At 40.0% G+C, this 72,089-nt stretch overlaps 1 protein-coding gene across 2 annotated transcripts; it reads right to left on the bottom strand.

The window, feature by feature from the left end:
- Positions 1 to 44,528: 44,528 nt before the first annotated feature.
- On the bottom strand, positions 44,529 to 63,675 carry LOC147639894 (acyl-lipid (8-3)-desaturase-like). 2 transcript variants are annotated; one of them, XM_086775104.1, is made up of 14 exons: positions 63,328 to 63,477; positions 63,066 to 63,207; positions 62,862 to 62,954; positions 58,827 to 58,980; positions 58,484 to 58,667; positions 58,281 to 58,350; positions 58,113 to 58,186; positions 57,937 to 58,004; positions 57,701 to 57,792; positions 57,446 to 57,590; positions 57,107 to 57,232; positions 46,134 to 46,205; positions 45,802 to 45,912; positions 44,529 to 45,115 (listed from the first exon to the last, which is right to left on the bottom strand). In XM_086775104.1, the coding sequence occupies exons 1-14, from the start codon at positions 63,338 to 63,340 to the stop codon at positions 45,035 to 45,037; spliced, it is 1,425 nt and encodes a 474-aa protein (XP_086631230.1). In that variant the 5' UTR covers positions 63,341 to 63,477; the 3' UTR covers positions 44,529 to 45,034. The 2 variants fall into 2 exon arrangements, with proteins under 2 accessions (XP_086631230.1, XP_086631239.1); XM_086775113.1 differs by lacking the exon at positions 63,066 to 63,207 and having other exon boundaries at positions 63,328 to 63,675.
- Positions 63,676 to 72,089: the final 8,414 nt, after the last annotated feature.

The raw sequence follows: 72,089 nt of genomic DNA, 5'->3' as shown, positions 1-72,089 counted from the left end.
GCCACATCCGCATTGCAAACCGTCTTTACTTCATCACAAGTCTCTACCCCATCCTCCTCCTTTATAGAATCTGGCAAAGAATCATCCTCAAAGCATTCTGTATCCAACTCCTCTTCCTTCTTATCATTAGCCAATCCCAAGGCATCATCCTCTTTGCTTCCATGTGCATGCATGTCATCCAGATCCGAATGTAAATGATCTTCAATAGGGCATTCCAAATCACTGTTATGCATAGCCATGACGTCCCAATCCAAAGAAGAATCCACTGGCAACTCCTCATCTGCAAAAGTCTCAAACCTTGATCTAGATTCCTCATCCTGCTTTTCAACATGCACATCCTTAGTTTCAATCGCAACATCAATAGGAAAAACCTTAGCTACATCCACATCATTCACTCATCAAACACACATCTTTGCTTTGCTCCTTCACCTGCTTTTCATCCACCTTCACATGCTTTAAAGACTTTGGAAAAAAATAAGAAGGCACATAGAACATCCCCCTTTGCACCTGCATAGGCCTTTGAGGCTCCTGTCTAATCAAACTTTGCATAGGACTCTTATCCATCTCAACCAAATTTACATGCATATCCCTTGCAGACACAACACCTTCATGCGGATAAATACCCATCTCCATCTGCTTCAAAATCTTGCCTTCCTTTTCCCTAGCAACCCTAACTGCATCATCAAATGACTTGGGATTCTTCAAGTCGACCCTGACCTTCAAATGGGGTAGCAAACCATAAATAAACAAGCTCTTCTTCAGGAACATAGGAGGAACTTCCTGCTTCAATGTCGTACACCACTTACCCCATAGACATGTAAATACCTTCACAAAATCATCCAGTGATTGATTGCCCATGGACCTGCTTCAAGATGCTCAACTCCTTCCAAGGCACACTAGGCTCCTCTGCTTGCTGAAAATGCTCCAAAAGGCCTTCTTTCAACCTGTCTAAGGTCAAAACATCATGTAGCTCATATGTCGCATCGTGTGCTTCAAAATCTTTAAGCCAGCTTCGGGCATCTTCCTTCAAGAAAATCCTTACTAGCCTCAAAACCTGCTCTTCATTTGTAACATGATTGCTAATGCATGCCAACTCCATTTGCTCCAAAAAGTCAAACACATCTTCACCCTTCCTGCCATGAAATTCTGGATAAGACCACATCATGAAAATCTGTAACAATCCCTGCCAAAAGAAGCGGTATGAGTCTCTTTCCTATAGGACATACACCCTTCTAGGCAAAGAAAAACAATTGGCTCTCCTCAGTGGGGGCACCAAAAAGCTATGGAGTGGAAAAAAGAACAAGGAAGCAGGCCTCTATAGCTTCCCACTCCCCCAACCTTGGAATCACTAGCACAAAACAGGGGCACCATAGTCAAAGTAAACACCTAGCAAACACATACACATCCACTGTGTGCATGACGAGGTAATCGAAGCCTGGCACAAAGTGCGCTGTGAGAGTGTAAGCCCGTGGACTACACCACCAAACATGTCAATCACGCCTTCTCCTTCAAATCAACACACACAAGAAACAAACACACCTCTGCTCGCCATCTGCGGGCGGCAGCAATACTAGTAAAAAACAATACTCCCTTTGGCTACAAGCTGCCCACAAACATGATGACTAATCACTCTCTCACTTCTTCTTAGAACATCATCACCTCAGTCCATGAGAGCTGGCCTCAGACACTAGCAACCAACAAAACACACGCGAGCTCTGCGCTCAGAGGCGGCACCCTCAACAAGGAACATTGCTCTCTGCTGCATCTCTGTGGTCAGCACCATCAAGCATCACCTGCTTGTCATCATCCTGTAGTCGACCCTACCATGAGAAGAAGCCCATGCCTCAGCTCACATCATCTACACTCTATCCATGTGTGTTGCCCTTTGTATCACCTGCTAGCTGCACATCACTACCACATGGCTACGCAACCACCTGTACCCGCTCAATAGCATGAGCACAGCCTTGTACCCCCGCCATCTGCGCAGCCCTCATTCTAGCGCACCTCTGTTCAGACACCTATTGGTTGCTGAATGCCGCTGCCAACCACTAATCACTGGCCGCCTCTCACAGCAGCCCGACTGCTGCTATTATCGGCTGCCTAGTGCCACCCATCTATTGTGTGCACATAACAGCCTCTTCTGCACACCTCCAACTGGTGGCTGTTCATCAACATCAGCACAATCCCAAAGAGAAGGGGGGAGGAGCCTACATTAAATCTCTAACGATATCGGGCAGCTCCTCAATTGACGCTCTGTATTTGGCAACCACCACGCCCGCCATGCTGCGTTGACGATTTCTTTGTTTGCTTCAAACTCCACGTGCGCCCACTCCTCGTCATCTATCCTTAAAAATGCATTTTCAAGACTTTGAGCTAGGTTGCCTTTAGTATATGCCTCATTTTGCAAAACTTGAGCATGAAGATGCTTTGCACAAAACCTTGATACTACCTTCCCTCCATGACCATCATACACACCAAAGAAATAAGTGTTCTTGTCAAGGTCCAAAATTACAGCATGCTGTTCAAATGCCCACTAAAGTGTTTCTAACCAACATATCTCCATCAGTATGTAATAACTTGCCACTTTCCAATGGCATTGCATTGCTGAGATCAATATATTTCATGATACTACATCATGTTGAGACAACCCACTGAATCAAAGCCCTGCATTAGGCATCACCATGTTATACTTGATAACCAAGAGATAAAGCTCCCAATTATAACCATATGTTCAAACTTAAGATGGGCATATTAATCTCATGATGGGCATCCCTGTGCTATATGAACATGCATCTATATATACATATATAAGAAAACCACACTCAAAAAACTCTTAACAACGTGTAGCAGGGTTATAACACCTGTATCCCTTTTGCTCAAGGGAGTATCCAATAAACACACATTTTTTAGTTTTTGGATCCAGCTTAGTTCTTAGCTCATCTGGCACATGCACATATGCATTGCATCCAAAGACTTTCAGATAAGACAAATCAGGTTTTCTACCAGTAAACCTCTCCTCTGGAGTTACATCATGTATGGCTGTAGTTGGAGTCCTATTCATGATGTAAACTACTGTAGAAACAGCCTCAGCCCAATAGCTATGCGACATATTCTTCTCTCCCATCAATGCTCGCACAATCTCCAGCAATGTGCTTGTTTTTTCGCAAACAGCAACTCCATTTTGCTACGGAGTGTATCTGCATGTAAACTGTCTCTGAATACCGTTCTTCTTTAAAAATTCAAAGAACTCATTGGAGAAATACTCCCCCCCTCCATCTGACCTTAGGTACTTTACATATTTCCTTGTTTGCTTTTCAACCATAACTCTAAAATTCTGAAAATGAGTGAACACCTCACCCTTCTCCTTCATGAAGTATACCCACACTTTCCTTGTGTAGTCTCATCAATAAATGTCACATAATACCTGCAGCCTCCCATAGACATGGTCTTCGTAGGACCCCATAAATATGAATGCACAATATCTAGTGCATTTCTCCTCACATTTCTGTCACATGGAAATACATGCTTTGTTTGCTTTCCAAATTGGCATGCTTCACATATTTTTTTCATACCTTCAACTTTAAACTTTGGCAGCCCTGTCACAATTCCTTTAGTCTGCATGGACTTCATTCTCTGCACATTCACATGTCCAATTCTTTTATGCCAAATCTCTGTGTTTGCAACAGTTTTTGAACCATTTGCAAACATCGCGGCACTCACTTCAGGCATGTTTACATTCAATGTAAACATTTTGTCCACTCTGTTGCCTTTTGCAACCAACCTGCACTTGTCTTTAAAGTCTTCAACATAACAACCATCAGCAGGGTTAAACCAAACTTGCAAGCCCTGCTCAATCATCTGGCCAACTGAAACAAGATTTTTTGTTATGTTCGGAACATGAAGTACATCTACAAGGTACTTCACTTTGCCATCCTGCATAGACAATGGCACATCTCCAACATGGAAAATTGGATGAGCAATGTCATCCCCTATTTGCACAAAACTTGGTCTTTCAAGGTTTTTCATCTCCTTGAACCACTTCCCATGACTTGTCATGTGGTTTGAAGCACCTAAATCAACGTACCATACATCATCTTTATATGCTGCTTCAACATTTTCAGACATGGCATTAACAACATGCTGCATAACAAACAACCTTTCATTATCCTCATTGTTTTTTCTCGAGGATGCATAGTTGTTTTGCTGCAATTTCCCATTTTGCATGTTAGCTTGCTTCTTATAACAATCTGCCTGCACATGTCCAGGCTTACCAATAATAAAAGCATCTACGTGTATCATTATACTGCCTTTGCCAATTTCCATGACCTCTTTGACTCTCCTTGCCTCTAAATTGGCCTCTTCCACCTACGTGTTGTTGTTGTTGTGAATTCTGGGACTATTGTTGTTGCTATTGTTGGCCATAATTCTGATTACCTGTTTGGCCACCTCCTTGGCTACGTCCAGGGCCTCCTCTACCTCGTCCTCTTCCTGAACTTGTGTAGAAGGCCTGTTGCTCTCTGAGCTGCTTTTGTTTTGTGAAGACTGTTAGTCTTCACCCAAGCTCTTCTCTTCTATAATCAACATAGACACCAAATCTGTGAAATTGGGAATGTTTTCCCGAGTCTGAATAGACGTCTTGAATGCCTTGTATTGTGGCCCGAGACCACGTAGACGAACTTCCACCTTATCATCATCTACTAAAACGCCAATAGATGCAAGGGATTCCACAATACCCTTGATCTTCAATGCATAATCATTCACATACATACTCTTTTTCTCCACAGTATGAAGTTCATTCTTCAACTGTATCTTTCAAGCCTTGGTATTCGTTTCATAGAGTTTTACCAAGGTGTCCCACACCTCCTTGGGGGACTTGGCGTTCTGTATATGCCTAATCATGGTGTCATATATACTGATAGAGAGCCAATACATAACTTTTCTGGCTCCTTGGTTCCAATCCTTGAAGTCTTTCACATCTCCGGCAGTCAGATTGATCTCCGGTATATCCGATGCCTCTTCATGCTCACCTTCTATGTAGTCCCAGTAACCCTTTCCCATCATGAAATTTGTCAACCTAAACCTCCAAGCATGGAAGTTGTTCTTATCAAGCTTCTCAGCAACAATCTGGTTTATGCCATCATTTAACATCTTGCCAGACACACAAATTTACCAGAAACAGCACTCTGGTTTGTCTTGCACAAACTGCTATATTTTTTGTAGAGCGGTACTGTACTAGACTCAAATGTGACAACCAGTGACCTCAATGTGCATACATACACCCAATGGCAACTGTTGACCTCCTTGCAGCACACACAATGTCTGCACAACCAATCTGTCTTCCTGCAGTTCTTAAAACAGAGTTCTGCATAGAATCGATGACTTACCCGTAGTGCTCAAAATCGCCTGCTTTCTAAAAAACGGAGGTCCTAATGCGCCCAAAACGATAGGACAATATAGTTTCCCTATAGCTTTACTCCCGCGAAGAAAGATCCTCAATCAGAGATCGTTTGCCGGTGCCTCCCGTAGAGCTCCCGACAAGGGTGTAGTCCGCCAACACAAATAGGGAAGAGTAGTTGAAGCTCTTGCCCTCGTACCGCTTCCTATGCTTCTCTTGCTTTGCAGATCCGCCCTTAGCATGAACCAGGCTCTGATACCATGAAAAGATGCAGGCGGGAAGAGAGCTTGAGCTCTTGCAAGCACACACACACTCACAAAACCCTAAAAGAGAACACACAAGGTGAGAGGCTGAAAATCTTCTTCTTCTTCACACAACACTCAACACACCATATACAAAGATAAGAGTACACACAATGAAAAGGTGCTCAACCAAATACATACTAGGGTTCTCTATAGTGTGAACCCAACTAAATGAGCTGGCGCTATAACTATGCCAGCCTCTAGAATGGCTGTCACATAGCCTGTCATCCCACTGGCCGCATATCACCCATGATCTCACCAACCATGCCAGTGGTGTAAGTGTGGGGCCTATCCCCCAGGCGGGTCATCAGTATCCACCGCCTCACTAGATAAGCTCGATATCTCAACACTCCCCCTCGAGCTCAACTCCATCTCATGTACACCAAGTGAAGCCCTGAATCTGCGAAGCTTCTCTGTACCCAATGCTTTGGTGAAGATATCAGTGACCTGATCCTGTGTGCTGACATAAACAAGGTCAACGTCTCCTACCAAAATCTTCGCTCTGACAAAATGGTAGTGGAACTCTATATGCTTCGTGCGAGCATGAAAAACTGGGTTCTTGGCCAACTGTATACTGCTAATGTTGTCACAGAAAACGACAACTTGTCTATCCACTGATAGACCCAAATCTGCAAGTAGCTTTCTCAACCAAGCTACCTCACATGCCGCCATAGCAGCACCTCTGTACTCGGCCTCTAGATACTGGATAGAGCAACCGTAGACTGCTACAGCAGCACTCCCCAAAGAAAACATGAAGCCACTAGTAGATCTTCTATGTGAGATACTACTAGCCCAATCTGCATTTGTGTACACATATCCATGTCCCAGTTTCATAAAATAGTCCACAATGCAAAGTAGACCTCACATACCTCAATATGCATCTCAGTGCATCCAAATGCGGCTTCCGAGGAACCTGCATAAACTGACTCACCAACCCAACAACATAGCTCAAATCTAGCCTGGTTATCGTCATGTAGATCAAGCTTCTTACTATGCGCCTATACATAATAAGATCCTCCAATATCTCTCCTGAATCTGCACTCAACTTGCCATTCTAATCCAATGGCACTGAGATAGGCTTATAGCCTATCATACCATACTTGGACAAGATGTCCAAGCCATACTGTCTGCAGTAATCCAATACCATGTGGTGACCTAATCACCTCAATGTGCCCAAGAAATATCTGAGCTCCCCCAGATCCTTCATCTCAAACTTTTGTCTAAGCAAGATCTTTACATCAACAAAGATCTCTGCATCATGGTCCCCTGTAATGATCAGGTCATCTACATAGATGACAACAAGCACAACCCCTCTATCACTGTGTCTCACATACAGCGAGAAATTCGCATTGGCTATAGGAAAGCCAATAGTGACAAGATATTCAAAAATCTTGTCAGACCATGCTGTTGGTGCTTGTTTTAAGCCATACAAGGCTTTCTTCAACCTGCAAACATGCTTGTGGTGACTCACATCCTCATAACTAGGTGACTGTAACATATACACCTCTTCATGAAAATCCCCATGCAAGAATTCATTCTTTACATCCATCTGATGTAAAGACCATTGCTTTGACGGAGCCACTGCTATCACAACTCTCACTGTTGCCATCTTGGCAACTGGGCTGAAAGTTTCCTCATAATCAATGCCATATGTGTTGAGATATCGAGCTCTAGTGAGGCGGTGGACACTGATGACCCGCCTGGGGGATAGGCCCCACACTTACACCACTGGCATGGTTGGTGAGATCTTGGGTGATATGCGGCCAGTGGGATGACAGGCTGTGTGACAGCCACTCTAGAGACTGGCATAGTTATAGCGCCAGCTCATTTAGTCGGGTTCACACTATAGAGAACCCGTGTATGTATTGGTGGTTGAGTACCTTTCATATGGTGTGTACTCTTATTCTTGTATATGGTGTGTTGAGTGTTGAGAAGAGAAGAAGAAGAATTTCAGCCTCTCACCTTGTGTGTTCTCTATTAGGGTTTTGTGAGTGTGTGTGTGTGCTTGCAAGAGCTCAAGCTCTCTTCCTCCCTGCATCTTTTCATGGTATCAGAGCCTGGTTTGTGCTAAGGGCTGAGTTGCAAGCAAGAGAACCACAGGAAGCGGTACGAGGGTAAGAGCTTCAACTACTCTTCCCTATTGTGTTGGTGACTACACCCTTGTCGGGAGCTCTACGGGAGGCACCGGCAAACGATCTCTGATTGAGGAGCTTTCTTCGCGGGAGTAAAGCTACAGGGCAACTATACAGTCCTTTGGACTACAATTTTCGGGCCGAAAACGCGTTTCGGGCGCGTCTGGACCTCCGTTTTTCAGAAAGCAGGCGATTTCAAGCACTGCGGGTAAGTCATCGATTCTCTGCAGAACTCTGTTTTAAGAACTGCAGGAAGACAGATTGACTGTGCAGACACTGTGGGTGCTGCAAAGAGGTCTACAGTTGCCATTGGGTGTATGTATGCACATTGAAGTCACTGGTTGTGACATTTGAGAGTACAACAGTACCGTTGCAGAAAATACAGCATTTGTGCAGGAAAAACCAGAGTGCAGTTTCTGGTAAAATTGTGTGTTTGGCAAGATGTCTAATGATGGCATAACACAGATTGTGGCTGAGAAGCTGGATAAGAATAACTTCCATGCTTGAAGGTTCAGGTTGACTAATTTCCTGATGGGAAAAGGCTATTGGGACTACATAGAAGGTGAACATGAAGAGGCACCGGAGATACCGGACATAAATCCTACTGCTGCAGATGTGAAAGAGTTTAAAGACTGGAACCAAGGAGCCAGGAAGGTTATGTATTGGCTATCCATTAGTATACAGGACACCATGATTGGGCACATTCAGGATGCCAAGTCCCCCAAGGAGGCGTGGGACACCTTGGTAAAGCTTTATGAAACAAACACCAAGGCACGTAAGATACAGTTGAAGAATGAACTTCATACTGTGGAGAAAAAGAGCATGTCTGTGAATGACTATGCACTGAAGATAAAGGGTATTGTGGAATCCCTTGCATCTATTGGTGTGTCAGTAGATGATGATGACAAGGTGGAAGTCTGTTTACGTGGTCTCGGGCCACAATACAAGGCGTTTAAGACGTCTATTCAGACTCGGGAAAACATTCCCAACTTTACAGATTTGGTGTCTATGCTGATTATCGAAGAGAAGAACTTGGGTGAAGACCAACAGGCTTCACAAAGTAAAAACAGTTCAGAGCAACAGGCTTTCTACACGAGTTCAGGAAGAGGACGAGGTAGAGGAGGCCGTGGACGCGGTCAAGGAGGTGGCCGAACAGGTAATCAGAATTATGGTCAGCAAGCAGGCAGCAACAACAACAACAGTCCCAGAATCAACAACAACAACAACACGCAGGTGGAAGAGGCAGATTCAGAGGCAGGGGGAGTCAAAGAGGCCGTGGAAATTGGCAAAGGCAATATAATGATGCACGTGAATGCTATTATTGTGGTAAGCCTGGACATGTGCAGTCAGAATGTTATAAGAAGCAAGCTGACATGCAAAATGGGAAAGTGCAGCAAAACAACTATGCATCCTCAAGCAGAAGTAATGAGGATAATGAAAGGTTGTTTGTTATGCAGCATGTCGTGAATGCCATGTCTGAAAATGTTGATGCAGCACAAAAAGATAATGTATGGTATGTGGATTCAGGCGCTTCGAACCACATGACGAGTCATGGGGAGTGGTTCAAGGAGATGAAAAACCCGGAAAGACCAGGTTTTGTGGAAACAGGGGATGACACTGCTCATCCAATTGCCCACGTTGGAGATGTGCCATTTGTCTATGCAGGATGGCAAAGTGAAGTACCTTGCAGATGTACTTCATGTACCGAACATAACAAAGAATCTGGTTTCAGTTGGCCAGATGATTGAGCAGGGTTTGCAGGTTCGGTTTAACCCTGATGGGTGTTATGTTGAAGATTTCAAAGACAAGTGCAGGTTGGTTGCAAAAGGCAACAGAGTGGGCAGAATGTTTACGTTGGATGTAGACATGCCTGAAATGAGTGCTGCGATGTTTGCAAATGGTTCAAGAATTGTTGCAGACACAGACATATGGCATAAAAGAATTGGACATGTGAATGTGCAGAGATTGAAGTCTATGCAGACAAAAGGAATTGTGACAGGGCTGCCAAAATTTAAAGTGGAAAGGTATGCAGAAAATCTGTGAAGCATGCCAATTTGGCAAGCATGGAAATGAAACTTGGGACTTAGTGCAATTGCCTGAAGGCAAGAAAGCCATTGGATGCAAGTGGGTGTACAAAGTTAAACATAACAGTGATGGAAGCATAAACAGGTACAAGGCTAGATTGGTAGCCAAAGGATATGCGCAGACATATGGGATTGATTATGAGGAAACTTTCAGCCCAGTTGCCAAGATGGCAACGGTGAGAGTTGTGATAGCAGTGGCTGCGTCAAAGCAATGGTCTTTACATCAGATGGATGTAAAGAATGCATTCTTGCATGGGGATTTGCAAGAAGAGGTGTATATGTTGCAGCCACCTGGTTATGAGGATGTGGGTCACCCCGAGCATGTTTGCAGGTTGAAGAAAGCCTTGTATGGCTTAAAGCAAGCACCAAGAGCATGGTCTGACAAGATTTCTGAATATCTTGTCACTATTGGCTTTCATGTAGCCAATGCAGATTTCTCATTGTATGTGAGACATGGTGATAGAGGGGTTGTGCTTGTTGTCATCTATGTAGATGACTTGATCATTACGGGGGACCATGATGCAGAGATCTTTGATGTAAAGATCTTGCTTAGACAGAAGTTTGAGATGAAGGATCTGGGGGAGCTCAGATATTTCTTGGGCATTGAGGTGATTAGGTCACCACATGGTATTGGATTACTGCAGAGACAGTATGGCTTGGACATGTTGTCCAAGTATGGTATGACAGGCTGTAAGCCTATTTCTGTGCCATTGGATCAGAATGGCAAGTTGAGTGCAGATTCAGGAGAGATCTTGGAGGATCCTACTATGTACAGGAGCATAGTAGGAAGTTTGATCTACATGACGATCACCAGACCAGATTTGAGCTATGCTGTTGGGTTGGTGAGTCAGTTTATGCAGGTTCCACGGAAACCGCATTTGGATGCAGTGAGACGCATACTGAGGTATGTGAAGTCTACTTTGCATTGTGGACTATTCTATGAGACTGGGACAGAGATATGTGTACATGGGTACACAGATGCTGATTGGGCTGGTAGTATCTCAGACAGAAGATCTACCAGTGGATTCATGTTTTCTTTGGGGAGTGCTGCTGTGACTTGGAGCAGCAAGAAGCAGCCTACGGTTGCTCTATCGAGTACAGAGGCCGAGTACAGAGGAGCTGCTATGGCAGCATGTGAGGTAGCTTGGTTGAGAAAGCTACTTGCAGATTTGGGTCTATCAGTGGATAGACAAGTTGTCATTTTTTGTGACAACATTAGTAGTATACAATTGGCCAGGAACCCAGTCTTTCATGCTCGTACGAAGCACATAGAGGTCCACTACCACTTCGTCAGAGAGAAGGTCTTGGCAGGAGACCTTGACCTTGTTTATGTCAGCACAGAGGATCAGGTAGCTGACATCTTTACCAAAGCATTGGGTACAGAGAAGCTCCGCAGATTCAGGGCTTCGCTTGGTGTACATGAGATGGAGTTGAGCTCGAGGGGGAGTGTTGAGATATCGAGCTCTAGTGAGGCGGTGGACACTGATGACCCGCCTGGGGGATAGGCCCCACACTTACACCACTGGCATGGTTGGTGAGATCTTGGGTGATATGCGGCCAGTGGGATGACAGGCTGTGTGACAGCCACTCTAGAGACTGGCATAGTTATAGCGCCAGCTCATTTAGTCGGGTTCACACTATAGAGAACCCGTGTATGTATTGGTGGTTGAGTACCTTTCATATGGTGTGTACTCTTATTCTTGTATATGGTGTGTTGAGTGTTGAGAAGAGAAGAAGAAGAATTTCAGCCTCTCACCTTGTGTGTTCTCTATTAGGGTTTTGTGAGTGTGTGTGTGTGCTTGCAAGAGCTCAAGCTCTCTTCCCCCCTGCATCTTTTCAATATGTCTACGCATATCCTTTGGCTACCAATCTAGCCTTGTACCTGCTTATGCTTCCATCAATCATCTAGCCAACTGAAACCAGATTCTTTGTTATGTTGGGAACATGAAGTGCATCTACAAGTTACTTCACTTTGCCATCCTGCATAGACAATGGCACATCTTTAACATGGGAAATTGGATGAGCAATGTCATCCAATTTCCACAAAACTTGCATAGACAATGGCACATCTTCAACATGGGAAATTGGATGAGCAATGTCATCCTGCATAGACAATGGCACATCTTCAACATGGGAAATTGGATGAGCAATGTCATCTTCTATTTCCACAAAACTTGGTCTTTCAAGGTTTTTCATCTCCTTGAACCACTCCCCATGACTTGTCATGTGGTTTGAAGCACCCGAATCAACATACCATGCATCATCTTTATGTGCTGCTTCAACATTTTCAGACATGGCATTAACAACATGCTGCATAACAAACAACCTTTCATTATCCTCATTGTTTTTGCTCGAGGATGCATAGTTGTTTTGATGCAATTTCATATTTTGCATGTCAGCCTGCTTCTTATAACAATCTGCCTGCACATGTCTTCACACAATGTCTGCACAATCAATCTATCTTCCTGCAGTTCTTAAAACAGAGTTCTGCATAGAATCGATGACTTACCCGTAGTGCTCGAAATCGCCTACTTTCTGAAAAACAGAGGTCTTGATGTGCTCAAAACGATAGGACAATATAGTTGCCCTACAGCTTTACTCCCGTGAAGAAAGCTCCTCACTCAGAGATTGTTTGCCGGTGCCTCCTGTAGAGCTCCCGACAAGGGTGTAGTTCGCTAACACAAATAGGGAAGAGTAGTTGAAGCTCTTACCCTCGTACCTCTTCCTGTGCTTCTCTTGCTTTGCAGCTCAGCTCTTAGGCTCTGATACCATGAAAAGATACAGCGGGGAAGAGAGCTTGAGCTCTTGCAAGCACACACACACTCACAAAACCCTAAAAGAGAACCACACAAGGTGAGAGACTGAAAATCTTCTTCTTCTTCACACAACACTCAACACACCATATACAAAGATAAGAGTACACACAATGAAAAGGTACTCAACCAAATACATACTAGGGTTTTCTATAATGTGAACCCAACTAAATGAGCTGGCGCTATAACTATGCCAGTCTCTAGAATGGCTGTCACACAGCCTGTCATCGCACTGGCCGCATATCACCCATGATCTCACCAACCATGCCAGTGGTGTAAGTGTGGGGCCTATCCCCCAGGCGGGTCATCAGTGTCCCCGCCTCACTAGATGAGCTCGATATCTCAACACCCCCTCGAGCTTAACTCCATCTCATGTACACCAGCATGAACCTGCGAAGCTTCTCTGTACCCAATGCTTTAGTGAAGATATCAGTGACCTGATCCTGTGTGCTGACATAAACAAGGTCAACGTCTCCTGCCAAATCCTTCTCTCTGACAAAATGGTGGTGGACCTCTATATGCTTCGTGCAAGCATGAAAAACTGGTTTCCTGGCCAACTGTATACTGCTAATGTTGTCACAGAAAACGATAACTTGTCTATCCACTGATATACCCAAATCTGCAAGTAGCTTTCTCAACCAATCTACCTCACATGCCGCCATAGCAGCACCTCTGTACTCGGCCTCTGTACTGGATAGAGCAACCGTAGGCTGCTTCTTGCTGCTCCAAGTCACAGCAGCACTCCCCAAAGAAAACATGAAGCCACTAGTAGATCTTCTATGTGAGATACTACCAGCCCAATCAGCATTTGTGTACACATATCTCTGTCCCAGTTTCATAAAATAGTCCACAATGCAAAACCTCAATATGCGTCTCAGTGCATCCAAATGCAGCTTTCGATGAACTTGCATAAACTGGCTCACCAACCCAACAACATAGCTCAAATCTAGCCTGGTGATCGTCATGTAGATCAAGCTTCCTACTATGTGCCTATACATAGTAGGATCCTCCAATATCTCTCCTGAATCTGCACTCAACTTGCCATTCTAATCCAATGGCACTGAGATAGGCTTACAGCCTGTCATACCATACTTGGACAAGATGTCCAAGCCATACTGTCTGCAGTAATCCAATACCATGTGGTGACCTAATCACCTCAATGTGCCCAAGAAATATCTGAGCTCCCCCAGATCCTTCATCTCAAACTTCTGTCTAAGCAAGATCTTTACATCAAAGATCTCTGCATCATGGTCCTCTGTAATGATCAGGTCATCTACATAGATGACAACAAGCACAACCCCTCTATCACTGTGTCTCACATACAGCGAGAAATCTGCATTGGCTATACGAAAGCAAACAGTGACAAGATATTTCAAAATCTTGTTAGACCATGCTCTTGGTGCTTGTTTTAAGCCATACAAGGCTTTATTCAACCTACAAACATACTTGGGGTGACTCACATCCTCATAACCAAGTGGTTGTAACATATACACCTCTTCATGTAAATCCCCATGCAAGAATGCATTCTTTACATCCATCTGATGTAAAGACCATTACTTTGACGCAGCCACTGCTATCACAACTCTCGGTGTTGCCATCTTGGCAACTGGGCTAAAAGTTTCCTCCAATATCTCTCCTGAATCTGCACTGGACTCAATCACTTTCTCTTTGCCTTTATGTGATGTACTAATCACTTTTGCAGGACTGGTATTATGACGCAGCCTGCCACTCCATGGTCTATCAACAGAACCACTAGATGAGGACTCTCTTGGTCCACTCAAAGACTGTGATTGCTGACTTGCATTCTGTGCAACCACATTTCCACTCACATCAGCCCCAACAGCTTCTTTTTCAGTAGCATACCAGCTGCTCATCTCATAAAAATCAACATCCCTGCTTACCCTCAACTCACGTGTAGCAGGGTTATAACACTTGTATCCCTTTTGCTCAAGTGAGTATCCAATAAACACACATTTTTTAGCTTTTGGATCGAGCTTAGTTCTCAGCTCATCTGGCACATGCATATATGCAATGCATCCAAATGAGACAAATCAGGTTTTCTGCCAGTAAACCTCTCCTCTGGAGTTACATCATGTATGGCGGCAGTTGGAGTCATGTTCATGATGTAAACTGCTGTAGAAACAACCTCAACCCAATATCTATGCGGCATATTCTTCTCTCCCATCAATGCTCGCGCAATCTCAGCAATGTGCCTATTTTTTCGCAAACAGCAACTCCATTTTGCTGCGGAGTGTATCTGCATGTAAACTGTCTCTGAATACCATTCTTCTTCAAAAATTCAGAGAACTCATTGGAGAAGTACTCCCCCCCTCTTACTTTACATATTTCCTTGTTTGCTTTTCAACCATAACTCTAAAATTCTGAAAATGAGTGAACACCTCATCCTTCTCCTTCATGAAGTATACCCACACTTTCCTTGTGTAGTCAAAAATAAATGTCACATAATACCTGTAGCCTCCCGTAGACATGGTCTTCATAGGACCCCATACATCTGAATGCACAACATCTAGTGCATTTCTGATCACATTTCTATCACATGGAAATACATGCTTTGTTTGCTTTCCAAATTGGCATGCTTCACATATTTTTTGCATACCTTCAACTTTAAAATTTGGCAGCCCTGTCACAATTCCTTTAGTCTGCATAGACTTCATTCTCTGCACATTCACATGTCCAATTCTTTTATGCCAAATGTCTATGTCTGCAACAATTCCTGAACCATTTGCAAACATCGTAGCACTCACTTCAGGCATGTTTATATTCAATGTAAACATTCTGTACACTCTATTGCCTTTTGCAACCAACCTGCACTTGTCTTTAAAGTCTTTAACATAACAACCATCAGGGTTAAACCAAACCTGCAAACCCTGCTCAATCATCTAGCCAACTGAAACCAGATTCTTTGTTATGTTCGGAACATGAAGTACATCTACAAGGTACTTCACTTTGCCACCCTGCATAGACAATGGCACATCTCCAACATGGGAAATCGGATGAGCAATGTCATCCCCTGTTTCCACAAAACCTGGTCTTTCAAGGTTTTTCATCTCCTTGAACCACTCCCCATGACTTGTCATGTGGTTCGAAGCACCCGAATCAACGTACCATACATCATCTTTATGTGGTGCTTCAACATTTTCAGACATGGCATTAACAACATGCTGGATAACAAACAACCTTTCATTATCCTCATTGTTTTTGCTCGAGGAAGCATAGTTGTTTTGCTGCAATTTTCCATTTTGCATGTTAGCCTGCTTCTTATAACAATCTGCTTGCACATGTCCAGGCTTACCACAATAAAAGCATCTATGTGTATCATTATATTGCCTTTGCCAATTTTCACGACCTCTTTGACTCTCCCTGCCTCTGAATTGGCCTCTTTCACCTGCGTGTTATTGTTGTTGTGAATTCTGGGACTATTGTTGTTGCTACTGCTGGCCATAATTCTGATTACCTATTTGGCCACCCCCTTGGCCACATCCACGGCCTCCTCTACCTCATCCTCTTCCTGAACTTGTGTGGAAGGCCTGTTGCTCTCTGAGCTGTTTTTGTTTTATGAAGACTGTTGGTCTTCACCCAAGCTCTTCTCTTCTATAATCAACATAGACACCAAATCTGTGAAATTGAGAATGTTTTCCTGAGTCTGAATAGACATCCTGAACACCTTGTATTGTGGCCCGAGACCACGTAGACGGACTTCCACCTTATCATCATCTACTAAAACGCTAATAGATGCAAGGGATTCCATAATACCCTTGATGTCATTCACATACATACTCTTTTTCTCCACAGTATGAAGTTCATTCTTCAACTGTATCTTTCATGCCTTGGTATTCGTTTCATAGAATTTTACCAAGGTGTCCCACACCTTCTTGTGGGACTTGGCATTCTGTATATGCCCAATCATGGTGTCCTATATACTGATAGAGAGCCAATACTAGATAACTTTTCTGGCTCCTTGGTTCCAATCCTTGAAGTCTTTCACATCTGCCAGCAGCAGTCGGATTGATCTCCGGTATCTCCGGTGCCTCTTCATGCTCACCTTCTATGTAGTCCCAGTAACCCTTTCCCATTAGGAAATTTGTCAGCCTAAACCTCCAAGCATGGAAGTTGTTCTTATCAAGCTTCTCAGCAACAATCTGGTTTATGTCATCATTTGACATCTTGCCAGACACACAAATTTACCAGAAACAGCACTCTGGTTTGTCTTGCACAAGCTGCTATATTTTCTGTAGAGCGGTACTGTACTAGACTCAAATGTCACAACGAGTGACCTCAATGTGCATACATACACCCAATGGCAACTATTGACCTCCTTGCAGCACACACAATGTCTGCACAACCAATCTGTCTTCCTGCAGTTCTTAAAACAGAGTTCTGCATAGAATCGATGACTTACTACAGTTCTTAAAACAGAGTTCTGCATAGAATCGATGACTTACTCGTAGTGCTCAAAATTGCCTGCTTTCATTCCAGGACTAGGTATTCCTATCCAGATGGTTAGTGTTGCAATGGTTTCTCCATGCCACCCTGGCTATTTCCACAATCTTTAGCATAGCGAGAGCCATTTTGCTCCTCTCGTTGTATCCAGTGACATCAAAATATTCCTCCATGGCTTCAACCCACTTCTCCACAGCCTCGCCTAAGTTCTCCCCTTCACCTTTAAAGGTCTTGGCTGAGTTCTATGAAGAGCCTTGAGAACGTCGGGGTCAAGCTCTTCCTCATCTCATTGAGAGGATCTGGCTGTCAGCCCCACATTTCCCTCACCTCATGATTCTACCAAGAATGATACATTAATAAATTTTTATTTTGAATTCGTCAAGGAGATCCTAAGACTTAAGAGATTATAGTTGTCCTATAGCTTTACTCCCGCGAAGAAAGCTTCTCAATCAGAGATTGTTTGCCGCTGGTGCCTCCCGTAGAGCTCTCGATAAGGGTGTAGTCCGCCAACACAAATAGGAAGAGTAGTTGAAGCTCTTACCCTCGTACCGCTTCCTGTGCTTATCTTGCTTTATAGCTTAGCCCTTAGCTTGAACCAGGCTTGTACCGCTTCCTGTGCTTCTCTTGCTTTGCAGCTTAGCCCTTAGCATGAACCAGGCTCGGATACTGATAGCTGTTTTTTCGACTATCCACATTGCCACAGGGAGCTACCTCGGCCAAGGAAAATCACATAAACTCTTTGTCATAAATACATTTTCACTGTAAATAGGCGTGTGTGCATTAGGGACTTTACCCATATCTTCTAGATATTTTTTATATTATTTAAAAAAAATTGCTAGCTACTCATCAAAAATAAATAAAATTATTACGGCCCATTTTGTGTAAATATTTCATTTCATATAATGGCCTAAATATGGGGGTCTCTATTTTCTCAAATATGTAAATACTTCATTAGGTGTGTGTATTACAAAAACCTAATTATATTTTATTTATTTATTTATTATTATTATTATTTTCTTCATAATACTTTTGGACCATCATTGTACATATGCTTCAACTTCACCATGCATAAGTAAATCCTATGCCCTCACATTTCTACCCAGACCGTGTAGAAAGCTTACTATCCAAATCACTTTTTTCCTTAGACTATTTCATCTTTTATTCTCTCATCTACCCTAAAATAATGAGGGTCTCCCTCCCTTTTGACTTCCATAGTTTAGTATTTTTGTATATATATTTTTACTATTAAATATTTTATATATTTTCATTAAATATTTTTTTATATATCAATTATTTTTATATATTTTATTTTAGTATTTTTATTCACAATTAGATCTCTTTGTTTATTTTATTTTCCTATCATAATAACCATATTGTCATGATATGTTGACTAGTTAAAGTACTAGCTTGTTTTTTTTCTTATTATATCTTTATAAAATGGAAAAAAATCTCCTCCATGCAAGTGTCCACATACACTTGAGTCTCTAAGGTCAGGGTATGATGTATTGACTCTTGGAGCTATCAAGAAATTCTACCAATAGGGACCCACACAAAGATTTTGAAAATTCAAAAAATACATGATTTTGCTGAATTGTTTGTGCCTGCCTCCACTCCGAATTTGGACTAGTCATCAAAAGACAAAAGTTAGCTCAGGAGCTCAGGAATATGCTCAAATTTTTTGAGAATTTTGGGAGCTAATGGAGATGAGATATGAATTTTTTATTGGACCCCAGTCTGCCAACTTTTTGGCAAGGTACACCTAGTCTCTTCTCACCTCCCTTACACATTCATCACCTACACACTTACTTATTCCTTTCTCACTCCATCAAACCTGCAAACTTCATGTCCTCTCTCACCCTCTCCACCTTTGCCCTCTCCTTCCATCTCCATTTGCTCTCATATCTACTCTACACCCATAAATCATCTCCATTTCTCTCCCTACTACTCCCATATTACTAAATTATTTTCCCAATCTCAAAAAATACATAAAAATTCAGCATGATTGTATCATATTAACCTCTGCAAATATGGGGTTTCCATCTACAAAAAACCCCCATGTTCTTTACCTCAATCAACTTTTGTGGCATCGAATGCAAGAAGGAGACCGGCGGTTAACTTAAAGATCTACACATGGGTGAATCCAAACTTCTTCGAGCTTTCAACCACACAAAGGATCTTTCCAAATCTTTACTCCTCTCACTCAACCTCTCAGCCCTTCTCACCCATTTGTACATTGTACTACTAACCTTTTATAGTTATTACCACTAACTACTAACCTTTTAGTAGTTATTACTAACTACTAACCTTTTATAGTTATTACCACTAACTACTAACCTTTTATAGTTATTACTAACTACTAACCACCACTAACATATGTAAATAAGCACCCACTCTGCTACTTTTTGAGTAGGCATTACTACAAGTTATTTTCTCAAACCTCTACATCACACTCTCCTCTCATCTTCAATAATTCTCTCACCTTGAGCCCACATCCATGTGACTCAAGGGATAAGAAGAGGCCCATTCTCATTCCAAAATAAAAAATCCATAATCTATGATTTCTCATAATAAAATTGATTAAGCTTAATCCTAATTGGGGCTTCTCCCTCCATTCCTTGTGAGTAAGGGGGGATTACACACATTGTACACCACTCCCAACTCTAGTGTGTAAGGAGATAGTGAACTTGTGAGCTCTCTCTATACATCAATACCTTTGATTGCATAGAGAAGCTTGAAGCTAGTTATGTCATTGTGAGGGCTTGAGTGATGCCATACTCCCTATCATAATTGTACCTTGCCTTTGTGCATAAATAAGATTAGTAGTTTGGGTGTAATTGTGTACAAAATCTTGGACTCCTACATCTCCAAAGTTGATTTAGCAAAGCGGTCCGATGTTTGATTTAAGGTAAATTCGATCCTTGTATTTTGTGGTGTGATTTTATGCTTGGCGGCTTGAGGGCCTGTTTTTGATTTGTTACCTTTCATTCCATGGTAAGAGGGTTGTATGGTGAGAGGGCTCCCGTAACCTTAAGACCATGTGTATACCGACAACAAAATCAAGCTTATATTGTCTCTCTAAGTTCTTCTCCAAGTTTGGTGTGCATCTATTTGTGTTATGCTAGTCTCCTCCACACACAATACCATATGTTATGAGTGTTTGTTGAGTGTGTGTGTGCCTTTTTATTGATGTATATGGTTAGCTTATATTGATTGGCTACAAGGAAAGATCTTTGGTGTCCTAGTTCATACACATAACTAGGTGCCCCTTTCTTGTTGAGTGTGTGGTTTTGGGGTTCTTATGTTTGTGTTGCATTGTGCCCCAAGCCCATTGACCAACACGGGAGCCTTGAGGAGTGCTTAGAGGCCGCTCTTCTTGTTACCCGCCTCGAACTACCTCAATTTTGGTGCCCCCACTGAGGAATGAGCAGTTTTTGAATGGGTATTTAAGGTACATCGATCTCTTTAACACATAAATTTCCTTGTGTGCTTGTTGGGTATCATATTTTAAGAAGGAAAGTTGGTACTTTTGTGTGATCTTTTATGAATAATCCACCTCCTCCTAATCCTCTTGGGATTCAATTCATTTCATTGGGTGCGCTCTATTAGAGTGAATGTTTGCATTGATAGAAAAATTTTCTACCAACAACGTATGGTTCTTCTTTTTCGTCCAGAAAGACTAAGAGAGGTTTTAGCATCACCTAATCCTGTCATACTTCCCATTGTAGATTACACCATTTCCTTTGATGTGCATATTTTCATCTTGTTTTAGCTTAGTTTTATGAATCAAGAAGACTTATACCGTAGGATAATTTCTTATGCTAGGCAAGAAATACACATAGTTGTTGGTAGTAAGTTGCAATTTCAGCGTGTCATTCGTCGTATGTTTGGACCTAGGCAAGTAGCAGCCATTAATGCCTCAGTTAATCCATTTATTTTGCCTTTGATTCGTTATGACATAAGCTTTGACGTCTACATTTTCATTCTACTTTGAAAAAAAAAAGAGAGAGAGAGAGAAAGAGAGTGAAGGAAGACCTTTGTGCAATCATATTTGTGCTTCTTCTTCTTAAGCATGGATACCACTAGGCAAATGAGTGGCTACCCCTTATTCTTTGGAGAGCCCGGTGAGGATGCCGAGTTATTCTTATCAAACTTTAGAATGGCACTCCACATAAAGAGAGTGGTAGGAGACCAAGAATGCTTAGACATGTTTGAGTTGGTCCTACGAAGAGATGCTTCCACTTGGTTTCAATCTCTACCTGCACCGCACGAGTAGATTACAAGGGGGCATACAACTTTTTAGAGACAATTACTTCACTCCTTTGAACACACAAAAGCTATGGCAAGAAATAGTTGCTCATAAGCGAAAGGATCTAGAGGACTACTTGAGTTATAAGCAAGAATTCTTACGTCTTTGGACTCTTTGGTTACGTAGTCTTCCTAACCCTGGAGATGGTGCAAAATTCTTGAAGGAGAGATTTATGGGATTTACCCATCACTAAAATTGCAAGTAGAGTCAGGAGAGCCCACAACATTTGATGTTGCTGAGGCTAAGGCTACCAAGAAACTCCGAAAGATGAGGTGTATGCTAGGGGGGGTTTATCTTTGATGATTCAAAGCCTAGGGAAGAGGTACAGTCTTGCACTCGTAGAGAATTACCTGAGGTCACAGTCGAGGTGATAGAAAAGTTAAATGAGTCTTTAAATAACTTGTCTATCCACTTTGCACAAGCTGTGGAACAGAAGGGCCAAGCCAAAAAGGTTGTAGAACGAGAGCCACAACCTAGGCGACTCTTGCAATGTTGGAATTGTGGAGAGTCAGGGCATGGGATGTATAATTTTCCTTGGCCTCGTGGGGAGCCAGGGAAGCCTAACATGAATTATCCAGTGATAAATGCAGGTGAAGGCACTAGTCAACAACAGCCGATGATTTTGCAGAGGCCCAATGCAATAAGACCACCTCCACGAGGAGTGGAAGGAATGCCGCCCTTGCTGGACCCAAATGTACATGTGGTAGAGGTAACAAAGGCCAAGGAGGTAGACGTTGAAGCAAATGGTGTCAAACGAAGGTGTGGAAAAGAGAAGGAAAAGGAGGGTGTGGCATCACAAAGTGACCATGGACGAGGAAAGAAAGTGAAGGAAAACAAGGAAGTCAAGAGGAAACGACGTCGTATAAACCTCCAAGATTTCCCCCTTGGACATGGTATGGCTCCATACAACCTTTTGGAAGACATGAGAGGTAAGGGTCCTGATATCTAGTGGCCTCAATTTCTAGCCTTATGTCTACAAGCTAGGAGAGAATTAACAAAGTTCGTGAGCACTAGGAGAAAAACAAAAGAGAATGTGCCTGTTGTAAAAATTTCACAAGCCGAGATGGATGAGGACATTACACCTATATTAGATTGCTACATCAAGGGAAGGCTAGTTAAGAAGGGTCTAATAGATGGGGGTGCACAAATTTGCATCATGACAGAGGACCTTATGCAAAGACTAGGCATGCATATTCATGAAACACCTGAAATTAAGGTGAAAATGGCAAACAATAGTAAAGCAGAGTGTCTTGGGATTTGTAAGAATGTTTCTGTGGAAGTTTTTGGCATTAAGAAGGTTGTTGATTTTTATGTTATGTCTACCAAGGGAAGTGGTTATCCATTTATCCTAGGTAGACCATGGCTAATGAGAATGCGAGCTTTGCAGGATTGGGAAAATGGAAAGTTAATTTGCAGGAATGAAAATCATAAGAAGATTATCTTTGACATGAAGGAGCAACGACGAGAGGAGATAAATGAAGAATCTACTCAAGTTGAAACAGAGGAGGATTGGACCGATGAAAACTCAGAGGAAGAAAGCAGCAGTAGCACTATGGAAGAGGAGTCTTCCATTGAAGTCATGGGGGTAAGATTCAGAGAAAAAGACAAAGAGACACCTTGTCAAGGTTTGGAGGAGGTAGGCTCTCAAGAAGAGCAAATTGTGTATATGATGAAGAAATGTTTGGTGCTATGCTCTCAAAAATTCTTACATCGAAGGAAGGAGAGGAGTTTAAATGTGTACTAAGGAAATTTTCTAGGTTTTTTGCTAAAGATTACACAGATGTGCATGGCGTAGAGGCCATTCAACACAAGATCAAGCTAAAGCCAGAAGCCAAACCTAAGGCACAAAAGCTACGAAGACTAGGGTTATCAAGGAGCAAGCACTACTCAAAGAGCTGAGGAAGCTTCTAGCAGCGGGGTTCATATATCCTGTAGAAAATTCAGAGTGGGTCTCTCCTGTCGTGGTCACTCCCAAGAAGAACGGCAAATGGAGGGTGTGTGTGGACTATCGTCCACTCAACGAGGCGACAAAAAGGGACCACTTTTCTCTCCCATTTCAAGATGAAATCCTAAATGAGGTAGCAGGTCATGAGAAGTATACGATATGTGATGGCTACTCGGGTTACTTTCAAATTGGGATTGCATTGGAGGATCAATTGAAAACAACCTTCATCACTCCTTAGGGTTGTTATGCTTTCAGAGTCATGCCATTTGGTTTGACCAATGCTCCAGCGACATTTCAACGTTTCATGAACATGGTGTTTCAAGCATTCTTTGGGAAATCCATTAGAGTGTTCATAGATGATTTTTGCATCTATAGCTCTAACTCATTGCATGTGCAGAGGGTGTTGTCTTCTCAAATGACTATCAGTGCTAGAATCACAAAGTGGGTTATGGAATGGCAAGAATTCCAATACTCTTTCAAGGTAGAAGATAGTGTGCATGCACAATTGGCAAGGATTCTCACTTATAGAGTGCATGAAAAGGAGATTAAGGTGCCTGAAGTAAAGACCCTACCATTGCCACCACCCAAAACTATACCTAATGCATTCACCATGTTCTTTGATGGAGCTTTTAGAAAAGCCACAGGTAAAGCAGGGGGAGGGCAAGTGCTGCTCAACCCAAGTGGAGAGGTGGTTATGAAGGAGAAGGTCAACTTGCCAAGTTCTACTAGCAACAATGAAGCAGAGTACGACATACTACTTCATGGCTTGAAGTTGTGCATCAATCAAGGGATACAACATCTCCTGGTAAAAGGGGATGCACTTCTTATTGTAAGGCAAATTTTAGGCATTTGGGCATGCAAGAATGAAAGATTAAGGCAAAAGGTTCATGCTATCCGTAGGTTGTTTAATCAATTTGAGGAGGTGCAATTGTATCATATTCCTAGGAAACAAAATGAGGATGCCGATCTACTTGCACAACAAGCTGTTGCATGTGTTAAGAAGGAAATGCAAGTAGTCTTGGCTGCAGCGGCTATTAAGCAACCACAGTACCAAGGAATGGAGACACTGGCTCCCATAGTGAGCTACATCTTGGAAGGTGAATTCCCACAAGACTTCACAAGGGCACAAAAGAGGAGGCTCATAAAGAGGGCAAGTTCTTTCTTGTTCTTAGAAGGTGCCCTCTACCAAAAAGGAAAAGATCAAGTGTGCAGAAGAGTACCAACAACCAAGGAGATTCCAGCCATTTTAGAAGGTTTGCATGAAGAAGCATGTGGTGGCCATTTTGCTCAAGAACTAACTGTGAAAAAGATTTTACTTTGCTGGGTATGTTTGGCCAAGCTTACATGTGGATGTCCAACATTGGTGTAGGAGCTGTCATAACTGCCAAGTCAATGGTAATAAGAGGCTGCTACATGGTCCATGTCATTGCAAGTGGTCCATTTGAAAAATGGGGCATTGATGCTATGGGTACACTACCTAGAACTAAAAATGGAAAATTGTACATCTTAGTGGCCATAGACTACATGACTAGGTGGGTGGATGCTCAAAGTGTGGCAAGGGTGAATGAAAAGACTGTAAGCAGATTTGTTTCCACTCATATATGTTGCAGATTTGGCACACCCTTGGAGATTGTTTCTGACAATGGTCTAGGTTTTAGAAAAGGTTTGCTCACCGAAGTTTGTGAAGAGCTTCATATTTCACATCGTCATAGCACACCCTACTATCCCCAATCAAATGGGTTAGTAGAGAAGGCTAATGGTGTCATTGCAGGAATCATAAGGAAGATGGTGGAGAACAAGACGAAGCTTTGGGACGAGTTCCTTGATGGAGCACTATGGGCGGACTACCTACCGAGAAGCAACGGGGTTTACGCCCTTTCACTTGGTTTATGGTCAAGAAGCATTGCAGCCTATTGATCTCAACATCCCAACAATGCGGCTACATGGAAAAGGTGGACTAGGAGATCAAGATGCATGGGTGGATCGACTTCTCACTTTAGTTGAGATCAAGATGCATGGGTGGATCGACTTCTCACTTTAGTTGAGCTAGAGTGGAAAAGAGAAGCTACATATGACTGTTATAGAAGAAAAGCCATACAAGCAGCGGAGAAGTTCAATGCAACTTTGAAAGACAAGGGCATCAAAGAAGGAGATCTTGTGCTAAAGTATGACAATCGACTTGATAACCGGTTTGATGCCAAGTTTGAAACTAGATGGCAGGGACCATACATTGTCAAGAAGGTTTTCAACTCTAGCTATTATCAGCTCATGGATTTGGATGGCAAAGAACATTCTAAGAAGGTTAATGGCTACAGACTCAAGCCATACTTGAGTCGCATTCTACCGACAGACTCACAAAAGCACCCACAAAAAGGAGATAAAAGGGCATGTAAGTTCTGTGGTTTGAGTAATGTCTATGGTGCAAAACACGAGGAACATAAGACAGATGGACAAGAGAACCACATTACACCACTTGCTTTAGAAGGCCTACTAGATGATGGTACATGAATATACCATCATCTAGGGGGAGGGCTAAATGATAGCCAGTTTTTCGACTATCCACATTGCCACAGGGAGCTACCTCGGCCAAGGAAAATCACATAAACTCTTTGTCATAAATACATTTTCATTGTAAATAGGCATGTGTGCGTTAGGGACTTTACCCATATCTTCTATATATTTTTTATATTATTAAAAAAAAGTTTTTGCTAGCTACTTATCAAAAATAAATAAAATTATTACGGCCCATTTTGTGTAAATATTTCATTTCATATAAGGGCCTAAATATGGGGGTCTATTTTCTCAAATATATAAATACTTCATTAGGTGTGTGTATTACAAAATTCAAGTATATTTTATTTATTTATTTATTATTATTTTTTTCTTCATAATACTTTTGAACCATCATTGTACATATGCTTCAACTTCACCATGCATAAGTAAATCATATGCCCTCACATTTCTACCCACACCGTGTAGAAAGCCTACTACCCAAATTACTTTTTCCCTTAGACTATTTCATCTTTTATTCTCTCATCTACCCTAAAATAATGAGGGTCTCCCTCCCTTTTGACTTCCATAGTTAGTATTTTTGTATATATTTTTTACTATTAAATATTTTATATATTTTCATTAAATACTTTTTCATATATCAATTATTTTTGTATATTTTATTTTAGTATTTTTATTCACAATTAGATCTCTTTGTTTATTTTATTTTCCTATCATAATAACCATATTGTCATGATATGTTGACTAGTTAAAGTACTAGCTTGTTTTTTTTCTTATTATATCTTTATAAAATGGAAAAAAATCTCCTCCATGCAAGTGTCTACATACACTTGAGTCTCTAAGGTCAGGGTATGATGTATTGGGGGGCTCACTCTTGGAGCTATCAAGAAATTCTACCAATGGGGACCCACACAAAGATTTTGAAAATTCAGAAAATACATGATTCTGCTGAATTGTTTGCGCCCGCCTCCACTCCGATTTGGACTGGTCATCAAAAGACAAAAGTTAGCTCGGGATCTCAGGAATATGCTCAAATTTTTTGAGAATTTTGGGAGCTGATGGAGGTGAGATATGAATTTTTTATTGGACCCCAGTCTGCCAACTTTTTGGCAAGGTACACCTAGTCTCTTCTCACCTCCCTTACACATTCATCACCTACACACTTACTCATTCCTTTCTCACTCCATCAAACCTGCAAACTTCATGTCCTCTCTCACCCTCTCCACCTTTGCCCTCTCCTTCCATCTCCGTTTTCTCTCATATCTACTCTACACCCATAAATCATCTCCATTTCTCTCCCTACTACTCCCATATTACTAAATTATTTTCCCAATCTCAAAAAATACATAAAAATTCAGCATGATTGTATCATATTAACCTCTGTAAATATGGGGTTTCCATCTACAAAAAACCCCCATGTTCTTCTCACCTCAATCAACTTTTGTGGCGTCGAATGCAAGAAGGAGACCGGCGGTTAACTTAAAGATCTACACATGGGTGAATCCAAACTTCTTCGAGCTTTCAACCACACAAAGGATCTTTCCAAATCTTTACTCCTCTCACTCAACCTCTCAGCCCTTCTCACCCATTTGTACATTGTACTACTAACCTTTTATAGTGATTTACCACCACTAACATATGTAAATAAGCACCCACTCTACTACTTTTTGAGTAGGCATTACTACAAGTTATTTGCTCAAACCTCTACATCACACTCTCCTTCATCTTCAATAATTCTCTCACCTTGAGCCCACATCCATGTGACTCAAGGGATAAGAAGAGGCCCACTCTCATTCCAAAATAAAAAATCCATAATCTATGATTTCTTATAATAAAATTGATTAAGCTTAATCCTAATTGGGGCTTCTCAAACCTATAAATAGAGCCCCTCCATTCCTTGTGAGTAAGGGGGGATTACACACATTGTACACCACTCCCAACTTTTTTGAACTAAAAATAGATTTCTTTATGCATCTTTCTATGCATAAAATCAAATTTGATGAGAATAACACTTTTGGATTAAAATAAATTCTTTATGCATCTTTCCATGCATAAATCTAATTTAGTAGGAATTACACTTTTAGAATAAAAGAATTTTTCTTATGCATCCTATTTATGCATAAAATCATTTATGATGAAAATCACACTTTTAATATAAAAAATATCTTTTATGCATATGTTTATGCATACAATTCATTTATGATGAAAATCACTCTTTTAATATAAAAGAATTTCGTTTATGCATCTAATTTAAGCATAAAATCATTTATGATGGAAATCACACTTTTAATATAAAAAAATATCTTTTATGCATAGGTTTATGCATACAATTCATTTATGATGAAAATCACACTTTTAATATTTTTAAAAAAATCTTTTATGCACCCATTTATGCATAAAAATCATCTATGATAAAAATAACACTTTTATATAAAGAAATAATAATAATCTTTTGTGCATACTTTTATGCATGGAAATCAATTATGATAAAAGTATCACTTTTATAAAAAAAAATCTTTTATGCATACTTCTATGCATGAAAATCAAATATGATAAAAGTAACACTTTTATAATTAAAAAATAATCTTTTATGCATACTTCTATGTATAAAAATCAAATATGATAGAAATAATCTTTTATGCCTAAAAATCTATTTTGATGAAAGTAACACTTTCATAATAAAAGAAAATTATTCCTTTGTGCATGAAAATCTATTTTGATGAAAGTAACACTTTCATAATAAAAGAAAATTATTCCTTTATGCATGAAAATCTATTTTGATGAAAGTAACACTTTCATAATAAAAGAAAATTATTCCTTTATGCATGAAAATCTATTTTCATGAAAGTAACACTTTCATAATAAAAGAAAATTATTCCTTTATGCATAAAAATTATAATAATCAATATGCATCTTCTATGCAGGAAAATGACACTTTTAGAGTATAGAATTGATAGGAATTTTTCTTTTAGCATAATAAAAGATAATTCTTATTTCCAAAAAATTTACCATAACCTCCTTTGTATGGTTGACCATTTTTTAAATTTTTTTACTTAATTTTGTCTTAAAAATTAACTCTAATTGATTTAAAGTAATCTATACTAATCAAATTTCACTTATAAAAGAGAAAACATTATAAAAAGTTTAATTCCAACAATTTTCACTTAACTAGAATAAAGAGGGGTTGATTCTAAGAAGAGAGAGGGGAAAAGCCTTTCGATCAAGGCATAACATCCATTTATCACTTCAAACAATCATAAACATTAGAAAAACATAGAATCAATAAAGAAAATTACAAGAATGTCTACTTACATAATTTCTTGGAGCTTTCCTTTGGCTTGATGGTTTGAGGGTTCAACTCTTGTTTGTAACAAGAGTGGCCACCAATCTTTGGAAGAGGGAAATGTCAAAAACTAGTGAATTATTAATAAATTCACAGTTCTTGGCTTGGGAGGAGCAGAGTAACAATGCATAAAACACTATTAAGTTTCAACAAAGGGGAGGGCTTCTATTTATAGGAAAAAGTGAGACCCTAACCAAGCAAACTGATTCTAGAATTTTCTAGATCAGTTTGGTCAATTTTTGACCATTTTTAGGTCAGTTTTGCTCACTTTTTGAATCTAGTTGAAATAGGAGAGAGGAGAGATGAAAATATCTCATTATTTGGGAGTTTAAAACTCATTCAAGCATGTGAAATAGGTGCCCTCTTCATGAGGGAGATTCCCCCATGCAGAGGTGTCAAAAATGCATCATTACTTCTAAATATCTCCCTTTTTTAACTATTAACCTTGTCCTTAGTCAACTCTTCATCTTACGTGAGTATTTACTCATTTTTGGGGGATTTTTCATTTATTTCTTCATTTATCTCCTCCCTACATTTGGATGAATCTTATTGGTCCATAGGAACCTTAATTTAAAATTTTAAAAAAATCTTCACCCCAGGATAATCTCTTGAACAGATTATACTTAATTTCTAATGCACCTTCTGAAAATCTTTTTGAACTTATGTTTCAGGGGAACTTATTTTAATAAGATGAGGTATTTTTCTATCCAAAAATATTTAAAATCTGAATAACCACTCTCTAGAAGATTTTCTCTCTCTAGGCTAAAACTGATAGAAACAAGATCTTTTATATTTCTGAAGGGAAAATTGATTATAGGGAAAGATACTGGACATCATGAGGGGCTGGGGGAGGAATCTTACAAAAAGCGTTGGTCTCTATGATCCAAGTGCAAGTCTCTTCCCTTGATTGTACCATGTGACTTATAGGTCGGTCACATCAGTTTGGTTAGTTAAGGCTCTTGACTATGTTAGTATAGATTTTCCTGGAGGAATCGCCCGTGCTTTCTGGGCCAGGGAAGTTTTTTCGGGTTCGATTTTGGAAGAACCGAGGGATTAGTCTCTTGTCCCGATATACCTGGGTGAGGCCCCTAGTGAGAGGCTTTGCCCTGTGCGCAAGAAGTGCTACTTTCGCTGCTAGCAACCTAGAATTCGTTGCGCAGAGAGGGCAGGGATCTTTCAGCTGGTATCAAAGCAAATTGGATAAAGTGGATCAACCGAGAAGCAAGAAATGTCAAACATTTATGAAGTATCGGTAAAAGATTGTAATGGTGTGTTGAAATCCATACAAATTGATATATTCAGAATGAAGATTCATAAATTGGAAATTGGCTCTTCAGATGGAAGTACCACAATTGTATGGAATCCCTGACTTGCTTGAGGCCTAGATATGATGGTATTTACCTTATGACTCCAAGAACCGTGATTTAACCCAGGGGAGTAGAACTATCAAAGTGTATCACCAAGCGTTCGCTCTCCTCCGCAAGTACTCGCCACCGTTAAAGGATGAAGAACAGCTGATGGGCCAGGTCCATTCGAGGACTGAACAAACCTTTAAATGTCCTAGTGAAGAATGCTAATCCAATTTCCATGGCCGAAGCAGTGTGGATGGCAAAGGATTTCGCCAAGGCCTTTGATGTCAAGGTCCCGCCCCGCCGAAGCCAGCACCATCATCTTTCAAAAGATTTCTAGCCGCCCCGGAAGGTGATTCTAACTTTCCACCACCTAAGAGACAACAAGGTCAAATTCAGGATATGGGAAGTTCCAGAATGGAAGAAAGGTCTTTTTCCTGGAACGCAATCCCTTGGAATTCAACTTCAGAATTTCCACCCTTGAACAAAGAAGTGAAATGCTATAACTATCAAGGATTTTAACATCGCAGTATGGATTGCCCAACTCCTTTTGGATCAAGGTTTTTGGGGCAGGGAAGTCAGGGACCAAGATTTCAGACTCCACTCCTTCCTTAGTAATCAACTTCCTTTCCGAAATCAGGGAAATCCCAGAGGTAGACCCTTTAACCAACCCTTAGTTTCAATCCAAAGTAATGCAAGACCTCCGCCTCCTCAGAATAGGGGAAGTCAAAGAGAGATGTTCCACATTCGACCGTCCACTTTCAAGGCAGTAACGCTGGAAGTGATTGAAGAAGAAGATGATGAAAGAGATTATACTCCACCTGCGAGATGAGGACATCTCGCGTTTTTTAAGTGGGGTAGGATGTAAGATTCCTCCCTCTCGCTTTTGAGGTGTAAAGGTGTAAGAACCTCCCCTTCTGTTCTTGTAATTATTCCCCTCTCTGAAATAGAAGAAAGATCTTGTTTTACCCTATTTTGGCCTAGAGAGAGAAAATGTCTAGAGAGAGATAATTAAAATTGAGATATCTTTGGATATAAAAATCCTCCTAGTGTCTAAAATGTATTCCCCCGAAACAAAAGAAATAAACTTTCCAATGTGCATTAGAAGTTAATTGAAAATGTGTATAAGGGACCTTAGCCTAAGGGTCTACATTTTCAAAAAAAATTGGATTATGGTCCAATTAAGGTTCCAATGGGCCAATTGGATTAATCCAAGTGTTGGGATGAGATAAATCCAAAAGAATAAAAGAAAATACCCAAAAATGAGTAAATGCTCACATAAGATGAAGAGTTGACTAAGTTCAAGGTTTATTAGTTAAAAATTATGAGATATTACAAAAAAAAAGAGATATTTTCGAAGAATGATGCATTTTTGACACCTTGGTAAGGAAAGGGGGACTCTTGAGGTAGGCACCTCTTTCACATGTGTGGAAGGGTTTTTAATTCAAAAAATTTGTGATATTTTTATCTCTCCTCTCTCCTGGATCAAACCAAATAAAAAAGGGAGCCAAACTGGTCTAAATCTTGTCCAAATTGAGCCAAACTGAACGTGGAAAATTCTAGAAGCCAACTGGACTTGGTTAGTGGCCTCCCTCACCTATAAATAGACCCTCAATCATTTGTAATTGAATATTAGAGCGATACCATGCCAGTATTATATTAAAATAATCATATTTTCTATTATCCCTTAAATTTCTCTCTCTTAGGAGCTTGGAGCTCTCTCTCTCTCTACAACAACTCTTGGAGTTGCTCTTCTCCTCTTGGTGGACCAATTGATTGGTTGGGGGCTTCACTGCAATTAGGGAATCAAACTTGGAGGTAAAATCAAATTTTATGGTTTTTTTTATTTTTCTCAATAACTTTCTTCTTCTCAACCCCTCTCAAGCTTGAGAAGCTTTCAAAATGATTGTTTTAATTCAAATCAAGATTTTTCTAAGTTTCTTAATGTTTAATTAGCATTAAGTTAACCTTTATGCTTAAATTGTAATGCTTTCTTTAAGTAAATCTTTATCTCTGAAAGAATAGCCATCTTTATGGCTAAATCCCTTGGAAAAGGATGCTTCTCAATGATATTCTCTTAATTCAAAGCTAAACTCTAGGCTTGATAAGCTAGAGATTAAGAAAATGATATTTTCATGATGTTGTATTATTAAAATAATGGTAAATTATTTTAGATTGTTTATGAGTAGTTGAAAACTACTCTAATTCATTCTAAATGAGAAATGGATTATCCAAACAATTTGGGAAAAGAGGAATGTTGGAATTAGTTTAATCTAGTGGGATAATCATAGTTATGTTTAATTTTATGGTTAAAATTATGATTTAAATTCATAGAGCATAAAAGAGGAACTACTATCATATTTTCATTACAAGCTTTTATTCTTTAGAAAAATAATTGAGAACTATCAGTAATAGCAGCGAAGCTATGGTAAAATTTTCAGAAAATAATACATATCTTATTTTTCTGCATAATGCTAAAAGAGGACTTCCTACCATATTCTAGGATTGGACATCCTATGCAAAAAGAATGATTTTCATCATATTCATGAGAAATATTTTTTTGTAATTATACATAATTAATTGATTATGGGAAAAGAGTAAATTTTGGTAAATTTACTTTTATACAAAAAGAGGAATTCCCATGATATTTGAGATCCAAGTAATTAAATGGTAAAAGAGGAAATTTTGGTAAATTTATTTTTATACAAAAAGAGGAATTCCCATGATAATTGAGATCCAAGTAATTAAATGGTAAAAGAGGAATTTTTGGTAAATTTATTTTTATGCAAAAAGAGAAATTCCCATGATATTTGAGATCCAAGTAATTAAATGGTAAAAGAGGAATTTTTCGCATAATTCAAATTATGAGTATTTATCAAAAGTGAAATTTTGAGCATTATTAATTTTATTGGGAAATATGGGTAGAATTGATTTTTATAAATCCCATGAATCTTTTACTCAAAAAGAAGAATATTGAATATATTTCACTTGAGAAATTTGAGAAAGAATATGAAAATATCTATTGAGAAAAAGTACCTTTAACTAGGCCAAGCAATTGGCAGAAACTTAGAAAAGTTCCATCAGTATCGAAAGTAGAAAACGGTACTAAATGTGAATGCGATGTGAATAGATGTGAATGCGATGTGATAAGATGTGAATGTGATGTGATAAGATGTGACTTGGTTAGATATGAATGGATGAGATATGATGTGGATAGATGAGATGTGATGTGATGTGATGTGATGTGATGTGAACTTGGGTAGATGTGAATGGATGTGAAGTGATGTAAATAGATGTGAAGTGATGTGAACTTGGGTAGATGTGAATGGATGTGAAGTGATGTAAATAGATGTGAATGTGATGTGATGATATATGGATGTGATGTGGATCTGAATGAATGTAGATGGATGAGATGTGATATGAATGGATGAGATGTGATGTGGATATGTTGTTATGTGCATATGTTGTGATGTGATGTGATGAGGATCTGAATGAATGTAGATGGATGAGATGTGATATGAATGGATGAGATGTGATGTGGATATGTTGTGATGTGCATATGTTGTGATGTGATGTGATGAGGATAGATGTGGATAGATGCGATAAGATGTAATATGATGTGATTGGATGAGAATGGATGAAGGACGATGGAAATACATATGATTGGATGCGGAATGGATGAAGGACGATGGGAATACATATGATTGGATGCGGAATAAGCAATGTGAATTGATGTAGAAGAATGTGGAATAAGAAGAAATGATGTGGAAGAATGTGGAAAGATGAGAGTTCGTTAGAAACTGTATTTATGAATGTGGAATAACGAGAAATGATGTGGAAGAATGTGGAAAGATGAGAGTTCGTTAGAAACTGTATTTATGAAACTTGTTTTTAAATGACTGTTTTATGTCAAGAATGTTGGGGAAGCATTTTGACTATCTTGTGAATGAGATCATGGAGACCTAAGTGATAAAGTTGCAAAAACAGCTGACGAAGAGTCAATGGAGGATGTCTCGCGTAGCAAGGTCGGCCGAGGTCTTGACCAACCTCGGTTCGATTTAAATGGTGAGCTTCCGGTGTACGGTGGATGAGGGACCAAGGAAGTGGCCTAGGAGTGAAGCGCTAGGTGACTTGTGAAGGAGCCTAGAGGGTGCTGACCATACGGTGCTCGGGCTCTGGATCGCCGAAGATACCCACGCGTGCGTCGGGGAAGAAAATGGAACAAGGTGTTAGAGTTGTTTTCTGAACTCGGGCATGGATCTGGTTGATTGGTCTTGCTAGTCCTACGAATGAGTCATCTAGTGGAATTTGTGTATAATGCCTCTCACCATCATAGTATTAGTATGATACCATTTAAGGCATTATATGGATAAGAATATCTCACAACCTTAAATTGGTTAGATTCATTCAGTAGATTGGAAGTCTCAAAGAAAATGTTGGATGAGATGGACCAAATGATATGTAGTTTATAAAGAAAGATATTAAGTCCGTCCAAGACATGCAAAAGTAACATGTGATCCTATGAGGTCTAGCTGAGAATTTGAAGATGGTAATGTGGGTTTTCTTTGCGTATGACCTAAGAGAAGTTCCTCTCTTCAGGAAAGTACAAGAAATTATTACCCCAAGCATTGTGGACCATGGGTTATTACTCCAAGGATTGGAGAACAAGATTACAAAATTCTTCTTGCTTCACCTCTTTGGATCCACAATGTCTTTCATGTCAGCTTATTAAAGAAGTATATTCTAAATCCTATCTATGTCTTGGAGGATGATCAAATAACTATGCAATTCAAGGTCAAATAGAGTTGGAACCTAAGGAAGTTATGGATGTTAGACAAAACCCTTCTAAGGAATAGGATATTACAAGAGTATTTAATCAAGTAGAAGTTATTTCCTAGTAGAAGATGCTACATGGGAAAAAGAAGAGGACCTAGTGCCTAGTTTGCAAGATGAGACATCTCGATTCTTTAAATGGGGGAGAATATAATATCCCTCTCTATTTAGATAATATAATATCCCTCTCTATTTATGTAAAAAAGCATTCAACTATGTGTTGTTGTAGAGAGAGAAAATGGAAAACAATGTTGTGTTTTATAGTAATAGAGATATAAATTATTCTGAAAGCTTTGGAAGTAAATTATTTAACGTGTAAAAAACTAATTGTAAGTAGGTGCACCAAGACTTTTAAGCCCGAAAATTTTAAATAAGGCCTTGGGGGGCCTATGTGCACATGTGTGTGCAACCTCAATAGTATAAGGTAATAAATTGAATAAGAGGCAATTTGGAAAAATAGACCCCAAAAATGAGTTTGCAGAGGTGCCAATTACCCTAGAAAATGTGTCAAGATAATAATAATATGGATATACCCCTTGGCAAATAATTAAAATCACCTAAAATAAGGTGTGTGCACACGTAAAATTAAATGGGGCACAGAAAGATGTGTGTGCACATAAAAATAAATGGGGCAAAGGTTAAATTGATTTGGTATTAGAAAAAACAAGGTAGAAAGTGGGAAGAAGTAAATGCAAAACCTTGGGTTAGAAATAAGGGTGGTAAATAGTAAGAGGTTTATCCAAAGATGGGATATCGTGTAAACATGCATTAGTTCACTTTAGAGCATGGGGAACTCATGCAATTGTTAACCCACCATAGCCCACAATTATCTTGAGTGAACTCTAATTGTGAGGTTAGCCTCCCTTTTACTTTACATGGTAGGCCTTGCCATCCACTTGTAAAAGGGCATATCCATTCATACAAGGGGGGTGCCATGCTAAAAAAGCACCCCATTTCTTCTATGTTTTTTTGTGCCTCCTTCATGTAGGAGTAGATGCTAGTAAATTACATTTAATACCTCTTACAACAATACTCTAGCCTCTTACATTGTCATAGTACCCAACAGTGTTGTCATATTTTTCATAGTAATCCACTTTTGGTCATATTTGGACACAACTCCCAAGCTAGAAAAACTCGTGGATTATTAGCGCAAGCGGGGAAGTCTATCTTAACCTTATAGTACGTAAGTCTATTTATCATTTTTAAAATTTATATATAATTGAGTATAATTTATCCTTTTTCTTATTTCAATTCAATGTTTTTAAATTAATGAAGAAAAAAAATTATTTCATTTTTAAAATCCTTGTAAATAACTAGAGAAAAGAAAATAATTTTTTAATGGTAGTTTGTGCTATTTTGACCATCTAAACCTTAGATAAATTGATGAAAAGGGACCAAGGACTGTATACCTTAGTCCATTCTATTAATTTAGTTGGATGAATACTTTTCCATGCTGTAGTAATTCTATTATAGTAGCCATAGGTTAAAATTATACAAGAATTGTTGGATAATTATATTGTAACCTAAGGCTACTGTGTAATAATTCTATTATAGTAGCCCGAGGTTAAAATTATATGGGAATTGTTGGATAATTATATAGTAGTCTAAGGTTATTATAATAATTCTATTACAAAAGCCTTAGGTTAAAATTATACCTTAATTGTTGGATATAATCTATTAAGGTTGCTTTATTAATTATGATCTTTGAATATAGAATTATTCACATAACTTCACATAACCTACACTTAATTTAGACTAAAGAACATTTTTTAAGGGCTTAGGATAAATGTGCAAGTGTACTCTCATTATGTACACCTATTGTGCTTAGGGTGCTTAGGGTAAATGTGCAAGTGCACTCTCATCATGTACACCTATTGTGCATGTGCATAGGGTCTTTCTTTCACATAAGGTAATTTTTGATCAATTCTTTTAAAGATCTTCTCTAATATAAATATGTTGGAATATCTCTTAAATTTTTAAAGTAGAAAGTATTAAAGTTGAGAATAGATTAATTACCTTAATGTGCATATGCGCCCCTCTAAAGTGCACTAATTATACAAGAAGTATTTGTGCATGAGAAGAGGGTATTTAAAATATTTTATTAGAGCAATTTTACCCCGCACAAATGTGTGGGGATCCAAAGAAAATATCCTTAGGAAGTGACTCTAAGTAACTTAACTGTAATTAATGAAATTTTAGAGAGAGAATGCTTCTCTAAAATTCCCCTCTCTAGAAATATGAGTTGAAAGTAGATTTTTGCCTTAAAATTAATCCTTACATTAGATTTTACTAAGGGAATATTGGGATTAGAATAAGTGTCCAGTTAGAAATTAAATCATGGTATGAATTTAGAGAGAGAAGATCCTTTCAATTTTCCTTATCTCTCTAGAATGGGATCTTAGAAATTAAGATTAAACCTAGAGAGAGAGAGAGTATTAAATTAACCTATGAGAATAAGACCTCTAAAATGGTATGGAGCCAGTGGATGGATGAGACACTTAGGGTTAAGTAAATCCCCATCCTTAGATTTGAGATTTTATCAAATTCAATATCAAAAATTAAAAATTTAATCCAATTAAGAGAAAGAAAGTGAAATGATTAGATTGAAGCATTTTAGTTTAATCTAGGTAAGACCAGAGATGCTTATTTTACTAATGGAAAGATCATGTTATAGTAATGGCTTTGTAAGCACTTATAAGACCCTTAGAGTATAGCCCAAATTGTGTATGTTGAAGCACAAGGTTAACAAGACTCTTGATGGAAATTCTTCAAGTTTTGGGATCCTAAGACAATGATTAGATTAAAGAATTAGACTCCTTTATGGTCCATTAAAAAAGTAACAAAGGAAATGACTTTCCTCCTAGAGCAAAACAAAGAAACCCAAAATTCAAGTTATTACTCTAGCTTCGACTTTAGAAAGTTCAGTAGAGACTACTTATACCCGAAGAATAATAAGGAATACTTGATGGATTTGAATGATCTTGAGACATTGAAATATGTTCGTGGAATGGCTACATTGCTGAAAGATCTATGATCGGAGTTGCAACTCAAGGGTTATGGAGTCTCATCGCACTTGCAATGGTTTACCATAGTAGATGCATGAGTGATGTGTGGTTTCTTGATCATGTTTTACTTGTTTTTTATGCATGGTTTACTAAACTAGATGCATGAGTGGTGCATGGCTGCTTGATCATGTTTTACTTGTTTTCCATTATATTCATTGAGAATATTTATTGTGGATACCTATGAAGGTACTGCATAAGTACGTGGATTGCCATGCAGATGTCACTTGAGTGGTGAATCTCATAATGAAGACGGGTCGCCTGAGAACTTGACCCATCTCAGTTGAACCTGGGTGTAATCTCCACATGGTCAATGTGATGAGCAACTCCCGTTATAATAGGTAGGGCAAATCTAGGGACTAGACTTATGCGTCAATTTTATGTGGCTATAATGATTGGTTGGTTGGAGCATTATTGCCCTCGGAATGGTATGGCTATTAGAAATACATCCTTTGATTTTGACACGACTTTTGGATTTGGATGTGATACTTGTGGACTCCTCTAGTCAGCATCGTGGTCTCAGAGTGTTCGGGCTTAGTAGTGCATACCTTCCTAGCCTAAGGATCACAGTCATGGTGTATAGAGATTTTGTTGGATTGCTGTAGTGATATTATGATGATGTATTTAGACATATTTCAATTGTTTCATTCTGAAAAGAATTGCATACAATTAAGTGCATGTGTAAACTTTTTTTTCATTGGGTGCGCATGTAACAAAAAAAAATTAAAAATATATAAGTCTATGAGTTCACACCAGCTTCATAAGAGGAGGGCAGCAGGCTAACCCATGGGATTGGATGGGTTTAGGTTGAGTCTATGGAAATAGGGAGTGTCTCCACTAATTCTATACCCTTATACTCCATGCAAATTGCAACTGCGCTACAACACTAAGCACTAGAATGATGTAAAGATGAAACCTCAACATCGGCTCAACCCAAGGCTACTTCCTCCATACCAACCTTAATATCATTACCAACCACGTCTTCAGCTTCCAACTCAGGATCCACATCTTTCCCGAAGAGGGACCAATGCCCAACAAGGAAACAAGCCAAGAATCCTTCAAATGGGTTCCCAAGGCTACTCAACCTACTCCACATCAACGAAACCAATGGCCCAAAGCCTAGGAAAATTCATCGCTCAAATAAAATCAATCCTAAGGTTACTTCAAGGTGGGTTTCCACTCGTCTTCTTCAAGCTCAAGGCTTCTACGACGGTAATAACTGGATTTGGCTTCCAAAGCACACCCTAATCATCCCAATAGAAATTAATGTGCAAGCCTTACTAGCATCCATCCACCCAAACACATTCAAACATTGGAATCTACCTTGGGAAGGGAGGAAACGAAGGATGCTTCCACTTTAGCAACTTGTGCTTCACTAAGAGAGGCTTCACATGTAGCTTTTCATCAAGCTCACCCTTATCTCTACAAGGTCTGTATGATGAATCTACTATAATGGAGATGCTTGATGCACTGCACGAACTTCAACTACCCACATCTCCTCTAAAGAAGAACCCATGGGCCTGATTAGGTCTTATGAGAGTCCTTTGTACCATTACAACTAGATGTCAATACTACCATGGTGCCAAAGTGTTCCTCATCACACCTACATCATCCTCAAGAAATATGGGCAAATTGGCTTCAAAAGGCTTACATCACCCTTCGAGAAGTTCACAAATGATGAGAAGCAAGAAGGGGGGCATACAATGAACTTCTATATTTGTACCCCCAAATAATTGTTTTCTCCTAACTTACATTCACGCAAAGGGGGAGCCTATTGGGAAAACATAACTCCCACAAGTATAGTAAATATTAAAACCATACTAACACATACCACATATTTCACAAAAAAAAACCCCAAAAAAAGACGAAGAGCTGAGCACACAACAATACAAAGAGAATGCGTGAAAGCCTAAGGTTTTCATAACTCCTTTGGCTAATGTACAGGCCTCGTGCAATGGATTTCACTCAGCACGACACCAACGCACCAATTCTTGATCTGGATTATCAAGAATGGTATTATCAGGGAGTGTCTAACATACCACCTTTCCAAACACTCGCGTTACTTTTATGCGCCCTTATGAGCGAATTTGTTGTGAAGGTAATTTCATCGATTTATTTTTATTGTAACTCTATCCCATGGATCCATGCCATACATGTAAATAACGTATGCTTCTTGCCACATCCCACCTTTGTTGTGGTAATGTAAAACGTATTTTCGATGTTATGGGACCACATTACTCACATCCATGGTAGGAGTAACACCGCAAAGGCATGATGACCTAAGTGTTCTTTACGCGATCAGTGGACCTAACCAAGTAAGAAGACCCCAAGAGGAGTCAATAGAGCAATGCAAGTAAGAGCGTTACTTTTCGCTCACCCCACCACTTCATGAAATACTCTTACCCACACCATGTCTATTCTGGGTAGCATTAGACGCATTTATAGATGATTTCTAGGGCATGAGATGCCTGACCAACTTACATATGGTACCTCTGCCCTTTCATTGGAAGGAGATACACATAGACCATTGCCTTCCTATCCAGCTAAAGGTTATGTTTTAGGAAACATAAGTGAGAGGGAAAATCAACCTAGGGATGTCGAATCAAAGCATGCTTACGAGCTATGCTTATCTGACGATGAGCTTGCTAGATGAGTTTTATTTATAGGTTATTGAGAGGCAATTGTGCAAACTAGATCCAGATTTACAACTTACAGTGGACATGCAACATCGATATAGACGGGATTTTTTCACTTGCCAGGTGTATCCTAACTCACTCTCAACTTTGAATCTATTGTTACACATCATTACAGGCATTCATAGAACTAAAAAGACATTATGACTAGGTAAAATTTTCTTTCTGGTTGCAACTTAGCGAAACTTTAAGACCAAATTATTTCTTAAACTTAGTAATATCCCCACCTGTCCCCATGACTGACCTTAAATATGCCGATGGAGTATGCCAAGTACTCCCACTCAACTTTTAGTGACCTTAGCTCAATTGTTGTAGGCAAGAAAATAAAGGCCATGGTAGATTGGCTTCTCGGTTAAGCTGTTTATTCTCCCGAGTGCGATTAGATGAAGCTCCACAACATTTGGTCATTCTCTCATCGCGTAAGTGCCCTCCAAAGACTCAAGGCCTATTGATCTTATTACAGCAAATATATCAATGAATTTCATTACTACTACGTGTCAACATGACATGATTTGAACTATAGTGAACCGCTTTAGTAAATAACCTTATTTTTCCTTACAAGCTTTCCTACTACTGCAAGTCACAATGACATGATTTTGGACTATAATGAACCGCTTTAGTAAACAAACCTATTTTGGACTATAGTGAACCAAACAAACCTTTTTTGCCGTGCAAAAAGACATTGACATCCCAACAAGTTGCTATACACTTGTTTAAGAAGAAAATTTTTGTTATCACGATACACTAAACTTGGGTTTTTTTACTTACAGAGGAGATACCTTATTTCTCTTTTAAGCCAAGATTTGCACTTTCCAAAGCTTTTTTTCCACTCACTAAGCAATACTGAATGCAACCTGGCTTACACCAAATCATAGTGTCTAATCGTGACTCTAAGTTTTGCAATCATTTTGGATTGTAGTATTTGAGAACTTAGGCACTAAGTTGGATTTCACAACCACATTTCTGATACCACTGACATGATCTTGGTACAAAGAGAAATCTCTCACTAGTCACTCATCTTGGAACAAGGAGAAATCTCTCACCAATCACTAACCTTTCAAACTAGAAGTGAACATGTGCATATGACAAAAGCATATGAAAGCACAAAAAAACATGAAGAAAATTAACACAAGACAAAGCATTGAGTGCAATCTCCCTCCCCCCTGTGTGAGTGGCTCCACCACTTTCCATATATGGATATTTTTTATATTTCGTTTTTACAAAAATAAGTCTTGAAACCATAAATAATTACCCCCACATGTGTACAAGATATAACACTTCCCAACTATATAAAATGGGTAATATAAAAATACCGACACATGGCCAAATAACTGAAGTAACAGTGCAAACGATAAAAATGTGCTATGCACAACCCTGCACCCATACGATATCCTAGTCAACTTCGTTGTAGTGTTCATCACTTGTTACTCATAACAATGGCAATCATGGTTAAATAAAATCAATTGCACTCCTCACAATCAATCCCAACATGACAACATAATAGGCGCAAATATACACACCAATAATACTAGCTTAGTTTATAACACAGAATCACCCGCAACATCAATAACACTAACATGACCCAAATAAATGTGCATACACCAATAACACTAGTCCATTGATATTTAATATAGAATCACCCATGTTACCAACTACCACCAACATGACGCAATGATACTTATGCGTTCCCAATCTACTATATAAGAATCTAGCTAAACTCTCTTGCTTGAGTTTGCAATTGTCCTCAAATCGCCTGTTTGCTTATATGATCAAATGAGATCTGGACAAGTGCAAAAATAACACTCATACATCCATCATCTTTTATAATAAGATGGTTCTTGAAGGTCCAAAGATACTTGGTATATGTGTTTCCCATGTGTATGTGTTGATCAATGATTGTGCCAGACTCAAATATTTCCTTTGATCAACAAGAAGAGATGATTCTTCATAAGCAGCATGGGAAGGAAATGGTTTCGACAAAGTGATGTGATAGGAATTGTGAATGTGCCACTGTGATGGCAGATCTAACAAATATGCAAGGTCATTAAACTTTTGTGACCTTACATGATCCATACAACCTTGGTGCCAATTTCACTACTCGATTATTCTCATCGCTCTTGAAACATCTATTTTCAATTCTAAGGATAACATAATCACCTTCTTTAAAAGATATGGCTTTATGTTTCCTGATTACTTGTTTAGTATACACTACTTGAGAGCTGAGTTATCTTGGCGTACTTGCTAAAATTATATTTTCAATCTTGAGTAAACTCATCAACAACCTCTATGAGAAATGCAAGAGGTGGTATAGGTAAAGTCTTCCCATAGATAATCTCACATGGTGCACTACCCGTAGTTGAATGAGGTGTATCGTTATAATCAAGCTAAAGAAGATGAAGTTATAATCAAGCTAAAGAATATAAATGTATTTGTCCCAAGTCTAGGTTGGGATGAAACATAAGCTCTAAGTCCATCGAAAATCATACTATTAGTAACTTTCATTTTGTGGTCGTGAAATCCAGCTTAGTGCATGAATTCTCAAAAGTGTGTCCAAAAATGAGAACTTGGAATCATGACCAGACACTGTGACGTGGGATAAGCCATGATGCACAAAGATTTGCTTGATTAACAAGTATGCAAAACTTGCTTTCTACATGAAATAAGATAGGCTTGTTTACTAAAGCAGTGCACTGTAGCCCAAATCATGTCCTTATGACTCATAATAGCGAAGCTCGTAATGAAATTCATTGCTATCTACTCTCATGGTCCATTGGAAATGGGTACTGGCATCAATAAGACTCGACTTTGTAGCTCTTGATCATTTGACAAGTCATGCACTGGCAAAAAATCTAGCTACATCTATTTTCATCAAGATAATCTATCTTCTAGCTCCCTTCCCAGCTTCCTATCAATAGCTAGTTGATTGTGCCAAGTGTTAGTTGCTTGGAAAACACGGAAGCTGTAAATTTTCAACCATAATAGAGAATTTGAGAAAAAAATAGAAAGACTACTTTACTAGGGTAAGCATGCCAACCAACATAGGAAACAAACATAAAAAAACCAACCTACTACGTACCAACCAATGTACAAAATTTCCATCAAAAACCAACCTGCCCTGATTTCTCCTCCTCTTATGCCTTCAGGCAAAATATTTCATGCCATCCGATTTATAAGGCATTTTCGACCCAAGAATGGGTCGAATGGGTGGCTTAAGGATTTAGTATACGTTTTCACAAGCTCTTAAGAACACTGTTTTACTCGCAAGTGCCAATGATTAAGATCAACAGAGAGTCTAGACAAGACAAAAAAGACTCTGGACTAAAGATAATTGCAAGATTCCACATGCCCAAGTATCCTTAAGCCATAATCCCTGCCCGTAAAAAGGGGAAATCTCACCTGCCTGTCCCGAGTTTAAGAATCTAGTCATGGTTTCGACGGTGGATCATACATTCCTCTAGTTCAGACAAAAATAAAACTTCTCGACAAGAATCCACCTTTTACCAGACAAGCTGTGATCATCTATCCAAATGAAGACAGTTTTACGGGAATTATCAAAACAGGGCCCTACAATGTCACTGCTGCCTCCTGAATACAACCTGCGAAAATTGGGGTGATAAAAAGAAATTGATCTGTATATGCCCAAAATGAAGAACCTTGCGTTGATAAAAGAAATTGCTCTTTTGGATAGGTGGATAAGAACAAGCCCACAAAGGCTGGCAAATCAGCTTGTATCTTGATTTAAAACTGCTGATAATGCCATGATCTGTGCTCTTGTGAACAACAATCAAAGCCTTCACATTCCGCTTCAGCCGTTCAGCCGGAAATCAAAATCCTTGGCTCCCGCCTTCTTAAGGTAGTTCAAATGTGCTGCCAAAGCGACCCAAAACTGGAACAGAAGAGCACTTGTTATATACATGAAAACCAACTCAAAACAAACTCCACAATGCCTGGCATACAGCAACCCGCAAAGGGGTTCAAACAGCTCTTCATACTTCTCTCTCCTAGATGAGAACGTGTGGAATGAACCCTAGGTTGCTGAACTGGGATTACAAATTGTAGCACCACCCAAAAAACAAGACCTCTCTGATCTGCATTTGTTTTTTGGTGATTTGTAAAAGCTGAAGACAAAGGGCTTGATAGCCCTCCAGGTAGAGGAATCATATGTAACTGGAAATGTCTCAATGTTACCTAAAGACCAACTGCGCACAAAGATGGTTAACATAGCAGTAATTTTCCTGCAAAATGGAGGCTGTAAAGTCAATTGGCCTAACGATGTGCCCTGGCCTATTATACAGGAATATTCATTCCTCAATTTCTTCAAAAAGGGTGAAACCGAAGATAAACAGACATGGCTACGTAGCCCTGCAGCAAGGCCTGTCAAGTGTAGCTGGGAATGCATCAAGGCTACCTACAGAGACAGTTGATATAGGCGGCATGGATGGGCTCTGAAGTCAATCGATTTGGGCATCCCCTAGCCTATGCAAGAATCTTAGCTCCCATTTCCATCTTCCTTCATTCATCACACACACCACCCTTCTTACCCTAAATGTTTATTTCAGAAAAGAAGCATACCGATGAAAAGCATTTGTAAGGGATGTTGAACTCATTGCATGTCATCTTGACAATTGGATGAATTTCTGGATAATAAATGTGGCATATTCCAGGGAACAAGTGGTGCTCAATCTGCATACAAAAACTCTGGGTGTCAGCAAGAGCCAAATCAAACACACTTACTCTCAACAAAATACAAAAACCATCTTCTGCATGCCAAGATGGTAGCCTTACATACAAACTCAGTTTTCTATGGATAGAACGATTTAAATGTTAAAACATCAAAAAACCCCACAAAAAAACCTAAAAGTGGTGACAAATGATCTATCCTAACCACTCTGTGCAAAACATACCTGATAGTTGAGGCCTCCAGTGATGTGCATCCAGAAAACAGAATCCGGACTAAAATTGGCAGTGCTGCTTACCTGGAAAGGCCAAAAATCCCAACCCCCCCCCCCCCCCCCCCCCCCCAAAAAAAAAAAGGGCAGCAAAGTTATTTGTGAGCAACACGTGCAAAGCCATAGAAAGCAACCAGCATTTGCAATTTGAGTCTTGGCTTCTAGAAGAATAGTAGAAAGAGCTTGTTTAAATATAAGTTCATCAAAAACTATCAATTGTTATAAAGCATTCATATCTGTTAGAAACGGACTGGACATTTTATGCCTGCATTCTGGCTATATGCTTGGAAGGCCCCCCATATGAGAAAAACTGACTCTTAGAAATCAATGCTCCACCCTCAATATTTTGTGATCATGTTCTGGCTAGCTCATCTATGAGAGTAAAAAGCCAATGCTCAATCCTCAACATTTTTTGCCCATGTTGCTCATCTATGAGCGCTAGAATTTAGTGCTCCACATTTTGTGCCCATGTTTTGGCTAGATCATGTCTGAAAGATCCCCCTAAATAAGAAGCAACCATAAGTGGGATCCTATTTTAGAAATACCCTTAATAAGGGTCCACTTTTGCACCTTGCATTACATCCATATGAGCGTGAGATCTGCTACTCATATGGCTGTTCTGGACAGCCTGTCCCTCCCCCACCTAGAGTGAGGTGTGTCACAATCATACTTAAGTGTCCAAACATTGTCCTTCAGTGCTCAACCAGTTTTCTGTCTTGAAAATGCAACCTTAGACCAAGGTTTGAACCTCGTTTCACCCTCTAAACCCGAGGAACCTTTTTTCCCATAACCCCTGCTACTAGAGATACAAAGGAAAGAATCCGCTTCAGCCCATGATCTTAAGGAGCATCTAGCTATATCCAGATTGCTGCCCCTTCCACAAAGCTGCTGCTCTCGTTTTTTAAGAAACTGAAACCTCGATAGGATCAGGATACACTCAGCCATGATCAGGGGAATGATCAAAAGGATGATGAACAGCATGTTGATGAGAACCACAAGTGCTCCACGCACCGTTTTTGTCTCTCAAGGCCACTCATAGCGTCCTTATTCCATGGGACATGTGCAGTGGCAGTCCCGCTGTCACAAGTACCACACCAAAAATCGTCATCCAAGATGATGGAATGCACCAACAACATTCCTCTTCCCCGTATCCCTCTTCCCCCTCTCTGGTTCTTCCAATTCTTGAAAGATGATGAGTTCTTCCAAGTCATCATCTTCCAATTCCCATTCCCCAGCCCACTGCAATTCCTCTTATGGAAACCGCCGTTTAACTACCATGTCAAAACAAGAGCAAGCCAAGATGATGACTCGGGATATGTATGATAACTCTTGCAGCAGCCTGCAGACCAAAGACTCCCCCTTCAAGACATTCCAGGGACAATGTAGCTCTCCCTACAGAGATATTCCACCTCCACATTGTCCCACCAAGTTCCAGCATTCACAACATCCAGGTCTCCTTAGTCAGAGGACCACCTCACATGTCATTTGCTTCATAACTGGTACGCAATTTAACTGTAACTTGATTGAACACAATGCTAATCAATACACTTAAATACACTAAGATTTGATGGACACATGCTCAATACAAGAAGTAATTTGCTGAATTGACAAGAGACACAATGAGCCGGAACGACCGGCCCCTCCCTCAAATAAAGTATATTGACCTTGGGAGAATCAAGTACCATAGTGTCATGGGCATTTCTGACCAGATTTCCATACCAATGCATATGAATACAGTATTGCAAACAAGTGGTTGTCGATGTAGACTTGCAACTCACACTACCCTCTCAAGTGCCCATGTTCCCTACCATTTGCTCTCTATTGTTCCACCAACACATGGTAACAACAATCTGCAAGAGAGCACGTAGGACAAGAGAACACTACACAGGGTATGTGATCTTGTAATCCAATTCCTCCCTCCTACTACTTGCTTTCATATTTAAGCACAAAAGCTTACAAATTGCAAGTAGAGTCGATGACAACGGGAGTCTTAGCGATGGAAGTGCTTGGAGTGTTGAAATCTTTGATTTGTCGCAATTCTTCGCGACAAAAATCTTCAAGAGGATGAAGGGAACTCTAGGAAAGCTTCCCATATGGTTCAACTTGAGAAAGGAGGGCTGAAATTAGGGTTTCAGTAAAAAGACAAGAAATTACAGTAAGAAAGAAAGCTATTTTGATGAATTTCAATCATTGCGAGTGTGTAGGAGAGTGATTGGCACCCGGAAACACTCTTGGGAGCTTGGGAAACACCTCAGCAAGCTTGGATATGGAGTTGGGAAGGAGAAAATGCAGAAAATACTTTCCAAAAGCCCTCATGAAGGAGGTGCCTCCTTCTAGAGAGAGAGGGAAGAGTGAGGTAGTGAGTTATCCACTCTAGGTGGTAGAGAGGTGCTTTGTGGAGCAAGCTAGAAAGCACACATGACTAGTTACTCCCTTTGTATAAAGGGAAAAAGGTCTGGCCGGTGGACATTGGGTTTTGTCCACCTCGGGACATCAGTGTGTGTGAACACCGAGCTGGTAATAATTTATAAGTGAGTTTTGGTCGCCCAAAACTTAATGAAATGTGTACACACTCACTTATAAATTAGTGTTAACTCCTAAGGCTAGGTTTATGACCAATACTTACCACATGTCACATGCCACATAACCATGTCAGCAGACAGTTTCACACGCACAGTTCACGAGCGGGCGTCCCCTTACCCGAAACTACACATTGGTCAAGAAAGCATGAAAACAGCATGAAATTTCAATTGCAAGCAAGCACATAAAGATGCTATGCAATGCAGCATTGGTATGGACAATCCCCGTTCACGAGACTATACCAAAATAGACGTGCTCCAAGCAAGTACACGAGGTACCAGACCCAATAGAACACCAATCCACCAGGTATTTCCGAGCATGTACACAGAGGCACAAGTCCCAACGGAGAGCCAAGTCCACAGTATCACATGGGTGGCATCAATCCCCAACATATACAATTGCCATGGACACCAGTCCAATGTACATACATGATGAGAAAGCATGGATGGACCAATTGGGTAGCCAAATGGTGACATGCACATGACTGCAGTTTGAACAAACAATGGGAGAATCTCTCAACAAGAAGCAACCTCCAAGCTCTTGCTCATGAGTCACAAGACTATCAATACGAATGGGCAGGTCAACAAGTTCGAGGATCGCTTGAAGTCGTCCTTGTACGCATCTATTCGTGCACTCAAGCCCAAAAGGATAGTTCCAACCAAGGAGTTATTTAGGACAAAGAGGACACAGACACCACTGTTGGAATTAGGATTAGGGTTGCAATAATGCACACACACAAGATAGAGAAGCTTGAGAGCACACATGCTCACTAGATTAGAATGAACAAATGTGTGCCAGATACAAAAGATAAGCACACACTGCGAAATGAGTAGATGAGAGGGTGTACATACGCACGGGGAAAAAAACCTCCTAGTGAGGGAAAAAGTGACTCGACGGTCCCAAGTGTGTTCACACACATCACTACCATATAATGCTACAAATCTCCCCCTGGAGTGATGACGTGAACATGTACAAGGTATGACCGATCAATCCTAAAAAGGCAGTAAGTCCAAAGCTTTACGAAAAGCTTCGAACTTTTCACGAGGAAGAGCCTTCGTGAATAAATATGCCATGTTGTCATGTGTAGGCACATAGACCAACTGATCTCTGCTGCAGAGTCTCTTTCCCTAACATAGTGGTAATGCACCTCAATGGGCTTAGTGCGAGCATGAAACACTGGCTTCCTCGCAACTACTAATGTGCTCTGGCTATCAGTGAAAATCGTAGTGCTAGACGTCCAACACCCAAAGCAACCATAAGACGTCTAAGCCACACACACTCAACTGTAGCTGTAAAGGTTGTCTTGTACTCAGCTTTCCAGCTGGAAGTAGCCACTATTGGCTGCTTCTTGCTGAGCCATGATATACATGAATCACCAAGGCGAAAGCAAAACCCACTAGTGAACATTCGTGTGTCATAACATCCAGCCTAATTTAAATCACTGAAAGCATGCAACTGTGACTCACCCCCTTTTGGATAAAATAATCCAAAATATCGACTGCCTTGTAAATAGCGGAAAACCCGCTTAACAGCCTGCCAATGCTTCGTACCTAGGCTATGCATAAATCTGCTCAACTGTGAGACTGTCACACACGGACACGCGTATACGGAACCAATTCACTAACAAAACAGCATACATACATCAACCATTCCTGGCATATACATGATTACCATCATTGTGAAACATTACATGAGCATATACATCCTGCAAACATAAACCAAATTACACATGACACAGCACTAGGGGCTGAAGTTGGGCCAGCCTCCCCTTGAGGTATCTTTATTACCAAAATTAGTATTTATATGTACAAGATGTAGGTGCCCGGAGAGTACACACTCATCCAGCCGACACCAGATTTATCAACTGTGGAAACATAGGTAAACACATTACCTGCAACTTCTCGGTCACCAACCACTCCTATTGCAACACCCTCAGTCACCAACCAAGGTTGAGCGATCACCAACCGCTCCTCTAGAACACCCTCGGTCACCAACCAGGGTAGAGTGGTCACCAACCACTCCTGTACTTTGATAGAGTGGTCACCAACCCTCTAACAAAGTGTTGTCCCAAACCTGCAAAACAGTAACCAACCATGGTTTTGGCTCACTGGCCACCCACAGGTTCCACCAGATCATATCCCCAGGCCTGGTACTTGTCTAGGGACATGTTTGCTCCAGTTTCGTCACGAGAAACCTCCTGCAAACCAACAGCTAATAATGGCCCTTATAACAGTCGGCCAGCTCCTGTAGAGGCTCTGCTCACTCCGTCCAAGCCCTATTCAAATATCAGCCAGCCAGCCCTGGGACCCTTGTACTTCGCATGTATTCTGAAACCGATCCCGTCAAGTGGGAATAGACTCCGTTGGACACCCACACGCGTAATAGCACAACTTAATATCACAATTTGAAATGGACAACTTAATAACAACTTGAAATTGAGATGAAATGAAATGAGATAGATGGACACCAGCACTGGGGCCGGAACGGGCCGACCCCCCCCCCCTCAATATATAATATATTATTGGGAGTATTTAACAAATACAATGCTCCATGGGTTCCAAGAACCAGATGATGTCCATGTACAAAATGAATACAGTACCACACAAGAGGCTCGAAGTCGACGTTCGAAGTAGAGCGACCACTTGAGTGGTCCAGTCTCTACGGTCCTATGCCTTCACTGGACTCCGCGGAGAACGCCCCACTGGTGTTCCAGGACCACGGCTCCCGTACTAACGCCTAGCTCTCCCGATCTCAGCACCTTTGGACCGTGGTTCTCCAAGAGCTTGGACTACCCGGCACCGAACGGGTGTTGCCGTGGAGAAAATCCCTTATCAGATTTACCACAAAGTTCTTTACTTAAATCTGAAATTCACTTACTTGTAGATTGCAGATGGAAAACCAATACCCATGGTGTCTGTGTGCAGCTACTTGAGTGGGACACCAAGGTGCGGCAGCATGTCGTGAGGAGTAGTTGTCTGAGGAAAAGTATAACCTCCTGAAGAAAGGAGATGCGGCCTATGTAAAGGAAGTGTAACCTCTTGCAAAAAGGAGATGGAGCAGCCGCCTTAGGAGAGGTAACGCCTGGCTGTAGGAACACAGCCACCAGATGAAGAGGAGAAGGTGGCTCAGCCTAAAGAGGCGTGGAAGAGCAGCCTATATGGTCGCCTGGCTGCAGTGGAGAAGAGGCAGCCTGGAGAAGGAGATGGAGGCACACAGTCACCTGCAGCCTACTGGACAGAAGGGGCGAGAGATGTAACATCTGATATAGAGATACAGTATCACTTTGTACGTGAGAAGATCTTGGCTGGTGACATCTTGCTACTTTATTGTTCGACGGAGGACAATGCGGCGGACCTCTTCACGAAGTCTCTACCTCAGGCTACGCTCAGGCGGCACTCCAGCTCCCTTGGGTTGGTTTCACAGCCAGGAGCTGAGAGGGGGTGTTAGAAGTCATCTCCTGTCTATTTGTATACACCAGGGCCTTTGTTGTGGGTGTGTCCGCCCTTATGAGGTGTCTTATCATTTTTCCACACTCCCCGTATTTTTTCCCATTTTTCCTAGTGGTGGGAGGGCTGCCAGGTGATGCCAGGAGCACCCCAATGCTGGCCGACTGGATCTTCATCAGTCGTGGGCTTCAGGGCTTCTGGCCGACTGGTTTTCATCAGTCGTGGGCATCAGTATGCTAGCCGACTGCATTTATGCAGTCGTGGGATTTTTTCTCCAGTCGTGGGCACTCTTGCTACTGGCCGACTGCCCTATCTGAGATGTATATATAGCCCCTCAGCCCCCACCACTTTCTCATTCAGTTTTTCTGGGATCTTGTGTATAGAGAAGAGTTTATACACCTATCTCTCTGTGTTTCTTGTGCTGTTTATTTTCTGCAGTCTACTTGCTCTTGTCTACCCAAGTTTGGTTATCATTTCCGCTGCATATTCTGACATTCCTATGGAGTGACAGTCCCATAGGTAAGACACAGTTCCAGGCAAGCCCTGACTTGTAGAGCACTCAACTGGAAATCGTGGGCTAATAGGAGCTGTGTGGACAGGAAAAACAGCAAGTTTACTCATATGCATGAGCTACAGGTGGATGTCACCAATTGGCCGACTATTTGGTCCATCTCCAGTTTTTGTGTCTCATTCACTTGAGGCCAAGCCGGTGTCTCATGTGAAGACGCCAGTATTTTTGCTTGACATGGACGGGAGCCAGACTGGTGCCACCTGTGTATGACCTGGACTGTGTTCTATCCATGGGCTTGTCACGCCATGGAAGAGCCAGTATTCGTGCCGTGTCTTGCCTATGGGATTGTCACTCCACTCGTGGAACTTTTTGGGAGTGCCCGGGTGCCCATCTCTCATATTTGCCTTGGTTCATTAAAAATAGTCCACCCTGATGTGAACTCACTTATAAAATTATAAGTGTGTCCGCCCACACTATAAGTGAATGTGAACCCTACACCCAATAAACCTTAATAACATGAAATAATGAATAAATTGGGTTAAAAGTGCAGACTGACCACCTACAAAAATCATAAGGAAATCATATGAGTCCCAAACAGGTGTGCACACGCGTATCCACGAGTTGTCCAAGCATCCCCGGTGCCCGTGGACATTCACACGCAAAATACCAAGCAATGTCCAGGCATCAAAAACAAGTCATCCATGCATGTGCAACTCACATACATATGATGGTGCACAAACATAGTGGATGAAATCTCCCAACTTACATCTTGTACATCCAACTAGCCCGTTCACAGACGCCGTCCACACAGGACCAAAAAGTACTCACCAGGGTAACCACCCTTCCATGAGTCCAGAGTCACTCACCAGGGTTACCACCCTTCCATAAGTTCATAAATCATGCCAGGAACTCACACCAGGATACCAATCCTTCCATGGAGCCCTTCCACATGTATTCAATATCATTTTAGACGTCTGCCAGAGAAGTGGTGACATTCCCCCCGGCTTCTAATCAGTTACTCGCAGCTGAAAAGCTTCCAGCAAGAAGATCTGGATAGTCTTTAAAATATGCCTCGTCCATCCACTTCGCATCGAGTGCTGGATAGTTCCTGAACTTCACAAAGTACTTACGAACAAGCCTGCCTCTAGCAGCTTTCCGCTCCTTGTGAAAAAAAAATCTACTCATGCTGCAATAACCGGCTCCACCAGCTCATGACCAACATATCTCTTCAAGAGACTGACATGGAAAGCATTATGAATCCGCCAATGATCTGGCAACACCAGCCTGTAAGCTACCTCATTGATCCTTTCCAAGATCTGAAATGGTCCATAATACTTGCAAGATAGCTTCGGATAGTTACCATCTTTCCCAGTCTCCTTGTGAAGGCGAGCCTTTTGGAATTTCAATAAAACCCAATCTCCAACCTTCAAATCCAATTGCTTATCTGCAGCTTTCTTATGCTTATCCTGAGATCTCTGTATGGCTGTTTGGACCTGTGCAAAGGCCGTATTTAAATCCCTTACATACTCATCTGATGCAAATATCTCATCCTTCGTGCGAAGGATAGGTGGCAAAATAATCTTGCCATAAACAATCTCAAAGGACAACTTGCCCGTAGAAGTATTCACTGTATTGTTGTAAGCAAACTCTACCAGTGACAAATACTTCTCCCAATCTGATTTGCGGTCAGCCACATAGCATTTCAAAAGATCAAGCACTGAAGAATTTACAATCTCACTCTGCCCATCTGCCTCAAAATGATATGCAGAAGAGAAATTCAGCTTCGTTCCCATGTTATCAAACAATGCTCGCCAAAAGAGACTTGTGGTGCGAGGATCACGATCCCCCACAATCGTCTTTGGCATACCATGATGCTTGAAAACCTGTGCCATAAATATCTTTGCAATATGCTCTAGCTTTATGGTCCTCCGTACCGGAATAAAATGTGCCTTCTTATTGAACCTGTCCACAATAGTCCAGATTGCATCATTTCCTTGCTCCGTCTTAGGAAGAGATGAGTTCAGTTTGTTAAGGCTTTTGACTACGTTAGAGAAAAGTTATCCTGGAGGAATCGCCCGTGCTTTCTAGGCAAGGAAAGTTTTTCCGAGTTCGATTTTGGAAGAACCGATGGATTAGTGTCTTGTCTGGATATCCGTGGACGAGGCCCCGAGTGTGGGACCCTGCCCCACGCAAGAAGTCCTACTTCCGCTGCTAGCACCCCCAAATTCGTTGTGCAGTGGGGTCTGGGATCTTGTATACTTGGAGCAACCCTTCTTCAGGCCTTTTCAAGATCTGTTTCCGAACGATCTTCCGACGACATTGCCTCCTCGTCGCTCTGTGGATCACCCGATTTATCTTGTCCGAGGTCAACCTCTTCCAACCCGAGGTCCATATCGTGTTTCTTACTCTGAATCTCAGGAGATACAAAGGCAATTACAGGAGTTGCTGGACAAAGGTCACATCCGTCCCAACAAAAGTCCCTTCGAAGCCCCGGTTTTGCTTGTCAAAAAGAAGGATGGATCAATGCGGCTTTGCATTGATTACCGTGCTCTCAACAAGCTGACAATCAAGAACAAATTCCCTTTGTCTCGCATCGATGAGTTGTTCGACCAGCTGCTTGGTGCAAAGGTGTTTTCCAAGATTGATTTGAAGTCCGGCTATCATCAAATTCGTATCCGTAATGGTGATGAATACAAGAGAGCCTTTCGAACAAAATATGGCCATTATGAATTCTTGGTCATACCTTTTGGGTTAACCAATGCCCCGGCCACTTTCATGACCTTGATGAATGAAATTTTTGGGCCATACCTGGACAAGTTTGTGATCGTTTATCTCGATGATATTCTAGTTTTTAGCCGATCTTTGGTTGATCACAAAGAGCATTTACAAATTGTCTTTGGAGTACTACGCACCAATGTGCTGTACATCAACAAGAAGAAGAGCGAATTTTTCAAGAACCATGTGGAATATCTTGGTCACATCATTTCTGCTAATGGAATTGCAGTAGATCCTAAGAAGATTCAAGCGATTGTGGATTGGCCTTTGCCTCTCACCATTTCAAATGTTCGATCTTTCTTGGGACTTGCTAACTTTTATCGCTCAGACTCCAACTGTTTGCGCAGATGTACAACACGTGCTTCATTGCGCACGTGGTATAATGCAGAAAGTGCATCCCATGCCTATTTTAAAGTCTTACATGATCGAATATGAGGAATAATGTTTCGCTTCACAGAAAGTGCAAGCAATGTATGTGCCTGTGCATCTCTTCCATCCATCTCGTTTGAGCAGCAGTGGGAGGCTGGTGATGCATGTGGAAGAGCCACATCTGTATCAAATTCTACTTCAGATGTACCTGCAGCACCTGGTTGCAGTGGTAGTTGTGAAACAAGACGAGTTTCACTACCACTGACCACATTCCAAAGACCTTTAGCAACCAGTACATGCCTCATTATGTAGGACCACAATGGGATAGTTAGTACCATCAAGTTTGTCCTCAGCGGATAACATGTTGAATACATCACTACTACTAGCCATGACTTTCTACCAAATGCAAAATCTTTCAGCACACTGCGAGTACTCAGTATTCACTCAATGCAACTCTGGGTGGCTGCCAACTGACTGAATCACCTGCAAAGTGTATGAAAAATAATACAAGAGTAAAGAATAGAGTGTTACTGGCGAAAGTATGATAGTCGATGTTGTTGAAGATACTGTAGATGCTACTGCACACCAAATCTTTGTTACTACACAACCCAAACACCCAAAATCAAAAAGAATCAATCCAAAATGACCTCTCCAGAACGTCTGCAGAAACCTTGCGGTACCCAAAAAGTGCCAGAATCGCGCCGCGGACCCCGAAAATACAACACACTACAATATATACCTTCTTCTAAGAGGATATCTCAATCGGAGAGAAAAAAAACAGGGTCGTGAGAGGAGGGAGGCATACTACTAGATCAAGTGTCAAGGAAGATAGCTCTGATACCAATTGTTGAAATTAGGATTAGGGTACAACAATGCACACACACAAGATAGAGAAGAGCACACAAACTCACTAGATTAGAATGAATAAATGTGTGCCAGATACAAAAGATAAGTACACACCCCAAAATGAGTAGATAAGGGAGTGTACATACGCACGGGAGAAAAAACCTCCTAATGAAGGAAAAAGTACCGTAGCAGTCCTCAATGTGTTCATACACATCACTACCATATAATGCTACAACCACCACAACATAGACTCCCTAAGAAGGGGGTATTTTAAACAATAGACAACAACCACATCACTAAAAGCACGCTGCACAACAGAACAAGAATTTAGAAGCATGAAAAGCACAATGCAAAGAGTGATAATCTTGTTTACCGTGCCTTGTTTACACAGGGGAAACTACCTGTGAAGCTGCCCATCCTCGAGGCAGTGTTGGAAATCCATTACTTGAATCAACCACAGGAAAAGCAGCCTCTTCAACCACATGGGCCACTTGAAACAAAAAGGCTAAAACCCACCCAAAAACAAGCTGCACCAAAGAGCAACAAAAAAACAATTGTGAAATTTTAGACTCGTGCACTTTGAAAGCATTAAAACTCTTGGCTCTTGCCAGAGTGGTTAGCTCAAAAACCATTCTACCCAAGAGGTGATGAGTTTAAATGCCAACACCTCCTTGAGGGGGAAAAAAAACAAAGAAAGAAAGAAAAATTGAAGGTAATATGAAACAAAGCCCAATGTTTACCTGAATAACAACATATAAACAGACAATAGACCAAGCACTGTGGTGACTGAAGAGACTAGGGAGAACAAACATGTAAATTGCATATGCCAGCTTAGTGCCCCAGAAAATTGACAGCTCCATAGATGTCATTTTTGGAATCTTTATACTGCAACCAAAACAAAAGCCCCCAGAAAAAAATCTCTCTCCATCAGATTCCAGGCATGCAACAAGTCCAAAAAGGCTGCCTAAAACTCAACTCTAGAGCAAAGAACCTACAGGCCAATTGATCCCATTGCATACGAAACAAAGTCATCATAGAACACGCTCTTGAGAGCAAGAATGCCATAGAGACAAGGCAAATATATGTGCTGCCATCCAAAAAAATCAATCAATTAATTAAAAGGGAATTGGCTTGTATTAACATAATCCAACCTTGGATTAATAAAACATGATCAAGATCTTTGGACAAACAAATAAACCCCATATCGTCACAGATCTGCTTAAACCTATACCTGATAGTTGTGATAGCTTCGCCTAGGTTGTTCTGGCGTTATCCTCCACACATTAGGTTTCAGTACCCCTAAAGAACAAGCATAAACCTCCCCAAATCAGTACCTGGATTAGCCAAGTAAGAATTAAGCACAATTAACCAATAAAATTAAGAACCCAAAGAAAGTAGGATGCTCACTTATATCTGGATCATAGCCATTCACATTTGTAAAAGAGTGATGTCCTACCACATGTTGTTGCCTCCACATGAAGCTGTGAAGCATAGAAGTGAAGTTTAGGAGCTTTCTGATCAGTACCGCATGTAGTTCTTAACACAAACAAGGAGCTCAACAAACAACTACCCTACCTGCTAACCCCTACTAAATCTATAGTTACACTCATCATATAACCTAGCCAACTCCATTTTGTATATGAACCTGCATGAAATCCAGCCAGCAAAGGTCACAACATGTTATGCAATAAACTACCCAGGTTAAAAACTTCAACTCTTTTGTTCTTGAGATAGAACTCAAAAACCTTCATTTTTCAATAAACTTTAATAGAGCATACCATGATTAGCATCATGCTGGATGGAGAGACCAATCTCTGCAGCCATCAAACCGGTAGCTATTGCAAAGAATATTGAGAGTCCAAAACTTCGAAATCCGAAAAATGTCATGTAATAACAAAATAGGTAGCCAAAAACGATGATCAATGATTTGATGAGCATGTGAGCATGCATCCTTGGGTTGACCTGCAGAAAGAGAAATAGAATAGAATCTTGGATAATTAGTTTTGTGGGTATTTATGCCACACATTAGAAAGGGTGGTGCCCATCTTTTTAATACAAACCCAATTTTTTTAAGTTAAAATGTATGAATAAAGAATAGACAAGGCCAATATAAATACACACCTTTAATTTGTTGAAATAATTCTCTACTCTTTGCTTCAGTGTTACATAAAAATCTTCCTTCCCTGCACAGTCATATTCAAGCGATGTGAAATCTGTGTACTCTATTCCAGGTGTTCTCTCCACCTCTCCGATATAAAAGCGAGCCAGCATCATCCTGGAAAAAAAAAACGAGGAGATTTATTTAAATAAAAGCACATTTTTGTGGTGTAGCCAAAACACTCATAACTCTTGAGATTCATAACATATTAGAGCACCCTCATCAATCTACATGTTGCCAAGTAGAAGTGCTAGCCCTGCTTGTCAGCCATCTCCTGCAATCCTCCCATATAGGTGCTACTCACGCCCACCCACCAACTCAACTACTTTGCCAAGCAAGTCCCATACATTCATGCAACATGGGTGCTTGCAGAAGCATGTTTATGATTGATTGATTGCATTTAGCACCTTTCAAAGGCTTGAAGCCATGCAACAATCTACCTTGTATTACTTGTCAAATATGTACAATGATGAACTAGAGATACCCAATGGTAACACAACTCCTCAGCTCTCAATGACTCAATGATGCTTAGATTGATCAAATCAATGAATCATCAATGAAAGAATATGACTGAGGGCCTAAACTCCTATTTACATTATCTAATGTTGGTAAGTTGGCTACAGCACCCCTCTGATGCACCCCCTTAACCACAGATGTGGGGGGCGTTAAGCTCTCCAACACGCCTTGCTGATGCTTGCTCTGTCCGACCATGGTTTGGTGCTAGGCTTCTTGCCTTGTGGCTAAGAACCCCTAAGGCACACAAGGGCTATCTAGCACAAAGCAACAAAGACAGCACAACCTTGATTTTTTTTTAACGCAAACCTTGGAGATTAGCCAGCTAATGATGATGGGGTTCTTTGCAATTGATCTCCATGCCCACTTGAAAGAAAATAATAATAAATTACAGCACTTCTTCTCTCAAAGCCTAATACCAACATAACGTGGGTACTTGTGGATGTGTGTTTATGATTGATTGATTGCAATTAGCACCTAAACAGAGGCTTGATGCCTAAACAAAGACTTAAACCAATGCAACAAACTACTTCCTCTTCATGCTCAACACACCGTAGAGAAGATGACCTAATCTACCTTGTATTACTTATCATGAAATACATACAATGATGGAACTACAGATACTCAATGGTAGCACAACTCCTAAGCTCTCAATGAATCAATGATGCTTGACTGATCAATGGATGATGAATGAATGATCAATGAAAGAATATGACTAACGACCTAAACTCCTCTTTATAGTGTCTATAATGTTGGTAGGTTGGCTACCAGCCCTAATAAGGTTATCCAATACAACACAACAAAGACAACGCAACCTTGTTTTTTTTTTTTAACGCAAACCTCGGCGGTTAGCTAACTAACGATAATGGGGTTCTTTGCGATTGATCTCCATGCCCACTTGAGAGAGAGAAAAATCACCTAACGATCTGATATCAACATAACGTGGTTGCTTGCGGAAGCGTGTCTATCATTGATTGATTGTAGTTAGCACCTAAACAAAGGCTTGACGCCTAAACAAAGACTTAACCCATGCAACAAACTCCTTCCTCTTCATGCTCAACACCATACAGAAGATGACCTAATCTACCTTGTATTACTTATCATGAAATATGTACAATGATGGAACTAGAGATACTCAATGGTAGCACAACTTCTAAGCTCTCAATGACTCAATGATGCTTGACTGATCAATGGATGATGAATGAATGATCAATGAAAGAATATGACTAACGGCCTAGACTCCTCTTTATAGTGTCTATAATGTTGGTAAGTTGGATACCAACCCTAATAAGGCTATCCAATACAAAGCAACAAAGACGGCATAACCTTGATTATTTTTTTTAAGCACAAACTTCCGTGGTTAGCTAACTAATGATGGTGGGGTTCTTTGCAATTGATCTCCATGCCCACTTTGAGAGAGAAAAATAAACAAATTACAGCACTTCTTCTCTCAAAGCCTAACGATTTGATACCAACATAACGTGGGTGCTTGTGGAAGCGTGTTTATGATTGATTGATTGCGATTAGCACCTAAATAGAGGCTCGACGCTTAAACAAAGACTTAAACCCATGCAACAAACCGCTTCCTCTTCATGCTCAAACTCCTAGGCTCTCGATGACTCAATGATATCAATGGATGATGAATGAATGATCAATGAAAGAATATGACTAACAGCCTAGACTCCTCTCTATAGTGTCTATACTGTTGGTAAGTTGGCTACCAACTCTAACAATAATGTCCAACTAAGTCTGTTCACACAATAACCCAATAACTCTCTCCAAACTTGGCTACTCATTGGGCGCCTGGAGAATATTACAATGAATTGGCACAATAGCCCTTACAAACACATGAATCCAGCCATGTACTCAACCTCTGAGAGCTGGCCAATGAATAGAAGAATGTGCATGTCACACCTCGGAAAGTGCACATGACAATTCATGTGCTGCCTGGCAGATCTACTTTCCACAACCTTGCCCCTAGCGTACATCCATGGTGCAAAAAATGCCACTTGCAACATGAGTAGAAGTGTACGTTTCCTTCTTCCTATGTTGTTGGCAAAATGTGTGTGGCCTCCTGGATAATCTGCCACCAAAGTGGGATGTACCTCAAGATAGTATTCCAACTGCTGCACTGCACAACCTCATGTGGCATCATCCCCCAGTATGATCATTTTGTCATTTCCCTGTCAGCTCTAGATCTTGGTGAAAAACCCACCATACAACCCTGAAATCTCCACCCTGCTGTATTAGAAATGTTGTAAACCCACTGCGTTAGCACTATAGGGTGCTTGAGTGAAATGACGCCTTTGTGCCTAGAAGACCAAACCCACACACTAGCACACTGGAACTACTTATACACCTTACTAAAGTATCCATTTGGTCTGCTTTGGCCAACGTCATCAGCCTTAGGACACCCGCTGTTGGCAGGCTGTTTCTTGACAGGTCTTGACAGGAAATGGGGGAAAAAGCTTTTCCATTAAATGGAAGCAGCAGGCTTGAAAATGGGGTGAGTTTAACTTCAACATCCCCAAGATTTTCAAAATGTGTTTTCTAGCAAAATCGGCATATTCCCTCCTCATCGAAGGACCTCAAGAGACTTACTTAATCCTTCTCAGAACCAAGAAACATCTCGTGAAGGGAAGTTGCCTTCACTGCTGACAGCAAGTGTAGAGGACCCTCCCCCAGATCAACTTCTTTGGGAGCCACCATTCTCAAATAGCAACTCTACTATGCTAGGAACCAACCTACAACACCATCTCAGTGGAAGAAAGCAAGTTCCAGTTTTCACCAGATAGACATCTCAGTAGAGAGGTGAGGGCTACGGCTATTCGCCATTTGGTGGAGATTCCCCAGTAACTTGCTAAAGTCGTGTCCAATGATAGCACAAGTACCACATCACACAGTAGTCATATAGATTGATCAAGTCCAGGAATACTGGTAGTGCGATGTATCTCTTCCATTCCACAGCACGCACGTATGCTGAATTACATGCTTTTTTCTGTACGTTCATTCCATAGTTACCAAGGAACGCCGTTCCTCCATCTAAAATGGTTAAACGCTGTTCCCCAGCCTTGCCAATCCCATTTCTTTGTTCAGCCAATAAAATCTTGCCATTTGATCATTCTGGACTAGACATTGACATGCAGAGCAATTATTTTTAAGGGGAGATTTAATTTTGACAAGTAAATCAAGCATCTCTGGATTCTATACTTGAATGAGCCCTGATTGTACAGCCCAGATCTGTACTCTCGTGACTCCACACCCTGACGATGTAAGAGTACGAACCATCTCCCAGGTAGATCCATAGAAATGTTCGAGCACCATAGCATAGATTTTGCATGCAAACTCAAATCTAGATCTGGATCTATGAAAGTAACTTTTCCTGCTTCTTCCAAGAATTCTGTGAAGCATTTCTAAGAAGCCACTGTATACCACATAGCTTTGGCAACGAAGGACGATAAAGGCTGAAAAGCACAGCATCTTACCTTACGCATAATGGGTGGTAGGAGTCGAAAAGCTGAGTGCAATCTCTCCCTGCGTTCACGTAGATGAGGCTACCTCCAGGATGGTAGGGAATCCTGGAAGAAAAGAGACACAGAAGCAAAGCTTAAAGATGGCAGAAAAAGATATTAAAGCAGGAAATCATAAATGAGCAAGAGGACCGAAAACGATGCAAAGGAAACCCTAACTTGCTAAAAAGTGCAGCCGGGAGCCCTGGTTTGCAGAAACATGAGCAGAGATTCGAGATGCAGGAAACAGCAGAGCTTAGCCACGTGAAAATGTGATTCGCAGCAGAGCTAGTATGCTTTGCCGGTGCAGGTTCAGAAAACCCTAATTAACAGAGAAATGAGCAGAGATCTCTGAAATGCAAGTGCAGAAAACCCTCACTTGCAAGGTGAGTAGAGGCAGAAACCCTAACTTCAGAAGCTTTTGAAGATGTTGAGGTTTTACCAGGAGGTGACATCGTAGACGCTGTTCCGTATGACGAGCCAGCAGCTTTCGGGGGTGCTGTGGGAGCGAACTTCAGGCACAGAGAACTTGGCAGGGGGGGAGGAGAGTGGGAGGTGACCGAGGGGGGGCTCGCGGGTAGAGTGGGGAGGCATGGCAAAAATCAGAGCACAAGAAGACCGCAATGCCGAAGAGAACGAGGCTGAAGGGATGGCGATGGTGAAGAACGGAGGATCACCCACTACATGGGAGATGCTGCCGCCATAGCCAGCCTCTCTTACACAGCCACACACATGAAAACGGAAATGGAAAGTTGACGACGAGCTTCACTTGCAAGTGGCCCCCTTGGCAGCCTTTGGTTTAAACCAACTGCTGATTTTGTGAAAGAGAATTTAATTTTTTTTTTAAGAACAACAAAATATCTTCAAATTTAAAACTTGAAGGTACAAATACTTCCAAATTTTGAGAAATTATAGAACAAAAACCTTTAGATTTTAAGATTTTCTTTTCTCCTATTCTTAATCGGGCTTGTGTACCCCCTCCACGTGGCAAACTCTTTGGGGTTTGCGCCACCTTCTTTCATGGAGCCACCTCCTTCGTAGGTTGCAGGGTCCACATCTCTGTCACCCACGAGTTGCAGGGTCGCCTCCTCCTTCAAGCCTGCAGGTCCAGACTCCACCCCTCCACCTCTCTGACCCACAAGTTGCAGGGCGGGCAGTGCATGCAGCCGCCATACCTTCAATGTGGCGGGGAGAGAGTTTCAAAAATCTATGCTAGAGAGTTTCTGTGCGAGTCTGCGAGCGTTCTTTGCTGTGTGTGGCTGGTGAGCCATGCCTCTCTCCCCTCTCTCATTTTCTCTCTCTCTCTCTCTCTCTCACCTTATTTTCTCTCTCTCACCTACTATTCTTGCTGGTTGTGATGCAGGTGTTCCTCCCCTGCCCTCCTCGATCTGTGGTAGCTCAGCTCGCCTCCCCTCCTCAGTCTACTGTAGCGCACCTCCCCTCCTCTGTGTCGTCCACGGTAAGCCCGCATTCCTTGCGCCCAGCTCTTTCTTCGATGGTGTTTTAGAACCTTGCGTCATGTGTGTATACATATATATATATATATATATATATATATATATATATATATATATATATATATATATATATATATATATAGAGAGAGAGAGAGAGAGAGAGAGAGAGAGTGTGTGTGTGTATGTTATATTTGATATCAGGGATCTATTGATACATTGGTTGAGTGGTGGACATTACCATGGTAAAATACTTTTTGGATGAATATTTTTAGATGAAGATTTTCCTCTTTTGGGAAAATACTTTTTTCGGACACTGGTGGGTGGTGAACGCTGGTTGGGTGGTGGACCATGGTAATGAATGTTCCCTAAGAACCGAGGCCATGGTAATGAACATTCTCCTTTCATTAAGGCCATTTCCTTGTCATAGGCCAATGCATTTCACATGCAATCTTCAAATGGAATGGAGCGACAAGATGGTCATAGTGGAACTCCCCTCACAAATTCATGAGTCCTGTAGTGACTCACCAACCCAAAAAAGAAAGATCATGAGCTAAAGTTATAAAGCCAAGCCTATAACGAGCTTAAACTTGTTTGTCATGAGCTCTAAAGTTCACTTGTCATGTGAATGATTTTATAAGCCATGGCAAAAAATACAAACATGAGGTGGAGCTCAATCATTCACTTGTTATGTGAATGATTTCATAAGCCATGACAATAAATACAGACATGGGGTGGAGCTCAATCTTTGTTGGCTAATGGGTGTCATGCTTGTCATGTGAATGATTTCATAAGCCATGAAAAAAAAATACAAACATGGGGTGGAGCTCAATCTTTGTTCACTAATGGGTGGCATGACAAGAGTCCCCTTTCAATCACGTGGTTATAACTTGACCATTTTGTTCTTATCAAAGTGATTATCTGAATTCAAATACCCAATTGATCACCATCTTGTGATAGGCTGCTAGAACTTGGTGGATGGGAAGACGAGTGAACATTGATCCCCACTAAGGAACTTTTTACACGTCTGAACTATTAGATGCACAATTCATACTAAGACATTTTGTGTAACTTTGTTTTGCAAACCATTAGATGGGCAATTCATAGGTTGCCATTTTATGCGCAACTTTGAAATATTATGGAGCTTTTTAAACAAGCAGTTTAAGTTGTGAATATTATAGTTTATTGACAATTTATATAATGTCTCTTAGATTCTCGTGCAATCTTTGATGTGACAAATTCTTGAATATTTTAAGGGGAAAAGAAGGTTTTGTTTCGTATCTCCAAGCATCATTTAGTTAACAACTTGTAAAGTTTTGACTTTAACTTCTATCTCCTCCATCCCTTTCAATTTTCCCAAAAATAATTTACAAAAAATAAACTATTTGAATTTAGCACAAGTTAGTTTCAAACTTTCAAATTAGTGTTCCCCCCCATCTTTCTATCACTTAAAAAGATCCACATACATATACGTAAAGACTTCAATGTACATGTTTGTTAAACCTAAAAAGTATTACCTTCACGCCTCTTTACACCTCCATCCACTTTCAACTCATGAGTTTGCATTGATGTCAAGTGTTGCTTATGATGTTAAAAGAGTGGACGATGGTACAAGGATAAATAATATCCTTGATATTTGTTAGAAATCACAAATTGCACAAACAAACATAAGAACCTCCATTAATAAAACTAAGTATAAGTTGCAAATTAAATACAGAGCTAGAAAACATTATTGAATTGTTGCTCTAAAAAGTTGATTATAATTTGATGGTGTGTAGAGCTAGAAAACATTATTGAATTGTTGCTCTAAAAAGTTGATTATAATTAGATGGTGTGTGCTTCCCACCCGTGTGCTTTAAAAAAAGGAGTTTTAATTATATAAACAAAGTTGATGAGACAACATTTGTATCCATAGAGAATACAAGGATATACAAGCAATGAAAGTAGATGATTAAATTATGTTACCTATCTATATACATAGGATCCCCATGGTGGTCTATGCTCAAGGTGGTTGTGGTCGACCACTTTACATACCACCCAACTAGGGTAATATTAGACTATACATCAAGCTAAGAATCTTGTGTAACCCACCATACCACCTAACTAGGGTAACATTAGACTATACATAATGCTGAAAATCTTGTGCAACTTCTAGGCCCATCTAGACTCATTTGAATGTGTTTTTGGGCCAAGCCAAAAATGAGGTATCTTAAAAAGGAATTCCTTCAGCTCTTCAAGCATTTAGATACAGGAATATAAAGCTTATTTAGGAATATAAGTCTACACTTGTATGAAGCATTTTTAGAAAATATAAGAATTTAGATATAGGAATATGAGTCTACATTTATATAAAGCTTATATAGAAATATAAAGCTACACTTATAAGAACCTTATTTAGAAAATATAGGAATATAAGTCTACACTTGTACGAAGCTTAGAAAATATAGGAATATAAGTCTACACTTGTATGAAGCTTAGAAAATCCAGCAATATAAGTCTACACTTGTATGAAGCTCATTTAGAAATTATATCAAAGCTGTGTCTCCAACCATATGGCACCATCTAGTATATAAACTACCGAGTTTCCAAGCTACTCAACCAAATGTAGCAAGTTCTCATAAGGGAGGAGGCCTTACAAAATAAAGCTATTTGGTAGCCATATATGTACAAGTAGAGTGTAAAGTATTAATTTTGGTACCTCTACATTTACAAGCAGAGTGTAAAGTATTGATTTTCTGTTATAAGAATCAGTCTTGAGTTATTGAGAATTAGATTTCTTATTTTATATCGGGGATGCCTATGGGTACGTATGATTTGATACAAGCAGAGTGTAAAGTATTGATTTTCTGTTATAAGAATCAGTCTTGAGTTATTGAGGATTAGATTTCTTATTTTATATCGGGGATGCCTATGGGTACGTATGATTTGATATTCTGGTTGCATGTTTCTCACGTACGTATGATTTGATATTCTGGTTGCATGTTTCTCATGATGACAACATTGGAATTGATTGATGTGCTCAATTGATTATTTAACTAACGTGGACTATGTCTTGAGTATAGGTAGTGAGGTGTGGAAGGGTACAGTATGGGTGTCACATTGTATGAGGATATCAATTGAGGTGTCGTATATATGGTGAACTAAGCGATGGTGTGAAGATGAAGATCATGCGCTAGCAAATCATGACATTTCTGCATTAGAATTTTATTCATCATTTGTAGCTTATCATGTGGCTAAATTTAATGTGAGTATGTGCATATGGTTATTTTATGTGTGTATGTGCACAAGATTATTTTATGTGAGTGTGTGCACAAGTAGTTGTGTGTATAGGCCCATTTGTATTTATTATTGGGCAAAGGTTTTGTCATGTGTAAACGTAAGAAACTTTGGACAAAGGTTTTATCATGTGTAAAACCTTACAACCTTTGGACAAGGTTAGAAAATATAAGAATATAAGTCTACACTTGTATGAAGCTTAGAAAATACATGAATACAAGTCTACACTTGTATGAAGCTTAGAAAATACATGAATACAAGTCTACACTTGTATGAAGCTTATTTAGAAATTATATCAAAGCCGTGTCTCCAGCCATATGGCACCATCTAGTATATAAACTACCGAGTGTCCAAGCTACTCAACCAAATGTGTCAAGTTCTTGTAAAGGAGGAGGCCTTACAAAATAAAGCTATTTGGTGGCCATACATGTACAAGTAGAGTGTGAAGTATTGATTTTGGTATCTCTACATTTACAAGTAGAGTGTAAAGTACTGATATTTTCTGTTATAAGAACCACTCTTGAGTTAGTGGGAATTAGATTTCTGATTATATATCGGGGATACCTAAGGGTATATATGATTTGATATTAAGGTTGCATGTTTCTTGTGATGACAACGTTGGAAGTGATGTATGAGTTCAATTAATTATTTAACTAACGTGGACTATGTCTTGAGTATAGGTAGTTGATGTGCGAGGGTACATTATGAGGTGTCACACTGTACAAGGATATCAATTGAGGTGTCGTATGGATGGTGAACTAAGCGGTGGTGCGAAGATGAAGATCATGTGCTAATCATGACATTTCTACATTAGAATTTTATTGATCATTTGTAGCCTATCATGTGGCTAAATTTAATGTGAGTATGTGCATACAGTTATTTTATGTGCGTATGTGCACAAGATTATTTTATGTGAGTGTGTGCACAAGAAGTTGTATGTATAGGCCCATTTGTATTTATTATTGGGCAAAGGTTTTGTCATGTGTAAACCTAAGAAACTTTAGACAAAGGTTTTATCATGTGTAAAACCTTAGAACCTTTGGACAAGGTTAGAAAATATAAGAATATAAGTCTACACTTGTATGAAGCTTAGAAAATACGTGAATACAATTCTACACTTGTATGAAGCTTATTTAGAAATTATATCAAAGACGTGTCTCCAGCCATGTCTCCAGCCATATGGCACCATCTAGTATATAAACTGCCGAGTGTCCAAGCTACTCAACCAAACGTGGCAAGTTCTCGTAAAGGAGGAGGCCTTACAAAATAAAGCTATTTGGTAGCCATACATGTACAAGTAGAGTGTGAAGTATTGATTTTGGTATATCTGCATTTACAAGTAGAGTGTAAAGTAGAGTGTAAAGTAGAGTATATCTACATTTACAAGTAGAGTGTAAAGTACTGATATTTTTTGTTTATAAGAACCACTCTTGAGTTATTGGGAATTAGATTTCTGATTATATATCGGGGATACCTATGGGTATATATGATTTGATATTATGGTTGCATGTTTCTCGTGATGACAACGTTGGAATTGATTGATGTGTTCAATTGATTATCTAACTAACATGGACTATGCCTTGAGTATAGGTAGTTGATGTGCGAGGGTACATTATGAGGTGTCACATTGTACGAGGATATCAATTGAGGTGTCATATGGATGGTGAACTAAGCGGTGGTGCAAAGATGAAGATCATGTGCTAAGTATTACATTTCTGCATTAGAATTTTATTGATCATTTGTAGTCTATCATGTGCATACGGTTATTTTATGTGCGTATGTGCACAAGATTATTTTATGTTTGTGCGTGCGCAAGTAGTTGTGTGTATAGGCCCATTTGTATTTATTATTGGGCAAATGTTTTGTTATGTGTAAACCTAAGAAACTTTGGACAAAGGTTTTATCAGGTTTTATCAATTATTGTACAGTGTGCGTGCGAGCACTAGTTGATTTATTCTGTAATGTGCATATGTGCACAAGTTAGATTATTGTATTAGAAAATTGTGCTAACCCTAGAAGGCTTGAGGACAAAGGAAATAAATGGCAAAGTCCAAATATGGATGTGTACTCTATTTTTGGCTGAAGGCCTACTTTTGGAATATATCACAAATACCCACGCGAGAAGAAGCCACTCTTATTGATCATTTGTAGCCTATCATGTGGCTAAATTTAATGTGAGTATGTGCATACGATTATTTTATGTGCGTATGTGCATAATATTTTTTTATGTGAGTGTGTGCACAAGTAATTGTGTGTATAGGCCCATTTGTATTTATTATTGGGCAAAGGTTTTGTTATGTGTAAACCTAAGAAATTTTGGACAAAGGTTTGATCATGTGTAAAACCTTAGAACCTTTGGACAAGGTTAGAAAATATAAGAATATAAGTCTAAACTTGTATGAAGCTTAGAAAATACATGAATACAAGTCTGAAGCTTATTTAGAAATTATATCAAAGCTGTCTCTCTAGCCATATGGCACCATCTAGTATATAAACTACCAAGTGTCCAAGCTACTCAACCAAATGTGGAAAGTTCTCGTAAAGGAGGAGGCCTTAGAAAATAAAGCTATTTGGTAGCCATACGTGTACAAGTAGAGTGTGAAGTATTGATTTTGGTATCTCCACATTTACAAGTAGAGTGTAAAGTATTGATATTTTCTGTTATAAGAACCACTCTTGAGTTATTGGGAATTAGATTTCTTATTACATATCGGGGATGCCTATGGGTACATATGATTTTATATTATAGTTGCATGTTTCTTGTGATGACAATGTTAGAATTGATTGATGTGTTCAATTGATTATTTAACTAACATGGACTATGTCTTCAGTATAGGTAGTTGATGTGCGAGGGTACATTATGAGGTGTCGCACTCTACAAGGATATCAATTGAGGTAACAGATGGATGGTGAACTAAGCGGTGGTGCAAAGATGAAGATCATGTGCTAAACATTACATTTCTACATTAGAATTTTATTGATCATTTATAGCCTATCATGTGGCTAAATTTAATGTGAGTATGTGAACTTGAATTTTGGGTTTTTTTGTTTTGTTCTCGGAGGAAAGTCATTTCCTTTGTTGCTTTTTTAATGGACCATAAAGGAGTCTAATTCTTTAATCTAATCATTGTCTTAGGATCCCAAAACTTGAAGAATTTCCATCGAGAGTCTTGTTAACCTTGTGCTTCAACATACACAATTTGGGCTATACTCTAACGGTCTTATAAGTACTTACAAAGCCATAACTATAACATGATCTTTCCATTAGTAAAATAAGCATCTCTGGTCTTAATTACCCACCTAGATTAAACTAAAATGCTTCAATCTAATCATTTCACTTTCTTTCTCTTAATTGGATTAATTTTTAATTTTTGATATTGAATTTGATAAAATCTCAAATCTAAGGATGGGGATTTACTTAACCCTAAGTGTCTCATCCATCCACTGGCTCCATACCATTTTAGAGGTCTTATTCTCATAGGTTAATTTAACTCTCTCTCTCTCTAGAATTAAACCATAGTCCAATCACTATTTTTTTAACCTTTAATTTAGCTCTAAGATCCTTTAATCTTAATTTCTAAGATCCCATTCTAGAGAGATAAGGAAAATTTAAAGGATCTTATCTCTCTAAATTCATACCAAGATTTAATTGCTAACTGGACACTTATTCTAATCCCAAGATTCCCTTAGTAAAATCTAATGTAAGGATTAATTTTAAGGCAAAAATCTACTTTCAACTCATATTTCTAGAGAGGGGAATTTTAGAGAAGCATTCTCTCTCTAAAATTTCATTAATTACAGTTAAGTTCCTTAGAGTCACTTCCTAAGGATATTTTCTTTGGATCCCAACACATTTGTGCGGGGTAAAATTGCTCTAATAAAATATTTTAAATACCCTCTTCTCATGCACAAATACTTCTTGTATAATTAGTGCACTTTAGAGGGGCATATATGCACATTAAGGTAATTAATCTATTCTCAACTTTAATACTTTTTACTTTAAAAATTTAAGAGATATTCCAACATATTTATATTAGAGAAGATCTTCGAAAGAATTGATAAAAAATTACCTTATGTGAAAGAAAGACCCTATGCACATGCACAATAGGTGTACATGATGAGAGTGCACTTGCACATTTACCCTAAGCACAATAGGTGTACATAATGAGAATACACTTGCACATTTATCCTAAGCCCTAAAAAAATTAAGTGTAGGTTATGTGAAGTTATGTGAATAATTTCTAAATTAAGTGTAGGTTATGTGAAGTTATGTGAATAATTCTATATTCAACGATCATAATTAATAAAGCAACCTTAATAGATTATATCCAACAATTAAGGTATAATTTTAACCTAAGGCTACTGTAATAGAATTATTATAGTAACCTAGACTACTATATAATTATCCATCAATTCCCATATAATTTTAACCTCGGGCTACTATAATAGAATTATTACACAGTAGCCTTAGGTT

Source organism: Cibotium barometz, chromosome 3 (genome assembly GCF_041138505.1).
Source record: "Cibotium barometz isolate CiBa-2024 chromosome 3, ASM4113850v1, whole genome shotgun sequence".
In the NCBI taxonomy this organism is placed as follows: Eukaryota; Viridiplantae; Streptophyta; class Polypodiopsida; order Cyatheales; family Cibotiaceae; genus Cibotium; species Cibotium barometz.
This window is presented reverse-complemented; position numbering and strand designations above follow the sequence as displayed.

Coding starts and splice junctions, on each gene's coding strand:
- LOC147639894 (XM_086775104.1), bottom strand. Junction 58,187..58,280: donor GATTTAGTAGGGGTTAGCAG/GTAGGGTAGTTG, acceptor TATGCTTCACAG/CTTCATGTGGAGGCAACAAC. Junction 46,206..57,106: donor GAGGATGGGCAGCTTCACAG/GTAGTTTCCCCT, acceptor TGGCCTTTCCAG/GTAAGCAGCACTGCCAATTT.